General features: G+C 38.0%; 3 protein-coding genes, 1 long non-coding RNA gene and 2 pseudogenes across 4 annotated transcripts; 4 read left to right on the plus strand and 2 right to left on the minus strand.

Moving 5' to 3' along the window:
* Positions 1-2,276: 2,276 nt before the first annotated feature.
* LOC131789428 (uncharacterized) lies at positions 2,277-8,638 on the minus strand (annotated as a pseudogene).
* Positions 8,639-12,954: 4,316 nt separating this feature from the next.
* LOC131789429 (transient receptor potential cation channel subfamily V member 4-like) lies at positions 12,955-17,849 on the minus strand. The gene is made up of 12 exons (XM_066159348.1): positions 17,735-17,849; positions 17,446-17,640; positions 17,017-17,312; positions 16,587-16,683; positions 15,334-15,624; positions 15,056-15,129; positions 14,466-14,648; positions 14,163-14,336; positions 13,916-14,068; positions 13,547-13,627; positions 13,175-13,349; positions 12,955-13,023 (listed from the first exon to the last, which is right to left on the minus strand). Exons 2-12 carry the CDS (start codon positions 17,596-17,598, stop codon positions 12,955-12,957), a joined length of 1,746 nt encoding a protein of 581 aa, XP_066015445.1. The 5' UTR covers positions 17,599-17,640; positions 17,735-17,849.
* Positions 17,850-20,918: 3,069 nt separating this feature from the next.
* LOC131786472 (uncharacterized) lies at positions 20,919-22,085 on the plus strand (annotated as a pseudogene).
* A 1,990-nt stretch (positions 22,086-24,075) lies between these two features.
* Positions 24,076-38,566, plus strand: LOC131790125 (tetratricopeptide repeat protein 28-like). Its single transcript, XM_066159390.1, has 6 exons — positions 24,076-24,326; positions 27,867-28,020; positions 29,027-29,188; positions 29,450-29,527; positions 34,611-34,678; positions 35,393-38,566. Exons 2-6 carry the CDS (start codon positions 27,924-27,926, stop codon positions 38,564-38,566), a joined length of 3,579 nt encoding a protein of 1,192 aa, XP_066015487.1. The 5' UTR covers positions 24,076-24,326; positions 27,867-27,923.
* Positions 38,567-47,754: 9,188 nt separating this feature from the next.
* LOC131786895 (tetratricopeptide repeat protein 28-like) lies at positions 47,755-68,660 on the plus strand. Its single transcript, XM_066158965.1, has 6 exons — positions 47,755-47,954; positions 51,299-51,450; positions 52,237-52,398; positions 52,659-52,736; positions 64,751-64,818; positions 65,535-68,660. The coding sequence occupies exons 2-6, from the start codon at positions 51,354-51,356 to the stop codon at positions 68,469-68,471; spliced, it is 3,342 nt and encodes a 1,113-aa protein (XP_066015062.1). The 5' UTR covers positions 47,755-47,954; positions 51,299-51,353; the 3' UTR covers positions 68,472-68,660.
* Positions 58,808-64,069, plus strand: LOC136277232 (uncharacterized). The gene is made up of 2 exons (XR_010715794.1): positions 58,808-59,081; positions 62,827-64,069. It is a non-coding gene; the product is annotated as an uncharacterized lncRNA (long non-coding RNA).
* Positions 68,661-72,089: the final 3,429 nt, after the last annotated feature.

Consider the following 72,089-nt stretch of genomic DNA (forward strand, 5'->3'; position numbering starts at 1 on the left):
GAAGATTGTTGTTTAAGAAATTGCTTTTATACATGTTTAATTGGCTTGGAATTGTCTATGATGCCGAATAACGAATAAAGGAAAATGTCACAGGGTATACAACACTGGAAACACGTCAAAATGGCCCAAAATGTACGCATGTATGCCAGGTACGAAAAAAAGTATTCGCTGAAAACAATAGCAAAACCCACAGAGAGTGATTATTTGATGAAAATTTCCAAACTCTAAAGGTGAAGCACGGACTTAAGCCATTGCGCCTTGTGCTTCTAATACTTGCGAGGAAACTGCGATAACTTCGTGCATCTTCTTGCATTGACGACTTTTCTTGTCGGCATGCCAGGTTTAAGTTTTCCGTCTGAAAGATTTAAGCCTTGAAAGCATTCGAAAGAAAGTGGAGTTATTCACCTCGTTTATATCTCAAGCTCAAGTACGAGTTGAAAATGAAGTGTTCATTGTTTTTGTATACTGAAAGCGATAGCACCAAAGCAAGGCGACTCATGAGTTATTTTCAAGGAAGGGTGGGAAGGATTTCTGAAGTGAGAAATATCGAGAACATTCTGGTGAGGGAGCAAGATTTTAGGGAAGAACTACGTGACAGTGAATGTGTTGTGCTGGTTGGAACACCCGAAGCTTTGTCCCTCATCCAGAACAAGCAGCAAGAAAAAGACGAAGATGACATACTATTTGATGGCAAAGTTATGCATGAAGAGTTCACAGAGAACAAAGAACTTGTAAAGAACAGACTCCTTATCGTTCACTTCACGGAAAGAACCGGGACTGACTGGATTCCGAAGGGTTTTGATGAAAATAGAATTTTTCATGTGGAAGATGGCAAAGTTCCTCCTGATGGAACTCCAACTTTGACCCACCTTGAATATCGCATGAAGAAAATATTGCTTGGAGATGACTTTTTGTACTGAGCTTAAGGACCACAGAAAGTACTTATACCGTAACGGTTTTTTTCATAGAAAATCAGAAAAAACCATAAATGTAAAAGGCTGGCTTCTTAACTTATCGCGTTTGAATGACAGTTTTCATTATCTTAGTTAATGATAATTGATCGTATTTCTTTGTGTTTGGTGAGAGTACATTACTGTTCGAAAGTTTAATTTTGAACAATGCGATGGTTACACCATTGGCTTAACTGTGTGATAAAATTACAAAAATTTACTAAATGATGTTCCAAGGAGACCTCAATACTAAAAAAAAATTATCAAGTCTTTACATACAGAGCTCCTGAACAGAGTGGGGTTGAATAAATAGAGCAGTGAACGTCAGTATCGCATTCTTTAAATTCCTTAAATGCGAATGTTTAGGTTGTGATCTTTAGGAGTCAATACTTATTATTCTGCGCATTGCGTTATAAAAAAGGTCAAAGCTATTGGTATTTTTTGTGTAATTCTATTAATCATGGATATACTGATTAGCCTCTGTTCAAAGCTGCCTGATCATGCAGGCTCCTGTTTAAATATAATATGGTCACTGCAAGGGAAATGTTGATTTCTCATTCATATGGCTTCCTCTGTGTAACTGGATTACATGTGTACAAAACAAAGTATTGGCGAATAAGGTCGATTGTAAAAAATCACAAAAATATAAAGGTGAACCTCTCTTCCAAGATCTTTCTCCTTCCAGTTCAACTTTAAGAACCAGATTGATGCCATGGTGGGCTGCGCAATCTCGTACCCAGACCTCCCGCAACCAAGCGGTTGTCACATTTAAGGCGGGACACAAGTAGAAGAGCGAATAGCGATGCTTTTATGGCGTAATTATGACTAACTGCTGCGAAGTAACATTAATAATGATTATGAAAGAAACGGCTTACATAAGATAGTTTAATTGATGTGGAATGTTCACGTGTTTTTCGCGTACCAATTTAACAACGGGTTTGACAAATAGTCTCAGGCCGGAAATTGGATTCAATAACTTTACAGTTTGAACTTCAACCATACATGCCACCAAACAGTGAAAACCACTGCTCATTTATTTAATGATTTCCTTCCATAAACTTTCCAAAAGAAACGCTTTAGTATCATCTCAAAGACCATCTACATTTTTTCCTGAATATCTGATGGAGTAATGAACTACTTTTGTCACAACAGGGAATCACGTGACCTAACTCTGTATCCAACTCAGCCAAACTCGAATTTCGCGGAACAAATTTTGGTTGAGATTGTGACGTAACTTACACGCAACTAGGTTTTAGAGGATGTATAAGTACGTACTTAATATCTGTGGCTCATATTTCAGAGGCAAGGTGCGTGAATACTTAGCACTATAAAAGTAAACCAGGACGACCCTACACGTTCTTCTCCTTCGGGTGCACTTGGGTATGTTGCCACGGGTGGGTGTGTGCTGCCAGATCTTCAATTTAAACCCCATTAAAAAAACTTTACAATCAAAATGTTATCCCGTTCGTTTACGTTTTTATTTAAAAAACTATCGCCCTATCTTTCTGGTCAAAGTCGTACAAAATGCAAGTAGTGACAAATTCCGAAGAAAACGGAAGCAATATATCCTTCCTATCGCCGTCGAGCAACGGATACCCGTTTATTCGCGTCCAAGCCTCATCTGTTTAACCATCTTTCTCATCAGCTCCCTAAAATGAAAAGCTCACAATAAAGAAAAGAAATGATACACAAACAATAACGTTCTCTGATTGGTTTCGAAAACTCGCTTTATCCTCTCTGAATCAGTCAGAGTTAGACTTGATCACAATTGTTTTCCCGCGCTTCGGACAGTTTGATTGATTTTTTTTTAATGTTTTGTTTTGTTTTGTTTTTTATTTACCTTCCGATTTACATTTGTCGCTGTGTCTAATTTAGTTTCGCTCTGAGGAAGGGCTAATGCTCGAAACGTCAGTTTTGAAACTCTTTACGGTGGCCAATTTACGTTATCAACTCAGTTGATAATTCTATGTTACCCTGTTATACTCTCCAACCGACGCAGCACCACAGTTTCTTAAGAAACGAACCCCCTTCATTAATGAATTTAGTTTCGGTTTTACAAAAAGAAAAGAGAGGAATTGAAGGAATTATTCGTACCTGATATCATTAAGTTTCTCTTCAACCGACTCCCAAGGACTGCGATCCTCACTGAATTCCAGAAGCTCTAGGAACAAAACGTAGCAAGATCACATCTGAGAACACAAAGAAATCTTTACGTATTATATCATCAGAAAAAAGAATTGTTTTTCGTTTACGTACTCTTCACGAGACTCCCTCTCACCCACCAAAGAGGAATTGAAATGGAAAATGATTACTAGTTGAAACTGTTCGCTCAAACAGCCACATAGCTCTTGCTAATTAAAACATAGGCTTGTAACATGAGCAGCCCTTCCTTTCGTTTTCACACTACTCCTTTCAGTAGCCAAGCTAAATTTGTACTTCTTACCAAAAGCCATTCCAGCTTTCAGTTAGCAACATCCTGTGATTGATGGTTTGTCTTAATAAGTAATCTCATTTATTTCATTACCGACCTTTTGCAAGTTTCATTTCACTGATCCAGTCTCCCTCTTTGTAATACTTCACGCGTAAATTCTACAGACAGAAAGGTTCTTGTATAATAAATCAATGACCTCTACCTTCCATTCTCTATTTTTCACACTTGCACAAGGCGGGCAGCACATTTGCGCAATCGCACTTCGCGTCAATCATCTAACGGCTTCATTCTAAATACCTAGTGGATACTCACAAGAAAAGGAAATCTCTCCATGCGAGTGAGCTGTAAAATACGATCCACATCATATTCCAGACGGGCGACTTTCTTGGCCTGTGTGTAAGTTGTACTCATCTGTGCAATGAGAATGTTGAGCAGAATCACAGTCACTGTTCCCATATACGCCATCATTAGAAGAACTGACAGCCAGCTGTAGGAAAGAAATATTCACAAAGCTAAGCTTATCTACTGAAGGAAAATGTGTGAGACTTTCTAAACACCACCGCTCCCTTATTACAGACCTGATATGACTTGTGACCTTAGCTTCCCTGAGCTAGCTTTTAAAACTCAAATCGTAACAGCCGTTAGGCGCAAAGTGAAGCTCAGCAATAACTTGAAAGATCAGTGTCACGTACTTGAAAGGTGAGTAATTTTGCACCATGGGATACTGCTCGGACAGTGCACGAAACCCGCTCATGAAGACCTCTCCAAAACCACTAAAGGCAAAATAAAAAATTAAAAATTAATATGTTGGGGTTTTTTTTGCTCTTCTCACGCGCTATATTCAACATCAAAATTCCCGCGATCAGTAAATTGCTTTTGACGGAAAGGATGAGAATAGTTTGAATAAATACAAAATCCAGCCAGTAAAGAGCAGATCAACTTAAACAAATTCCGAAGGAAATTATCAAATATTTTATTGACTTGTAACAAACGATACCCTGAACTGTTTTTCCAAAAACAACCTCATAGCTTTGCAAAGGAGATATACTCAACAGAGACGCACCGAAGTTCTTGGTTTTCTTTGGATCCGGAATAACAAAGTGACAAAGTCAGGGCACCACAGAAGGAGAAAAAGATCACAATAAAAACTGCCATGGATCTTGTGACGTCGTGTAAAACGATCTTAGCCAAGGTTTGTGTGTATAATCCTGTAGTCCTATGAAAGATACAAGTTTAGGTTAGATTGGCAAAGGGAGGAGGTTTCAGTCATCAGTGCTCTTTTCGAACTACAGTAATCAATTGGGAGTTTTTCGTTACCTTGAAACACATGAAAATTTAAATATTCTCAGGAAGTTGAACAAGAAGGCTAAAGATGTCACCATCCACTGTGCTTTATGATCCATGTATCGTAACGGTGCTATACACAATATCAACAGCAGTCCTAACCAGTCAAACAAGGTCATCCACTCTGTGAAATAAGAACGCCCCTCTCTGCAAGAAATAAGACGATTAGCGTGAAAATCTCTCCTCTTCTAGCATTCTGCGCAGGTTTTTGGTTTAAAAAATTATGTGAACTTCGTATCAATTGTATAAGGCGAGAAAAAACACAAATGAACCGTTTAAGTGTTATAATGGCTAACAAAAAATCTGAAGCGCTTAAAGGTTCAGGTTTTTTTAAGTGAATCAGAAAAACGAAAAAAAGGGGGTGTTTGGATACTTCAGAGCGGCCATGTTTTTGCTCCTCTTCCGTCTGTATTTTTGCCCTCTTCTAGAGCGTAATACCGAGGCATACTTGGTGCGTTCTTAATATGGTAAAATGGCGTAAATGTGGAACAATAATTAACAATATTTACTAGTTTCCACGTTGCTGCTCTCATCAATCTGATGTTACCTCACCATTACTTACATTCTTATTTGATTGATTTCCTCACAGATGTAAAACACAACCATAAGTAGAGTGACAAACTCGCAAAATCCGCGCACTGAGTCCAGTGCACCACTGTAATGGGTGGGGTCCAGTTTGGTAGAGGCATGCAGCAGGGAATATGACATACACAGCAAGAAGATGCAATACAACGCTGCTTGAATGCTACAAGCAGAAAAGAAAAAAGTAATTATATTTACCTCTGCAGAGGTAAAATAGAAAAAGTGGAAGGGATTTGAGATTCAAATGAAGATGTAAAAAATTAAGTTCTTGGTAACCTATAGATATAGATGTCTAATATTTTTGTAAAAAACTTTTGAGAAATCAAAGGCTTAGATCGGACAGTGATATATGCATTCACAATGATCTAAGGAACACTACAATAAGACTGCACCATACTCCATGGAAGTGCTTTCACCAGTTGATTATGTGTGTAGTGGTAAAAATGAATTTTTCCTGGTACTTATGGTTTATTAATGCATAATTCAACACCTATGTAAAGAAATATGATGCAATTATTTCTAAAAATTTATAGTATAGAGCCTGCTAATACAACTGATTTACCTGAGACACAAGTGTCCATAACTTTTCCATTTTGTTTTAATCAACATTCTAACCACAGGATGTTGCAAAGCTTCCTAAAAATAAAAATCAAGAACTGATTTCTGTCCAAAGCATGGGTTGACTGATCTAACAATCAAACCCCTGCAGTAGTATGCATCATCAACTGTTTCTAAATATCTTAAGTGATATTACACAATTTACTTCAGCTGCAATTTCTAAGCATCTACTTGTAAGTATTTTCTTGGGTTAAACTTACTTTGTTGTTGCTCTTTGCAATGGCATGTAAACAAGACTTGTCTTTCCAGTTAAAATATTTGTTTTCTGTCTGCTGGTGTCCATCTGAAGCCAAAATCTTTGGGGGTCGTCCTCCCTCGTCTCCATCCAATATATGATAATAAAAATGATAGTTTAATGGATCATCTGTAATTGTTTTCCAGACTCCCTCAATTGCCTCCCTCTCTTCTTCAGTTTCATAGTTTTCTTGTCGCTGGGGAAGATATGGCCAATGAGGATTCACCATCTGATCTTAAACACTGCTACTACTGTTTTCTGTAAACAACACAAATCACAACATGTTTCATTGAAAACTTTTCCACTGTACATGCACGTTACATACTCATGAATGCAATGATCAAATATGATCTTGACCACCAAGCTTCATCTTGCAAGAACAAGAAAAATAATAATAATAATAATAATAATAATAATAATAATAACAAATTAAAAAAGTAATCTTCATCAGCATATTTATATCCATATAATAAAAATAACTGCCAATTATGCATTAAAAAATTATTTCTTATAGACTTTAGCAAGTTAGGATGTGATGATATACTCTATAGCTTAAATTAATGAGTATATTAAACCCTTCTGGCACCTGGTAAGTCAGCTGATAATGGCTGAGGAGCAAAGCTTTGAGGACAAATGTGAAATTTTTAGGACAACCTTTCAGCTAACACTAATTATCAGCCCACATTCCAGCAAGCCAGAAGGAGTTTATTTGTTCTATAACCCTCCAAGTAACTTTCATAGGAAGGAAATTTTGGTAATTATAACTTTTTTTTACTATCTGGAGCTGCATTTGAGATCACCTTGTTAAATTCACTATGACACTGGTCTTTATAAAAGTGGTTGATTTTTTTCCCATGGAAAATAAGAGATGAAAAAGTGAAACTCTTGTACTAGCCTTTTTTAAACTGGCCTCCTATCTTTTCAAAGGAAATCAGAGTACCACAATTTTTGCCATAGACATTGGGTTATTGCATAACAACTGTCCCATAATTTTGCACCACCTAATGTACAATGACCAATAGAATTTTGAGAAAATCTATGGGTAGGCTTTGATTGATAATAACAATTATAATAATGATACTTGTAATATCCACAAAAATAATAATGATACTCACATGGTATCTATTACTGGCTTCAGAATGTTTGGCTTGGGACCCAGGAGTGCTCGCACCTCCCCCTCCCCCCTCCCCTCCCTAAGTTCTTAGGCAGAAACAAGAGCTGCACAGCTCCACCATATTCAGCTGAAAGATCCACCAGTGGGTTTTCTTAACCCTGATAAGTTATTTTTGGCAATTTTTTGCAACTTTTTTGTACTTTAGGGATACAAGTTTATTGGCCTTTTGGCTTTTAAGTGCTAGTGCTACCCTCTTTACATAAATAGTTTTCTTAACTAATTATTTTCTTAAATTTTCATTTCCTGAATGAAAGAAAAAACTTTTGGGTGCACCAAATTCTGTAGATTTACAATCTCACCTTCATTTTAGGATTCTCCACAATTGCCTTAAAACTGAAAAAGGATGGTTTATGATTTTTCTTTTTATCTAGTCTCCAGGAAAAAAGGCACTGGGCTCTAAAATTGATAGAGGAAATTAGTCAATAACATGTATGGCCATAAAATAAGTAAAATACCCCTCTGCTCTGATTACTCAGCTTACACAAAGTAACCTTGCTAAGCACATTCATTAGAGCTATAAAAAAGGATATGGTACATTTAAAGATTTAAATGTCTTCACCCATAATTCAGTATTTTGTTTGGATAATGAAACAAAGGTCGTCATGTTGAATAAATCCATTTTACAACCTTATCTGAAAATTACTTTTGTCCAGGAAAAAGAAATTGGTGTCTTCAAGAACATAACATCCTGTTCCCTTAAATTCTATCATTTGAAAAACGTATCTCTGTTAATTTACATAGTGAACGTGACTACCTTTGATACCACATAGCTCTAACCAAAAATGCTGCCACTTCATCATTCTCTGCTAATATTGCCAATTCCACTGGCAGCATGGCTCTTTTTACCACAGGTTTTCGCTGATCTGTTGTCTTCACCGCTAGCAGCAAAGGGCATTTCTTTACAAGTGTTTTGGTGACATGTAAAAAGCCAAGTTCTGCAGCATAGTGCAGCAGTGTCTTTCTTGTTTTGTCATCTTCATCCTGGAAAGCCCCGTATCTGTCTTCTGAGTTTAGTTCACTTTCTAACAGAATCTCCAACAAACGATTAATCTATATTAAACAAATTGTAAAAGTAATCCACGCGTTAAATAATTTTAAGCTGTTTGGTGAGACAAGCGAGTACGTTGCATACATACCTTTTGTTCAAGTCCAGGAAGTTTCTCAGGACTATCTATGTACTTCGTGGATGCAGGCCATTTTTTTAGAAACAAAAGCGCTGGATCCTCACCGTTTAGTTCCCCACCGCCCTTGTATTTCTGAATCAGTCTTTCAACGTGAACTTCATCCATTGCTCTGTTCCATGAAAATCCTTCTTTTTGCTTCTGATGAACCTTGTTAAATTTATGAAGCAAGGTCAATATTCAGGATTTACCTCCCGTACGGGCCTGAATTTTTTCAGGTCCTATTTACAACTACTCGTTTCAGTAGTGTTCTTAGCTGCGAGGATCTCTTAATTTCAACTCCTAGCAAAAAGATCCCGAAAAATAATTGCCAGACATTATTGACAAAACTCTCCACTCAGCATGTGTCACATCGTCACGATCCTTACCTTGATCCAGAAATCCTCGTCAAATTCATCGTCCAACAAGTCTTCTTGATTGTGATCACGACAGCGATAAATTTCATGCTTATCTCCTCGTTCGTTGCTTTTTTCAGTGTGCCTCAACTCTTTCTCCCTTTCACTCATTCCTAAATCGTTAAAAAGCAGCCACATTAGGTTACAAGTATTGTATACGTATTACATGTTTTGGTTAACACATCTAGCTTCTCCTCAGGCAGGGCCTTTTCACTCAGCAGAGCCGCTAAAGCAGCAAAGATGAGCAGCAAGTAAACTCGACACTCGTTCCCAGGTAAAGTTTGACCTCTCCGCTGAAAAATTAAACAGCCCCTTGGCACCAGCTTTCAGTTTCATGTGTATGAACTCATGTAAATAGTCATGTAAATAGCTTTTATACCATTTCGAGTGAGAGACATTGATAATAAAGAGCCATTAAATATCAACATAAAAGTACAAACAAACAAACAAAATTGTGCGGCGAAACATTTCCTTATTTGATAAATTTGTGACGTCCTAGCCCAAGATTGTTGTTCTCGACAGTAATATTCAGTAGCTTAGAACCGTTCACATGATAACGGAACAAGTTTGATAACATAAGAAGTATTTCCTGTATGGCAATGATTGTGGTTTCCAGTAAAGCCTTACGGATGGTAAGATCAATAAGTAAGTGTGTCTATTGTATTGCAAATATCATCAGCAAAACAGCTCTTGAAATGCAAATTTAATAAAAATGCGTGAAGACTGGAGTTGACATAGATGGAAAAGAATATATTTCGATGAACGGTAACAAAATTCAGAGTGAGTATTTTTTCAACGATTCATGCCTAACTAAAGAAGTTGAGCACCATTTAAGGCGTCCTTCTTTTGTGTCGGGGCGTTTGAAATCTCTAATTACGCTAACTTCGTGATGAATCTTCAGTCGAACCACGCAGAGCGTTTTTTCAATTGTTTTTTAATATCAAGTCTTCACATACAGTTAGATATTCTGAAATTCCACGTGTAATTCACACTTTTCTTCTGGTATATATCATGGTAACTAAAGGTATATTTTCGCTCTCTCGTCGACCATTCTCATGAGCAGGTACAGTTTTAGTCCCCTAACTGATTTAATCCAAAAAATCCGACAGTACTGAGGTTTACACAATTCGTTTGTATCACCGAGCGCAGATTCGAGTCAAAAATGAAATGCTCATTGTTTTTGTATACTGATAGTGACAGTACCAAAGGTAGGCGACTTATGAATTATTTTCAAGGCAGACTGCGAAAGATTGCAGATATGAGAAATATTGAGAACATTTTAGTGTTAGACGAAGATTTCAGAGAAGAACTTCGTGGCAGTGAGTGCGTTGTGTTAATTGCGTCAGCTAAAGCTTCGTCCCTCATCCAAAACAAGCAGCAAGAAAAAGACGGAGATGACATACTTTTTGACGGTAATGTTATGTATGAGGAGTTCACACAAAACAAAGAACTTGTCAAGAACAGACTCGTTATCGTTCACTTCACGGAAAGAACCGAGAATGACTGGATTCCGACAGGTATTGATGAAAACCGAATTTTTCACGTGGAAGATGGAAATGTTCCCCCCAAGGGAACCCCTACTTTAACTCACCTTGAATATCGCATGAAGAAAATATTGCTCGGAGATGACTTCTTGTACTGAACTTAAGGACCTTAGAAGTACGGTAAAGGTTTCTTCATACTTAGACAAAAATGTTACAGATGCTCGTTTAGCAGCCGATTACATTTGAATGACAGTTTCATCATGTTAGATATTGATAATTGATCGTACTTGTTTGTGATGGTATCTTTTTCCTAATCGAAAGTTTAAAGCTCAACAGTGTGATGGTTACACCTTTGGCTTGACCGTGTGATTACCTAGAGTGGATGATGTTTAATTCTCTAAAAGAAGACAAAATTTAGCTGGAATAACTTTTTGTAGATAAGTACTCAAATGTTGTTTCTAGGATACATCAATGATAAAAAAAAAATTCGCGTCCTTACAAACAGAGCTTCCCAACTTTTGATTACACAATATCTGTGTAATCAACGTTGAAAAATCTTGTAAAGGAAGCTATTTATCTTTAAATAATGAACTGTGCATAATGGCAGTGCATTAAGAAACCAACCAGGTAATTTGTAATCAATTTGATATTGTGTGCAATGAGAAAGTATATTCGCCAATATTTTTGTTGGATTAAAGGCAACACGGAGCAGAAACGTTTACACTTTACTGATTTAAGGCGTAATTATAACTAATTTCAAAGTAGTATTAATAATGAAACTGGACAAAGCGCTCAGATAAATTAGTTTAATCGGTGTGGAAGATTCAAGCGTTTACTTGCCGGTACACATTTTTTTGCATACTAATTTGACAATGAGTCAAAGGAATAGCCAAGGGCAGGAAATTGGATTCAATAACTTTACACTTTGAACTTTAACCATGCATGCAACCAAACACTGAAAACTATGCTCATTTGTTGAGTGATTTCATTGAATAAAGTTTTTAAAAGAAACGCTGTAGTGCTATCATAAGGACCATCTTTATTCTGTCCTTTATATCTGACAAAGTAAAGAACTGCTTTGGCCACAGTAGGGAATCACGTGACCTAAATCTGTATCCGACTCATTTCGCAGATTTCGCAGAACAAATTTTTGGTCGAGACTATGATGTACATTTCACGCAACAGGGTTTTAAAGGATGTACTAGTAAGTCCTTGATATCTGCTGCTCATATTTCAGAGGCAAGGTGTGTGAATTCTTCGCACTATTTAAGTAAACCAGGACGACCCAGGAATTATAGTCCTACACGTTCTTCTCCTCCGAGGGCACTTGAGTATGTTACCACAGGTGGGTGTGTGCTTAAGGTCTTCAAATTTAAACCCCATAAAAAATTAAAACTCGTTTACAAATTGCCCAAAAACTATCGCCTTATCTTTCTGGTCAAAGTCGTACGAAATGTAAGTGGTGAAAAATTCCGAAGAAAACGGAACCAATATATTCCTCTTATTGCCGTCAAGCAACAGACATCCGTTTATTCGCGTCCAGGCCTCATCTGTTTAACCATCTTTCTCATCAGATCCCTAAAATAAGAAACTCACAAGAAAGAAAACCGACGATACACGAAAATGTGAAAGCGCGGGGTGGGTAAGAAAGTTTAGTTACGAGCCGTGGGAAATCCAACACGTCAATTTTGTTACACTTTGCTCTCTGATTGATTTTGAAAACTCGCCCCATCCTCTCAATCAATCAGATTTAGACTTGATCACAATTGTTTCCCCACGCTTCGGACAGTTTGATTGATTTTTTTTTTCTGTATTTTTTTTTTGTTTTTTTTGGATTTGCTTTCCGATTTGTCGCTGTATCAAATTTAGTTTCGTTCTGACGAAGCGCTAACGCTCGAAACGTCAGCTTTGAAACTCTTTACGGTGGCTAACTTACGTTATCAACTCAGTTGATAATACTAAAAATACCCTGTTATACTCTACCACCGACGCAGCACCACAGTTTCTTAGCAATGTACCCCCTTAATTAATTTAGTTTTGGTTTCACAACACTTGATACAAAACGCTCAATGTGTAATTGCTGGGTTAATGAAGAAGCTGATGGTAAGAAAAAGCAGGAATTGAAGGAATTATTCGTACCTGATATCATTAAGTTTCTCTTCAACCGACTCCCAAGGACTGCGATCTTCACTGAATTCCAGAAGCTCTGTTAACAAAACCAAGATCACATCTGAGAACACAATTAAATTTCTACGCATTATAGCATCGGAAAGCAAGATGTTTCGCTTTTACGTACTCTTCACGAGACTCCCTCTAACCCACCAACGAGGAATTGAAATGGAAAATGATTATTATTTGAAACTGTTCGCTCAGACAGCTACATAGCTCTTGCTAATTAAAACAAAGGCTTGTAACATGAGCAGCCCTTCTTTTCGTTTTCACACTACTCCTTTCCGTAGCCCCGCCAAATTTTTCCTTCTTACCAAAAGCAATTCCACCTTTCAGCTAACAACATCCTGTGACTGATGGTATGTCTTAATAACTAGTCTCATTTATTTCATTACCGACCTTTTGCAAGTTTCATCTCACTAATCCAGTCTCCTTCTTTGTAAAACTTCACACGTAAATTCTGCAGAGAGAAAGGTTGTTGCATAATAAATCAATGACCTTCACCTTCCACTCCCTCATTCACACTTGCACGAGGCAGGCAGCACATTTGCGCAATCACACCTAACGTCAATATCTTAACGGCTCTATCCTAATTACCAATTGATACTTACAAGGAAAGGAAATCTCTCCATGCGCGTGAGCTGTAAAATACGATCCACATCATATTCCAGACGAGCGACTTTCTTAGCCTGTGTGTAGGTCGTACTCATCTGAGCAACAAGAATGTTGAGCAGAATCACAGTCACTGTTCCCATATACGCCATCATTAGAAGAACTGACAGCCAGCTGCGGGAAAGAAATATTCACAAAGCTTAGCTTATCCACCGGAGGAAAATAAGTGACTTATTAAACAGAACCGATCCCCTATTAAATATCTGACATGTGGCGTTAGCTTCCCTAAGCTGACTTTTAAAACTCCAATCGTAGCAATCTTTACGCGCAGAGAGACGAACAGCAATAACTTAAATATTAGTGTAACGTACTTGAAAGGTGAGTAATTTTGCGCCATTGGATACTGCTCGGATAGCACTCGAAACCCGCTCATCAAGACGTCTCCAAAACCACTAAAGGCAAAACCAAAAATTAAAATTAGTATGTTGGGTTTCTTTGCACTTCTCACTCGCTATATTCAACATCCAAATTCCCGCAATCAATAACTTACTTTTGCCAGAAAGGATGAGAATAGTTTAAGTAAACAAAAAATCTAGGTAGTAAAGAGCAGATCAAATTAAACAAATTCCAATGGAAATTATTTCATATTTTACTGACTTGTAGCAAACGATACCCTGAATTAGTTTTTTCCAAAACAACTTCATAGCTTTGTTAAGGAGATATACTCAACAGAGACGCACCGAAGTTCTAGGTTCTCACTAGTTCCGGAGTAACAAAGTGATAAAGTCAAGGCACCACAGAAGGAGAAAAAGATCACAATAAAAACTGCCATGGATCTTGTGACGTCGTGTAAAATGATCTTTGCCAAGGTTTGCGTGTATAATCCCGTAGTCCTATGAAAAACGTAAGTTTAGGTTAAACTAACGAAGGGAGGAGCTTTAAGTCATCTTTTTGCTCTACAGTAATCAATTGGGAGTTCTGTGTTACCTTGATATGCATGAAAATTTGAAGATCCTCAGGAAGTTGAACAAGAAGGCCAGAGATGTCACCATCCACTGTGCTTTATGATCCATATATCGTAAGGGTACTATACACAATATCAACAGCAGGCCTAACCAGTCAAACAAGGTCATCCACTCTGAGAAATAAGAATGCCCCTCTCTGCAAGAAATCAAACAATTTCACAACTATGCTCCTCTTCAAATGTGGGGTCATCAACTGTGATATGGGGTCAAATGGAAGGTTTTGATGAAATTTCCACAGTAACCCTTGATCCCCATAATTACTTACATTCTTATCTGATTTATTTCCTCACAGATGTAAAACACAACCACGAGTAGAGTGACAACCTCACAAAATCCACGCACTGAGTCCAGCGCACCACTGTAATGGGTGGGGTCCAGTTTGGTAGAGGCATGCAGCAGAGAATATGACATGGACAGCAAGAAGATGCAAAACAATGCTGCTTGAAGGCTACAGAAAAGAAAAAGAAATTATGATAACCCTTTGCAGGAGCAAAATGAAGAAAGGGCACAGGATTAGAAATTCAAATGAGGATATAAAACATTAAGTTCTATGGTAACCTGTCTAACATGTTTGTAACACACCTTTGAAAAATCAAAGGCTTAAATTTGGACAGTATGCATGTATTAACACTGTCCCAAAAGAAATTGTTGTAAGATTAAATTGTATTGCATAGAAGTGCTTCGCCAGTGAATAATGTGTGTTAAGAGGCAAAGAAAAACTCAATAAATTCTGTCTTTATTGCCCATACTTAGAGGTACATCAATATTAAATTCAATATCTATATAATTAAATAAATATGATACCCTTATTTCTAAAATTTGCAATATTGGAACCTGCAAACACAACTCATTTACCTGAGAAACAAGTGTCCATAACTTTTCCATTTTGTTTTAATCAACATTCTAACCACAGGATGCTGCAAAGCTTCCTTAAAATGAAAATCAAGAACTGATTTCTGTCCAAAGCATGAGTCAAGAGTGATCTAAGAATCAAACTCCTGCAGCTTTATGTAACAACAGATAAATCTGAATGTTTCTACTCTTTCTAAATATCTTAAGTGACATATTACACTTTTAACTTCAGCTACAATTGCTTAGCATTTACCAGAAATTTTTTTCTAGTTTAAACTTACTTTGTTGTTGCTCTTTGCTATGGCATGTAAACAAGACTTGTCTTCCCAGTTAAAATACTTGTTTTCCATCTGCTGGTGTCCATCTGAAGTCATAATCTGTGGGGGTCGTCCTCCCTCATCTCCATCCAAAATATGATAGTAAAAATGATAGTTAAATGGATCATCTGAAACTGTATTCCAGACTCCTTCAATTGCTTCCCTTTCCATTTCAGTTTCATAGTTTTCTTGGCGTTTTGGAAGATATGGCCAATGAGGATTCATCATCTGGTCTAATACAGCTACTACTGTTTTCTGTGAACAACGCAAAACCATATAATGTTTCATCAAAAAGATTTCTACTGAACATGCGTTTTAGGTATTACTAAAAATGATCCGATGGCAGCCAACGAGTAATACCTGACCCTATCATAATCACATTGCTGCATGCTAAGACAATAATAATAATAATAATCATCATCATCATAATAATCATAATCATAATGATGAAAATGACAACAACAAAAAAAAAAAATTTAATGAACTTCACCAGGAAAATCATGATGACTGAGTTTTCTCTGCTCTTTTCAAGAATGGCAAACATCTGGATAGCAGCAGATATGTAACAAATTTAAAAAAATAACTACACTTTTTAAAAACATGTTTCGACAGTGTTTCTGTCATCTTCAGTTCTGATTGCATACATTGTTCAGCATTTTGTTAATATACTTTAAATTCAACTTTGTACTTTGCAAAATAAGAACTGAAGATGACAGAAGAAAGGTTGAAACATGTTTTTAAAAAATATTGTTTATTTTCCTGAATGGCAGATGTGCAGATAAACTAAAATGGATTTACATCTGGAATAGCAACTCCCTCAGAAGGTCACCTTGGTATATGCTACTGGCCATAGACGGTTAACATCAATAAAAAAGGCATCTTTAAAAAGTTACTGAAGGGGGATTCCAATTTTCCCAAGTAAACACAACTAACTGTATTGAACCAAACTAATAATGCTCACAAAAAAAAAATAGCCAAAAAAAGCCACTTACAAGACATCTATGACTGGCATAAGATTAATGGGGTTTGGGCACCACATAAGTTACTAAGATTATGGGGAGATACATGCAATTTCATGCATTAAAAATTGGTACCCCTGGTTGATACATATTAGGCTCAAGGTATAGTGGGCTTTTCTCAATCACCAATTTGCTTACTCAATAAAAAAATTAAACCAGCCCTCTTTCAAACTTTGATACTGAATAGAAAATGCTCACCTTCATTTTAGGATTCTCAATAATTGCCTTGAAACTGAAGAAGGATGGCTCAGGACTTGTCATATCATCTGGTTTCCAAGTAAATAAGCTTAGGACTCTAAAATGACAGTGGAAATAAGTTACCATTTAAAGAGTAAGTAAAAATATCCTGTCCACCAGTTAATCAGGTTTTTTCTAAACAATCCCTGGTTGTCAGGTTAGTTGAAGAAGGACAATTATCACTGCACTAATTCTGATATTGTGAACTTAACATGTACATATATTTCAGAATATTGTTTGGACTTTATCGTTTAGATTAAGAAATTGATGGTCAATATACAACATGCTTTCTTTTAATAACCTCAAGTTTTGGAAATTAAAATCCTTCTTTAGCTCTTTCATTTAGAAAACGTATTTCATATTTTCATTAAATCGCCAGTCTGTTTTTTACCTTTCATGCCACATAACTCTAATCAAAAACTCTGCCACATCGTCTTTCTCTGCCACTAGAGCCAATTCCAGGGGTAACATGGCTCTCTTTTTCTCAGGTATAACTTGAGCTTCTGTCGTCATGGTAAGCAGCAAAGGACATTTCCTTACGAGCGTTTTGGAGACATGTAGAAAGCCAAGTTCTGTAGCATAATGTAGTAATGTTTTCCTTGATTTGTCATCTTCGTCTCGGAACGCCTTGTATCTGTTTCCTAGGCTTAGCTCACTTCCCAAAAGAATATCCAAGAATCGATTTATCTGAAAAAAATAGTATTACGAAAAAAGATACAAAAATTAAAAGCAAGTTTCAAACTAGCGTCATGGTTATAACAAAGGCAATTAATTAATTCCCTTTATGTAAATTGAAATAGATATATATGTATATACAGACCATTTGTTCAAGTCCTGGAAGTTTTTCGGGACTATCTATGTACTTTTTCGATCCTGGCCACTGTTTTAAAATCACAAGTGCTGGGTCCTCACTGTCCATTTCTCCACTATTCTTGTACGTCTGAATCAGTCTTTCAACGCGAACTTCATCCATAGCTCTGTTCCATGACAATCCTCTGTTCTGCTTGTTGTGAACCTAGATAATTTAATCAAGCTACGTCAATAACGGACCAAATGCATGGCAAAACATTGCCCGAAAGATTTCCAAATAAACGTAGAAATTGGTTTACCTTAAGCCAGAACTCCTCGTCAAACTCATCCTCTAACAAATATTCTCGCTGATGATCACGACAGCGATCAAAAATTTCAGGATGCTGATCTCCTGGTTCGTTGTCCTTTTCAGCGTGCTCCAACCCATGCTCTCCCTTACTCATTCCTGAATCTTCAAACACAAGCCACATTTAAGTTATATGTAATGAATATGCACCATATTTCACTAAATACATCGAGCTTTGACGTAGGCACATCCGCATTGATGTACAAGCATAGTGGCTCGAGGCCTTGTTCCAACTCATCCCCAGGAATTTATAGGCCTCTAAGCTGAAAACCCGAAGAGCGCCTGGGTACCAAGTTGAGCAGCCCTCAACTGATTGATGCAACTCAGCGCAGTAATAAACAGAGAAACAGATACAAAAAATTTTCATGTAAAGAGAAAAAAGAAAAAAAAGTAAAGGATACAGGAGAGAGAAAGAAAATTATTGCATGCTAAATAATCCACCATTACCCATCACTTACTTGACGGTCCATCTCTGATTTTCCGTCATTTGAAGAGAACTCATGATTCCTTTCTTGAAAACAGTAAGCGTGATTTGTCATGTCGTAGCCCTCAAGGGATGTTAGACGGCTTGAAAACAGTAGTTTTCGTTAGCTTGTAATTGTCTACGATTAAAAAAAAAGCGATTCGCGGTGCAAAATACTTTATTGCGCATGTAATACGCTAAATAGCTCTTTATCAAAATTATCCAAAATGTGTTCATGGCAAACGTTTGTGAAAGTTGAAGAAAATATATTCACTAGTTACAGAATTAAAGGCATCAGTAAGATTGAAAAAAGTTCCAATAAAAACAGACCAAAGTGGGCTTGCCAAATGCTCTTATTATTTTGGGATGTTTGGGACCTCCGAAAAAGCTCGAGTCGTGATTCAATTACAACCAGGCACACAGATCATATAAGTAATTTATACGGCAATTCTTAAGAACAGCTTTCTATGGATACGTCCCTCGTGTATTACATAATAATCATTTCAAGTGCAATTTACACATTTGCATCTGGTATAAATTATAGTAGTACAGGTGTTTCCTTGCTTTGTTGCCAGCTGGCTTCTTTGTGAGCACATTTTTAGTTTCCTGCCTTAAACTGATTTAAACGACAAGATCCAAAGCTGGTGTGCTCGATTCATTTGTATCTCTGCCTTCCAAATCGAGTCAAAAATGAAATTCTCATTGTTTTTGTATACTGAAAGCGATAGCTTTAAGGCTAGGAGACTTATGGATTATGTTCAAGGCAGGTTGCGAAAGGTTGCAGATATAAGAAATATCAAGGACATTTTGGCTAGGGAACGAGATTTCAGGAAAGAACTCCGCCGCAGTGAATGTGTCGTGTTGATCGGGTCACACCAGGCTCTGTTCCTTATCCAAAACAAGCAGCAAGAAAAAGAAGGTGATTTCATTACTTTTGACGGCAGGGTCATACAAGAAGAATTCACAGAAAACGAAGAACTTGTCAAGAACAGACTCATCATCGTTCACTTCAAGGAGAGAACCGAGAATGACTGGATTCCGACTGGTTTTGATGAAAAGCGACTGTTTCATGTGGAAGATGGAAAAGTTCCTCTCGATGGAAGTCCCACTTTGGCCCACCTTGAATATCGTATGAAGAAAATACTGCTTGGAGATGACTTCCTGTGTTAAGCACAAGAATGATAGAGTTTGTAATAGAGGTTTATACTTGATGGACAGCAAGAGCTACAGTTGTAAAAAGCCTGCTTTTACGCTGATTGCTCTTGAATAACCATTTCAGTGCGTTAGACGTTGATAATTAATCGCAGTTGTGTGTATAAATCGTTTTCTTCAAACAAGACTAGTTTGATAGTTACACCCTTGGCTCAACCGTGTGATTGAAAAGGGCAGATGGTATGAAATTGTGAAGAAAAATAAATTTAGCAGAAAGAGCTCAAGATATTGTCGATAATACGTACTTAAACATTGTTTCGAGGAGACCACAGAATTGAGAAAAATGTCCATTGCATTTACATAAAGAGCTTCCGAACAGAGAAGAGGAGGAAAATGACTGATGTCTAACTTGCATTCTCCAAATTCTTTAAGGAATGCTCAGGTCATAGTTTTCTTGTCTTATTAATGTTTATTTATTAGTTAACACTGAGCTGTGAAAAATCTAAAGATATTGTAGTTATTTGTTTCATTTTAAGAAGCATGTAGGTATGCCATCAGCCTCTGTTCAGAGTAGAATATATATTGACCATTCCATAGAGCTTTTTTGTCCAAACGAGATTACAAAGCGCACCTCTGCCAAATTGAGTCGATAATAACGGATCTTTGTAAATGAAATTGGTGACGTTATCACGTCTGAACGTCGCTTTCAGGGTCTCTCTTCAGTCCCGCCCAACCATTAGAACAAGATTGATTGTATAGCGGGTCGTGCACCTCTTCTACCCAGACTTCCACGACGATACGGTTGTCATACTCAAGGCGGGTCACACAAGCGGGAACTAAGAGCAAAAAAAAAACGCTCTAGCTTTAAATGGCTTGCTATATGGATGATTGCGATGAAGAAACCGTCTATGTTTTAAACCATCGGAGTAATTGGCTTAAAAATGCAATTTGTTAGGAAGAAAAAAAAAACATCCCCCCCCCCCCGAGAAAAAAAAAATTATCGACGCACGAGGACTTTGCTCCTCTATAGAGTTTCTTCTCTAAAACCATAACAATACAATTATGTCTCAAGTACCTTGGAATTTCGTCGGTCGCCGGCGGGTTCCGCTTTGTAGCCAAAGGGTCCGATTACTCAGTCAAACAAGAAAACAGAAGTAGAAAGTTCGATCAAATGCAAACTCCTTACCTTGACGCATAAAAATATGTACAGCCGGGAATCAATGTTATTTCTTACTCTTTGGGGCTGCCATTTATTACTAAAACCTTTGCTTACAGATATCAGTTTGATTTTAAAAGTTTCCTTCAGTTTTAGCCTATCGGCTATACTAGAAATAGTTAAGAGTCCACAATATCTCATATTTTTGACTCAAAATCACACGCGAGTTTTGCCAGTGAAGATTCCCTTGATGATAAAAATTCTCCTTTCATCCAAACCGGTTGGGACCCAATCATTCTTGGTTCTCTCCGCAAAGAAAACTATCACCAATCTGTCTAGCAGTTCTTTGTTTCCTGTGAACTCGTCATGTATCACTTTACCGTCGAAAGTGATAAAGTCATCTTCGCTTTCTTGGCGTTTGTTTTGAATAAGTGACGAAGCATGACTATGAGGTTCTTTTACGGACAAAATATCGAACATGGATACATTAATGTTTTGTTCAATTACTTTATTGTTATGCGTTATAATACAAGTTTTAAAAAAAAATAAATCAATTTCATCCGGAATACATCGATTTTGGATGTCATACATCGATGTTGTGCAGCATACATCGCTTTCCTGGCTCATTCACGCGTGACCTTATATAACTAAAAGATATTCAATAAAACTAAAAGATGAGGAAGCGGAAATAGAAATAACCGGAAGTCAGATTAAACAAGAAGCCCCGGAAACTAACCCTTTCAAAATGGCGGAAATGAAGGCAGATTACCAGTGATGTTTGAGAAGCACTACGCATGGTGTACGGATTTGGCTGCCCAACTTCGACGAATTTTTTACGTCTTTGGGTAGGCTACTGGAAAGTACAGAAGGGCAAAGGAAAACTGCGTCCTACGACTCGGCTGAATTTTTTAGCCGTTTACGAGAAAACGAAAGAACTCTTGTCACTTTGACGCTAGGAATAGAAGAAGCCTTCCCAAACGAAGTTGAGGTGATCTCTGATCTAAACGAACTTGTTTTTCTTATGAGCGAACTTTCAAGGGACTTTGACAGAATTTTCGAGGACTCGGAACGTTCTACGTTTACTGCACCATCGTCACTAAACGATTGTCTTTCAACTGTGGCAAGGAATGGTTTAGTTGGCAGACCAAGGCAACAGACCTTACAGCAAGAGCTGCAAACTCTGACAATGACGCCGGTTTTCGTTGGGCTGATATCGGAAGAATTCTTGGAATCTCTGGAAGAACTTTGCGCCGTCGAAGACATGAACCTGGGTTGCCAGTTGGTGTGGGAGAGAATTTCAGTGATGTCTCCAACGATGACCTTGACGAATATGTGAGGGAAATTCTTGAAGTGACACCAAGCGCTGGTCAACGCCTGGTTGAAGGGGGCTTAAGGAAAAGGGGCTTCCGAATCCAGTGCCATCGTATTCAGGAATCTATTCGAAGAGTGGATCCGGTTATTCGCACTTTTAGAGCAGCGCAGCAGATAATTCGTAAAGTGAACAGTGTGCCATGCCCCAATGCGTTATGGTAAAATAAACGAATTCTTTGAAGCGCTATTTAGTTAACACTAACTTCTTTCTAACGAGTCTCTGTTCAGAGGGGTCTCCATTTTTAACAGGCCCCCCTACACCATTAGAGCCCACCACCCCTCTTTTCAAAATAGTTTGTTATTTCTCTAAGGGAAGACTTTTTTGTTGATTGATGTACGTCTTCGCAAAACATTTTTTGGGGCTCATGCAATATTAATTAATGTTCGCCTCTCCTTTTCAGATTTTCGTTACCAACGCATATATGCCACCGTCAAAGGATTCTTTACAAAACGATTTAATCTAGTAGAGTATCTCTGTCTAATCCGAAGAACTAGTGATAATTCTATCACTCCAAAAGACTTAAACCCCTTAACTCCCAAGATCTGATTGTTAATTCTCCTCTCTCGCTGCTACACATTTCCTTTTAACGAGCTGTTCAATCATTTGATTTATGCATACGGTATTTCATTTTCGTCAAACGCTTAAACGTTAATTCATATGATCAAATTTCTTTCAAACAAAGAACACTAATCAAGAAGAAAACGGCTTTGAATGGAACATGAACTCGATAGACTGAAAAAACGTAAAATAATAAAAAAATGTAAAAAATAATAAAAACATGTAAAAATAATAAAAATAAAGTATAACTAATCAGATCGTATGAAAGTGAGAGTCATGTGAAGCGCTCGAGAAGTATTTTAGTAATTTTAAGGCATGTGTATACGAAGTATGCTGAGTTTTTGGGAGATTTCTACTCCAAGCGCAGTCTATTAAGTATATTTTGGTTGCTTTTGGCCTCGCACCGGCGGCAGGCATTGTAATCAACAACGTATGAATAACTGGGTTTAGTTTCTAAGGAAATTGTGGTGCCGCGTCGATGAGGGGTACAACGAGATAATTTGGTTTTATAATCCAATTGCACAAGGTAGAGCTCAAATAATGCAAATATATGTATATACCACATGTATACAGTTGGTTATTTTGTACTGTAAAAAAACCTGTTTAACCGGTCGGCTACGTACGCTGCGCTTCTCTATCCACTTTGCTTTTCCCAACGTATGAGAAATGAGCAGAAAGACATGGCGGAATAAAAAGCAGTTAGATCATAAATAACCTAGTAGACTATTCATTGGTTTGTAGTATTGCCTAGTACTTTCACTCCTTGTTTGAATTTGACGAGCCTGTGGGGAAAAGTCAAAATACGGCACAACTCATAAAATATTCAGGTATGCCACCGCCAGATAAAGAAAATCCGAAAAAATCCGCAAAAATCACCATGAATCTTATTTTGCAAGATGATCATCTCGCAGCTGGAGTTTGGGCTGCCTGTGGTGTGAGTTCAGACAAGGTGAAGTAACGCGATATTTTCCTCCGTTTGAAGGTCATGCTCTTTTTCTGTTACAAAAATGGAAACATTAGGTACGCAAAGTGTCCCATCTCAACCCGCCCATGCTACGTATACCTATGTTCTTATAGATGATGTCATGGATCAGGGGGCTGTGCACCAAGAATAACATTAACCAGAAATCTTGGGCTCATTTGATAAGTGTGGTGGTTTGTGGTCTTCGCGAGAGCCTCGTTGATTAAGGTCGAGATTTATCGGGACATGGAAGTTTCGCATTTCATTTTTTGTATTATTTTTAAGTCAAACGTGTTTTTAGGCTCCTTTACGCGCAACGAACACGCCTAACAACTCACGTTCCATCACTTACCATAAAAACAACGTCCAAAGTCCATTAGAATATACCCAATCATTGCACTACGTGAACATTAGGCGATTTTTCACGTGCTTGAATTGTATTCCATCAACCAAATTCGCATCTACGTGCGCCCGTGTATTATTCACTATTTATGACTCATTTCCTCGGGAAAGTTCACAATGCGTCATCAACTTTTGGTTTTCCTGAGAATGTCACGCAATGGTAAAAACATCATTATGGTCGTGAAACAAAAAGTGAGTCATTTGCATCATTTTGGTGGCAGCGAGAAATTTTTAACGCTCGCCATCCCCAGCTCGAAGCATTGCTTCTAGGTTATGGCGAGCTAAATTTCAGAGGAATAAAATCAAATATTCCTACGTCGTGAGACCACTTGGAAAAGAGAACCCTCACGACACCGTTCGTGTTATAAGTCACCTTCTGAAGAACTCATCCAAATAACTTCGGTCTTGCAAAATTTTTCAAACTTAACAGGTTCTTAAGGACGAATTCAACGCTCCATCGCTGACGAAACGTCGTTTTAAGGTAAGCTCTGAAACAATTAATTAGACCAAGAGGATTTTTGTCTCACCCACTCGCAGTGTTCCATCAATAACATTGCCAGTTTGTATTAACAAAGAAAAACTTATTGCATTGTAAAATATAGACAATCCGGTATGAGGCGTGGGGTCTTGGTTTCATATAGGTCTTTCAGCAAAGTGAGCCGGCAACAACACACCAGACCATATGATCGCAGACAAGAGCAAGTTATGAAAATGTTATCGATTATTGATTATAAACTACTGTCTACGTGTTACATCCTGTTCGCATTATAGAAATTGAAAGAGGAAGCAGTTGTCACAAACACACGTTTCGAGGGTAAGATGTAAAACGCTCCTTGCTTATTAAATGATAAAAAAACTTGGCAGGTATTTTAAGTCAGAGAAAATTTTAAGGCGACAAATCAAAATACGAATTCTTTAACACATCATTTGACCTCTTTTGAAAAAATGTAGGTTATATTAAGAACGCAGCGTAACTGAATATTTATCAGCACACCTGTAGAAAATGAAAATAAGCTGAAATCCAGCTCACACGTAGATTTTGGAATAAATGATCGTCTTCTTTGCTCTTTTTTTTTGTCCTACATAAATTAACGAGTGAACCACATGCTCCTCGTTCTTGTTCGTCATAACTTGAGTCGGAAGTTAAACGAAAATTTGAATGAGATTGCCTAATTGCATTTGCTCGTTCCACATAAAATCATGAGTGCTACCCGTTGGTGATTTTCATTGAAGGCATTCTGGGTGGCGAATATTTATATATTAGTTTAGTTTGAAATGACAGAAGGAAATAGATCCTGAACGATCTTGGCAGAAAAATTTTGAAGATCCGTAGAGATCTTGGCAAGAAAATTAAAGATCTTGGAAAGAAAATAAAAGACCCCTGAAGATCTTGACAAGAAAATGAAAGATCCTTGAAGATTTTGAACATTTATTTTTTATCCCACACATTTCTTTATAATTGTTTCTTGGCCAAGGCCTGGAGAGGTCAAGTATGATCGATATCTCGGATTTCTGTTTATGGAAAACTACCTTGTCGTCTCAAATAGAGTGAATTAATACTTAGAAACGAAATTACCATCAGAAAAGCAAGAAGAAGGAGGCAGTAGGGGAGGGGGTGTGCAGATTTTTGGGATATGTATATTTCTTTTTATTTTGCTTCCCTGACCTAGTCTGCTGATTACAAATTTTATTTCGCCGATTAAATTCCATTTTGCCAAATTAAACTTCGCTCCATCACGTGTCATTTCCTTGTAAACAATCTGCATTTAATCACGTATTCTAATCGCAATGTCCAACCCCACTGGAAAAAATTCACACTAACTGCTACCGACAGTGAACTTTTAACGCAATTCTCCTGCGTTTTGACTTTTTCTACGAATAAACTCGGCTTTTAACTACCTTGAACTTAATCCAATCGCGTGTTTATTCCTTGTAAACAACCTGCATGTTATAAAGTATTTCACACACAGTGGGAAAAGACCAGATAGGCAACAACCAATCAAGGAGCCCTCTCTCAAATATTAACCTTTTGTCTTGTGAAATGTATCTTCATTGGTCGAGATCGCAATCTATCTTTGGTTAGGGTCTATTGGAGATACAGCAGAGTTTCAGTTTGATTTTCGTAGTAGAATTACATGGAATTATATTTTTCAGGCATCTAACTGTAGACGAATAATTTTGATTTTCTTTCTGGTGGAGGAACGGCAGTAAGCGTGGTCTCTTTCGCAACTATTATTTGGTCTCATCACGCTTCGCGCTCTCTCTCCGTCGGGGAATAGATGGCGTTGTGTGACGAGACTAAACAACTGCTGCGAAGAAGAAAACAGTAAGCGTGGCACCGACCAGGATTATAAGCTCAAGGCCTGGATGGGCCACTGCTTAAATACAGACTTTACCCAACTTCCTACTACAGCCTCTGGTTTAAATAATTTCAATTGCTTCTGTTACAAATTATACGAACTTACAACATACAGATGATGATTTTTTGCCCAATTTATCTCAGTCAATTAGGACTGTCTTTTGTAAATCTTGAAATTTTCAAAAATCCAGACGGAGGCGGAGTTTTCTATACTAATGTCTGAGCACTTTGTAGGCTTCCCGCAATCTGGCGGGACGCGTAATTAAGCACACAGTGGTAAAGGGCCCTTCCGCAGTAGCTACAAGACGCTGACAAAACTTTTTTCTCTGCACCGAAAATCACATCAAAATTTTTTTTCGCTGAATTTCAAGTGTGCTGCACGTATCAGCACCCCCCGGGGAACCCCTTTATATAAGAGGGCGAGGATGCGCGCCGGAATTTCGAAAACAACCCCTATTAAATTATAAAAGGTACCTGAGTCTTATCCGTGTGGGAGTGGCAACAACAGATATCTACCCCTAAAAAGTACCAATTAAAACTAAAAAAAATTGAAAAATCCCAAAAATAAGAACTTCTTTATCGATGTGCTCTAGAGGCTCAAGTTAGGTCATTAAAATCGTCCTAGTGCTTATTAAATGCTTATTTTAGGTATTATATTGAGCGAAAAACACCTTAAAAGGTACCAGCTAGGTCTCTGGCAGTCCACTAAAGTTGGAGACACCATAAAAGGTACCAGATCACTGATTTTGACCCCTGAAAGGTACGACAAGCATCCTCACCCATTTCTGATCGCCTCCTCCCCCACCTCCCCCACCAACCCTGTCAGCACCTAAAAACAAAAGATATGATTTGCCAACTACGAGCTGTCAGTCTCACCTCGTAAAATTCACGTAAAGTGGTTATTTACCTATAAAAACTTTAGGTACTGATCTGTCAGATTTTTATGCTGACAAAATCTGTCCTGCTTTGAGGCAGGACGGCTGTACTTTTTTTTTTTTTGTTCGTCTTCACATAATTTGGTAGGGATTAAAATAACTGTACGTCTGCATTTGTTAAACAGACTTTTCAAGTGCATCCGGAACTCGATATGTGCACTTCTAGGGCATAGAGTATTCTTTTGTAACATAGCCAAAGATCTCGTGATGTCTACTGTTCAAGCCTTTTTCTCTTTTCAAAGAGGCATCAGAATTATTTTGATGTCAAATTTGGAGTAAACTGCTTGCGTGTCATCCTTTGTTTTCAAGGTGTCCGACCAGGTATGACTGAAAATGGCACCTCGCTTTGATAAGAATCCTTTTGTTGTTGCTTCTTACTTCCTGAAATTATCACTTGAAATTCGCTCGGTATTGTAAAAAAAACAACAACAACAACGCGAGTAATACTTATATATCCAAATTCTTTGATCGCAGGAAAAGTTGTAGGACCTGAGAGCATCTTTCACAAAAAAACTACACCACAATTATAAGGACATATTGGGCTACAAAATATGAAAGTAGGAGAGAAAACGAATTTGGGTGACTTGTTGACATTAGCTCTTAATTGGCTTCTGATTTTGTGTCTATGTATCCCTCCCATTCTCAGCAAGGAAAAAAATATATATTTTGCAACTGGGTAACATGCTGAGCTGATGTTTATAACCATTTTCAATCATTTTTTTTTCAGGCCAGGATGACTTAAAAGAACAACTTTGTAAGAAGCATCAGTCTTCTAACAGTTGCTATGGCTACAGGAAGAAGTTCAATTAAAGTTCCATGTGAAAATGAAGACTTACCTGACAAAGAAAATGCACCAAATTTTGACGAGGACACTTTACGAGGTGAGCTAGGCTCAACTTCGGCTTCAGTAATTGTTAGAACAATTTCTATTCGATCAGGATCAGTTTCAAGAATGCAAGCAGATGTGGAAAAGGATATATACAGTGTATGACCACTTTAAAGGATATTTGGCCAATCATGACTCTCTTCTATGATTACAATATGCTGTTCATTGAGAAGATCTATGACACAGAAACTTTTGCTATTTTCTTTTCTAACAGTTCAAAGCAATAACACAAAGTTATAATAAGTTAAGACTTTATTTGATCATCATATAACATCCATTGTGTAAGTTTGCATCATAGGTACCATCATCATCATCACCATCATCTTGCTATTTTAATGAAACACAATCACTTTGAAACTTTCAACATTCCCTCCCTTCTCCTCGAGCAACCCACAGGCATTTGATCTTCATCCAAGCCAAAGAGGGTGGGGGGGGGGGAAGGGGTTTAACCCTGCCTGACTGGCGTTAGGGAATTTCAATAAAAACTGTCACATCTAATTTCCAGTAGAGTACAAGTGTTAATTATCATTGAATATGGAGGTGTTTAAGGTAGATAGTGTACTTTCACTAACAAATGGCTCAGAAGAAATAAGGCTTCAAGGTCTAGATTTTAAAGCTTGGTCAATTAGTTTTTAAAGCTTGATCAACTAGTTGAAAGTCAAATTGCTAATTATTTCGCCTTTTACATAAAATTGTGTGGGGCATTTGAATATTTTATTAATTTTGCCCAGGGAATGGGAATTTTAGGAAACCTATCTCCAAAAATTTAAATGCCCAGGGGTTTGCCTCAAGTTGAGTGATGCTTAATTCTCATTGTTATTCTTACCCATGATGTCACCTACATCATTGGCATCATCATAACTATTGAAAATCTGCAGATTTTAAATCTCCAGATCTTGGCAGCTCTGATTATACACTAATAATTATTAACTACGACCACAGACTTTGACACCTATTTTTAATTTTTTTTTTCGAATTATTTTATTTTTATTTCTTTGCAGCCACAGCTGATGTTTATAGAAATGAGGGTAATGAGGCCTTCAAGAAAGGAGATTTCATCAATGCTATTCATTTTTACACCAAAGGAATTAAAATGAACTGCAACGAGAAAGAACTGAAGGCCAAACTGCACAACAACAGGGCTATTGCACATTCTAAAATTGGTAAGATGATGAGAGCTTTAATATGCATTTTTTTTCTATTTTGAAGCTATTGAGTTGTCAGTAGTAGTTTTCTGAAAAAGGGGATAATTTTGAATGCATGCCCGGAAAAATTTACATCTTATCTTGGCCTCTCAAATATACAAAGAAGTAACCTCTTACCCCAGATATCAACGAGCATCACAAGTTTTTTCTCAAAATTATAGTAATGGTAGTTGGTTTGCAACATGTATGGCTAATCAAAGATATTTGTTCCAATAACAGGAAATCACCAGGACTCACTGAGGGATGCAGAAGCAGCCATTGAGTTAAATCCAACTTTCCTTAAGGCAATTGTGAGAGGTTAGATATGTTAGCTATACTATAATAATAATAATAAAAAAAGAACTCAACACTCTAAGGTTAAATGAGGTTAAATGGAGTTCAATCTTGTCTCAATTGACTTTAATTAAGATGTCGAGACCACCCTGATGTACATTTGAATCCAGCTCTTGACTGCTATGCCATTACTTCCATTAATCATGATGAGAATATTATTTTGAACGGGGTGAGGAACTCAATGCGGAATGCAAAGCAAAATTTCAGCATGAATATTTTAGTTCCTTAAGTCCAATGAGTCACAGGTGTCAGATATGTTAAGAGCGTGTCCACGAGAGCACCGGGCGGTCGTGCTACATGCCATCTCACCGATTTTAATGAAACTTCGCCAGTTTAAAGGGTCTACCCCAAAACTCAAAACGACAAACTGGTTTCTGTTTTGGTTTTTTTTCCGGAGGGAGATAGACCACCCCCCGGTTTTTCTTGGTTTTCACCAAGGAAATCGCTTCAAATAGGTAAAATGTATGAAGCTCTCCCTGCGATGGTATTTAACTGATTACTTTGAGAATTTGCACACATATTTTTACATACTTAGTTAATGTCTGCTGCAAGTATCAGTCAGTTTGATGGACGGCTTGTCAATCAACAGAGGCAAATATACGACTGTGTTTTTTAGACTTTTCGATTCATCTAATTACAACTTTGAGGTCAAATATCTCCCCTTGCCAGAAAGCTGCAACACTATTCTTAATTACCCTTTATAACCCATCATTTTATCTCTGAAAATCATCAAAAAAATCTTTGGGCACTACCGTATTTTTGTCTTGGATGCCTTTTAAAATCTGCGACTGTGACAAGTTTCTCTCAACTACACCTGTCACGCAATTCTTGCTCTAGGCGGTCACTTGACAAAATAAACCTACATTTTTTAGCTCTTTATACAAGATGAGTGATCAAGAAAGGTGAAAATTGTGAAAAACTTTCGAGAAAAAGTTTCGAGATACATGTAGATGAAAAATCAATGGGAAAATTGTAGCGTTTCTTTCTTCGGTCGTTTATTACTTTGAAGATTTGCTAAAATCAGCAGATATAGCTTTTGTACGGCACAAAACATTCATTAGTCTATAATTTGATTGTTTATCATCATCACCGCTCATTTTAGGAGATTTTAAAGTCACATGCTGCGTGTTGGCTGATATTACTACATGTTCCAGTGTGCTACAACTTCGGCTTTCACAGACGAGAAATTCTGCGCTCTCGCTTGAGAGCAAATATAAATTGTTCTATCGGACTAAAAACTGTGCTTCTATCCCGAAAATAAAATTAAAATAGTGTTGACGTTGTCACTTACCACCATCGAACATTTACATACAGAACTCCGCTATGCTAACATCTGTTATGTGACCCAAAGACTCTCCGTAGGAATTATTCAAGCGCGTTGTTCATGCTATCTGCTAGATAACAATTTCAGAATAATCTGCAGGTCTCTATGATTATTTGCCTGCTTCGATCGTAAAATATCTGCATATTTTTTCAAGCATTCTATTACTACATATAAATCTACATCTCTTTAGATCGAGTGTTGCCGGCGTTTATTTGCGTGACTTGTAAAATTTTTAAATAAGAATGAGCCAGCAGTAATTGGACGAGTAGCCTTCCTGCAAATTTCCCTTGATGAAATCCCAAGACATATGAGCGCCTCTACAGTACCTGCGTATCCCTAGCAATCATATGATATAAAGTTCATCTCAGTCACAAATCACCAGTTAGGAAAACTGATGTTCAGATAAGCGCTCTTCTTGCCCTTCTTCCTTATTCATTGTCGACTCTAAGATAGCAGCTACAGTACGCGTTCTATTTAGGTTTACAGTCACCTTGTTGCCACCAGAAAGACTCGCCACCAGCTTTGATTTCTTCTGCCATCTGCAGATTCATCTCTCTCTCACTTTATGTCTCCGATTTTTATGAGGAGGATACTGGCATTAACGAACCCGAAGGTCTGAATCTCTGAATCTGAGAGTTAGATTGAATTGAGGGCTTTTTAGACACTCGATTTCTTATATGGCATCACTATGAAGACGTAATACAACTGATACACCTACACTACATAGGATTAACAATGTCTGTTGCGCTGTTGCGAGAAGGAGGAAAATATTACCGGAAGTGTACGCTCTTTTTAAAAAGAGTTTCAGAGACGTTTCAGAGATGTCTATCTTTGATCGGCTGTCACAAAAAAATGACCCCCACTTAAATTTACTAGGAAAAATGAACTTACCAACTCCTTGTGGAAAAAATTGGAATTCATTTGACCGATACGCCGGTTGTTTCAATTTTTCTTTTTCCTCGGGCTGCTATGAAACAGTTCATAAATTGACTAATGAATAAAGTGTTTTGAAATACCGTTCGGGATTTGCCTTTTTTTTCTGCGTGCAAATCAAGGGTAGAAAAAGTTTTTAAAACATTTGACTATAATTTCATGGAGTTCACCTCGATAATTTTCGTCGGCCAGAGTCAAGACGCGCCAAGCTAAGCGACATCGCCCTCCAGTAAAAAAATTTTCCAAAGAATAAACGTGGCAAGCGTGAGGAAACGCACATTTTTTTCATCATTGTGATCAAAGCCCAATGATGTACGTAAATTGGTACTTACGGTATCAAACCATTGATTATGACAGGGTGAGCTCAGTTTTTCTGTCGAGGTCGACGTGACTTCACATTAAAAGCATTTTTGACGGAACAAACTAATGAGCATCACTGCACGAACTGAGAAAGTAAAAACTTGTATTTATCTCCCACGCGTTTCGTCTGACAATAGTAGACTTCATCAAGGATTTTTTCAAGCAGGGTAAGTAAGCTTGCTCATGTACAAATAGTAAATAAGTTATCTCTTTACTATTGAAGTCAGTGGATAGAATACGCCAGGTGCGCCTACGGTGTTATACATGCGTAACATTTTCCGGACGTTACATATACGAGTACGTGATCCGTTTAAGGGTCACAGATTTATTGTAAATATTTCACTCCTCAACATCACCCAATGTCTCTAGTTTACAGAGGTCTTAGAACGTGTCATTATATGGAGTTGCCTTCTGCGGGTAGAAGGCTACAAGCGAATTTCTCAGGCACAATTGCCTTTGATTTCTGAATTGATGTTGTCGCAAACACAGTTTTTGGGAGTCACGAGACAAAAAAACTTATCAGGACCTAGTTTCATGTTCTAATGGAAATAAATAGCAAATAAAAACACATTTTCTTGAGAAATAAAGTCACAAATGAAGGGGGTTCTCTGAAACAAATAGTGATAGAAGAGGATTTCAGTTCTGGTCAATATTGACTTTTCATGGCCTAATTCCAAATCTGAGGGAACGTGCTGAGGGAATAAAAAAACATTAATGTGTGATAATGCAAGCAAGAGAATGAAAATACAAATAAAGAAAAAGGAGAAAACATAGGAACCCGTGTTGCAGCGTGCAGATATCTTTTGAACCAGACCTACACACATAAGCCCGACACCAGCCAGAGAAACTCGAAAGAGTCCTGTATATGAACTAGCTCGCACATGCACGCAGGAAAGGCCATGAAAATCAGCGAAAATAATAGCAAATGCAGATGACATTTGCAGGCAAAAAACAGGAAAATAAGATAACAGAAGGATTAGGAACTTTCTAGAAGTGCCTTCTTGAAAAAAAAGATGAACAATCTTTACTTCTCATAAAAGGTCACGCAGTGACCCCTACAAATACTATTCCTATACGTGGAATTTCTTGATGGTGGAAAGTGGAAAAAACATTTTCCAGTTTTATTTTCTGGAAACATGACGTAGTTAATGAATTCATGGGGCTATTGATATTTCCTAAAAAATAAGGGGGGCAGAGTTTCCCGTCATTCGCGGTATGGAAAAGCCGAAGTTGTTACACTCGGGAACTTGTACGTCAACAAGCAGGCGACATGTGACTTTAAAATCTCCTCTCCTGTTACAGTTTCCTTATCGTAAATTGTGCGATAATGATAATAGACGATCAAAGTATAGTCTAATGAATTTTTTGTTCTGTACAAGAGCCCTATGTCCTGATTTTAGCAAATCTTCAAAGTAATAAACGACTGAAGAAAGAAACGCTACGATTTTCCCATTGATCTTCCGTCAACATGCATCTCTTTAAACGTGAAATTTTCCATTCCTACAAAAAATCTCGAAAGTTTTTCACAGTTTTCACCTTTCTTGAACAATCAACTTGCATAAAGAGCTAAAAAGTGTAGGTTTATTTTGTCAAGTGACCGCCTAGAGCAAGAATTGCGTGACAGGTGTAGTTGTGAGAAACTTGTTACAGTCGCATATTTTAAAAGGTATCCAATACAAAAAGACGATAGTGCCCAAAGATTTTTTTGATGATTTTCAGAGATGAAATGATGGGTTATAAAGGGTAATTAAGATTAGTGTTGTAGCTTTCTGGCAACGGGAGATATTTGACCTCAAAGTTGTAAAATATTTAGATGAATCGAAAAGTCTAAAACCAAAGTCGTATATTTGCCTCTGTTGATTGACAAGCCGTCAATCAAACTGACTGATACTCGCGGCAGCCATTAACTAAGGATGTAAAAATATGTGTGCAAATTCTCAAAGTAATCGATTAAATACCATCGCAGTTAAAACTTCATACATTTTACCTATTTGAAGCGATTTCCTTGGTGAAAACCAAGAAAAACCGGGGGGTGGTCTATATCCACCCGGAAAAAACCAAAACAGAAACCAGTCTGTTTTTTTGAGTTTTGGGGTAGACCCTTTAAACTGACAAAGTTTCATTGAAATCGGTGAGATGGCATGTAGCGCGACTACCCGGTGCTCTCGTGGACGCGCTCTTAAGTCACTATCTAGCTATTTTAAAAAGAAGGATCAGGACTTACCTAACTTTTAGTGTTTTTGTGGGAGTGTTTGATCCCAATTTATCTGAAACCTAATAGGGCCTGTTTATTCTTTTCCGTTTAGTTTTTTTGTATTGTTTTGTTTTGTCTTTTTTTTTTTCTGGTCTGTAATGATTTCAATGGTTTCAAGTTCTTTTCTCAGAATTGAGCTACAGTAACAGTATGCTTCTTTGTGTTGTTGCCTACAGGAGCCACTGCTTGTATTGAATTGAAGAGATTTGAAGAAGCAATCACTTGGTGTGATAAGGGACTAGCTGTATCCTTTGAAGGAATCTTTCATTTTTAACCGTGGGTATAATGGAAAAAAGTTTCCAGCTCATATACTTTCAAGGGAGGAAATACAAAGAAGGGTATTAATTATGATGGGAACTTGTCAGCTCATATATTTTAAGTGTGTGTCATTAAAAACATAGGAGAAGTTATTACCTCATGACTTATGAATGAAATTACTACTTTTAGCCAATTTGACTTAGTTCTACTATCCATGCCAATAGCTGGTACATTAGTTTAAATAATCCTTTAATTTCCCAGACCAAATTTGTAATTATCCTTACTGTCAACCATACAATTCTTGTAATGTTAGTACAGAGAATTCAGTATTGCATCAACTAACTATTTTTAAATTGATATATTTTTTTTTACTCTCAACACTTATCTGATTGATATTGTATTGCTATTGTAAGGAGAAATTCTCTTTTGGTCACTCACGGGAGTTAAAGGGTTAGAAGACTAATATTCATCCAGTTTCTACATAGTACTTGGGTAGATGATCTCTCTAAAACAAGCCAGAACAAAAAGCTCTTTAATGTTTACATATCTTATGCAGATTTTCTGCCTTCGACCTTTTGCCTCTACTTAGAGACTCAAAAACTTTTGTGCTTTCCTATGGACAAATAAAAAATTTAAAGATATGTATTTATTTTATGTATTTTTGTTTTTTCCACATTTTTAACCCTTAACCGTAAAAAAGATTGACAAAAACAATAGGATCTTGTCGTCATTAAGACTTCAGTCTGTCAGTGAAGTGGGAGATAAGTCCATGGAGGAAAAAGATCCTATTAGTCATGACCACGGTAGTGCAAGTTCAGGTGATGTCAAGAAAGTCATAGATCTCTATAATCAGGGAAAAGAAGCCATAAAGTACCTCAACCTATATCTTAAAAAGGATAAAGAAGTAGGAGACAAGTATGGGGAGGGTGGTGCTTATGGCAATCTTGGCAATGCTTATCACAGTCTGGGTGATTTCAAAAAAGCCATAGAGTACCACAACCTACATCTTAAAATAGCTAAAGAAGTAGGAGACAAGCATGGGGAGGGTGGTGCTTATGGCAATCTTGGCAATGCTTATTTTAGTCTGGGTGATTTCAAAAAAGCCATAGAGTACCACAACCTACATCTTAAAATAGCTAAAGAAGTAGGAGACAAGCATGGGGAGGGTAACGCTTATGGCGGTCTTGGCAATGTTTATGACCGTCTGGGTGATTTCAGAAAAGCCATAGAGTTTCACAACCTACATCTTAAAATAGCTAAAGAAGTAGGAGACAAGCATGGGGAGGGTGGTGCTTATGGCAATCTTGGCAATGCTTATCGCCGTCTGGGTGATTTCAAAAAAGCCATAGAGTATCACAAAATATATCTTAAAATCGCTAAAGAAGTAGGAGACAAGCATGGGGAGGGTAACGCTTATGGCGGTCTTGGCAATGTTTATGACCGTCTGGGTGATTTCAAAAAAGCCATAGAGTTTCACAACCTACATCTTAAAATAGCTAAAGAAGTAGGAGACAAGCATGGGGAGGGTGCTGCTTATGGCAATCTTGGCAATGCTTATCACCGTCTGGGTGATTTCAAAAAAGCCATAGAGTACCACAACCTAGATCTTACAATCGCTAACGAAGTAGGAGACAAGCATGGGGAGGGTGCTGCTTATGGCAATCTTGGCAATGCTTATCACAGTCTGGGTGATTTCAAAAAAGCCATAGAGTACCACAACCTACATCTTACAATCGCTAAAGAAGTAGGAGACAAGCATGGGGAGGGTAACGCTTATGGCAATCTTGGCAAAGCTTATCGCCGTCTGGGTGATTTCAAAAAAGCCATAGAGTACCACAACCTACATCTTAAAATAGCTAAAGAAGTAGGAGACAAGCATGGGGAGGGTGCTGCTTATGGCAATCTTGGCAATGCTTATCGCCGTCTGGGTGATTTCAAAAAAGCCATAGAGTACCACAACCTACATCTTAAAATCGCTAAAGAAGTAGGAGACAAGCATGGGGAGGGTAACGCTTATGGCAGTCTTGGCAATGCTTATGACCGTCTAGGTGATTTCAAAAAAGCCATAGAGTACCACAACCTAATTCTTAAAATCGCTAGAGAAGTAGGAGACAAGCATGGGGAGGGTAACGCTTATGGTAATCTTGGCAATGCTTATCTTAGTCTGGGTGATTTCAAAAAAGCCATAGAGTACCACAACCTACATCTTAAAATAGCTAAAGAAGTAGGAGACAAGCATGGGGAGGGTGGTGCTTATGGCAATCTTGGCAATGCTTATCACGGTCTGGGTGATTTCAGAAAAGCCATAGAGTACCACAACCTACATCTTATAATAGCTAAAGAAGTAGGAGACAAATCCTCGGAGGCAATGGCCTACTGTTCAATAGGATTGGTTTTTGAGTTACAAGGTAGACTGTCAAAAGCCGTTGAACATTACCAAGCTAGCATAAACTTATTCAATTCCTTGAGAGTACTTCTAATATCTAAAGATGAGTGGAAAGTTAATTTTCGAAATCAGCATCAAGTGGCGTATACGGGTTTGTGGAGAGTTCTCGTAGAACAAGGTAATGTAGATGAAGCCTTATTTGTTGCTGAGAAAGGACGAGCTCAAGCTCTGACCGACCTCATGGAATCCAGTTTTTGTGGTGGAACAAGTCCCCACAAGGGAGAAGATGAAGATTGCGCAGTTTTAAAAAACGTTCCATCAAACACTGTCTTTCAGGCAGTGGACCAAGCTAACGTCAATCTTTGGGTTGTGTCCGAAGGAAAACAAGTTCAGTTAAGACAAAGTAAACTCAAAGGTTTTGTTTCAGAGAATAGTGGATCTAGCCTGTCCTTTGAGTCGTTCATGCTCGGTGTCTATACACAACTTGGTGTTCGTTCTAATGTGAGATGCGAGAACCGATCTTTAGATGCTTTGAGGGAGGGCCGTTCAAAAGTGGATGAGAAAACCAAAGAAGCCAAGCCTCAACCTCACATCCAACAAGACGGATGCTTGAGCACTTTGTATGATATCGTTATGAAGCCGGTGGCGGACTTGATCGAAGGGGATGAGCTACTCATTATTCCTGATGGACCCCTGTGGATCGCTCCTTACGCTGCATTGAAGGATGGTAATTCTAAATACCTGTGTGAATCGTTCACAATTCGAGTCGCTCCATCGTTAGCAAGTCTTAGACTTATTGCCGATTGCCCAGATGATTATCACAAAAGCAGTGATGCGTTACTTGTAGGAGATCCGTGGGTATCCGAGGTTACTAACAGCGAGGGAAAGAAAGTCTTCGAGCAGCTTCAGTATGCTAAAAAAGAAGTAGAAATGATCGGAAAAATTCTGAATATCAAGCCAATCACTGGCAGTCAGGCCACGAAACGTGAGGTGTTGAAAAGACTCAGTTCCGTTTCCCTAGTTCACTTTGCGGCACACGGATGTATGGAAACTGGCCAAATTGCTCTTACACCTGACCCAGACCGAATATCTACTGTGCCAACGGAGGAGGATTACATTTTAACAATTGGAGATGTGTTGAATGCTCAACTTCGGGCCAAACTTGTTGTGCTTAGTTGCTGCCACAGCGGCCGGGGCGAGATCAAGGCTGAAGGTGTGGTTGGCATTGCGCGCGCTTTTATGGGGGCTGGTGCTCGGTCTATTGTGGCGTCCCTGTGGGCGATTGATGACGAGGCTACTCTTGAGTTCATGAAACACTTTTATCAACAACTTGCCGAAGGTAAGCCAGCAAGCGAGTCACTGAACCTGGCCATGAAAAGCCTCAGAGAATCAGACAAGTTCTGCGACATCAAACACTGGGCGCCCTTTTTGCTGATTGGAGATGACGTCACTCTTGACGAGAGAAAATTTGAATATGAAATCACATGAAAGAAAACTTTTTTATTCCATCTCAAAATGAATGACGCAGGAACTTGGAAGGTTTAAATGCTTCTCTATTTTGGCGCTTTTTGGCTATTTTTCATTAATTTTCACTTTTTTGTTAAATGGAACTTGAGATGTGGGACTTTACTTTGATGAAGAAATAAAACAGACTATTTCAGTATATTTTGTTCAGTGGAATTGCTATTTTTTTGCCTTTACAAATTTAGATGCTTGCGAAGAGAACAAGATGCAACAAGGCTTCTGTTGTTAATGCCTGAAGTTGTTGAAGGCGACTACGAGGTTTTCGTTTCGCCAAAATGACACTCAGATCTATTCCTTTATTGCAATCAGTCATGTGTAAAATAATTTAAAGGTTTTTTTCTTGTACACAACCAGGAGCTTGTCCACCGGGTTTTAATTAAGTTGATACTCTAAGCTTTTGATAAGCAAAGAAACAGCTTGTCATTTGCAAAAGGTGGCGAAATTTTAATTTCAAAAATGTGATTTGCAAAATTCGCAGCCATATGTGAATTGATCTTAATGGTTTTTCCACGTCATAAATTACTTTGTTGCAATTTGCAATTATCTTTACAATTGATTATCATTTTCAACTTTTTTTCAATCCATTTTAATGCAATCTAATTCCATCAGTGCCAAGATTGCCATTCTAAGCTTAATTTGAAGAAGTAATCATCAGAGATGATGTTGTTGAATTTACTGACCATATGTTAGAGACATTAGACCTACTCTCAGGGGTGTGGCCAGCCTCTAGTTCCGTGGGCCCGGCCTACAATTGTTTTCCGCCCGCTTGACTTTTCTAATATGACTCTTACAAATGTTGAAACAAAAATTGAAATTTCTCAGGAAAAAGGCCTACAACAAGTCAAAGAGCTGGCTACAACGGCCTGCTTTCAATCAAACGAGTTTGATCAATTTTAGTCCATTTATCAAACACTCGTCAGTTTGTTTTAGAGAACGACAACAGAGATAAATTGTCCATGTAATCTAAACAAGGAAATAGGGAAACAGAGTTTACTTTAACTAAAGTTTCCATTGCTGTGACTTTTAATGTATGTGACATGGAATTTGTTGTTTTCATTAGGAAAATATTTACGCCAATAAATTAGGGAAACACTTGAAGTAAGCCATGTAGTACTCAATGGGAATTATTTTGGTGAAAATGTTCATGAAAAAATGTAAATCTAGGCCGTAGTTAAAGAGGTTCAGGGCTTCAGGATAAAACTTGCCTTTTTTTGAAAATTTCCTGTTCAAATTTTTTTCATGGCTTTAAATTTACCTTAGTATAATTTGGAGATGTCTGATGATATCTTTCTTAGATTTAATAATTTATACTTAGGTATTCAGAGCACGCTTTGTAATTAGAACCCGTTATGTGGTCAAAAGTTTAAGGTATACTGTATCACAGCTGTTTTAAAAGAAATTTTTGTCAAATCAATGTTAATTTTTGACAGATTTTCATAACTACCATTGGTATATGCTGATATAAAATGTAATAGTTCACCTTGCACATGGTTGAATATGATGTAACGTAGGATTTTAAAAACTAGCTGGGTCAATTTCGACTAAACATTCTTTTTATAATGTCAGTGTATTTGGTGTGAATTGTTTTGATGCTATTTGTATTTAAAGTTGAAGCTATTTGTTCATTTACCTTAGTTTTTATTCATTAACTCATTAACTCCCAAGTTCTGAAGAAAAATTCTCCCAACTGATAAGAATGTGTTTCTTTGTTGCTTCATTCTGAGAATTCGATGAAACATAACGTTTTTAGTGAAAAATAATCCGCTAGTTTAGATTTTCTCTAATTCTTATTGACACCATGTTTGTCGGTGCACTAATTTTGTGAGGAGAATTTAAGTTATGATCAATCTTGGGAATAAATGGGTTCATTTTAGTGTCTCCGTTTAGCGCCTACTTTACTTAATGCCTTGAACAATTTAATGCAGTTTGTATTGTACTTTTTTTTACTTTTTTGTGTAAGAGAAATAGAGAGTGTATAAAATACAAAAACTGCCTTTGTTTTCATTGTCTGTCTCCGTATTCTAAGGATTCGCGTGAGATGCAGGGAGAACAGATCCTACGGGGACTTCAATGCTTATTTTGACCCGCGCGCGCCAAGTTGATAATCTTTGCAGCTGACAGTGTACTGACATTCCATGTTTCAAGCCCCCACCCACTTAACAAACGCTCGTCGACTCTTCGATTGTGTCTCTTTCACTGTCTACCCTTCTCCATATTGTTACACGATTTTGAATGCCGACGGACGTGTTCATACTGTTACCTGTGTGTGCCCTTTTTACCTTTTTACACCTTTTCACATTTGTGCATCTCTTTTTTCTCCTTCCTTTTGTTCCTTCCCTTTTTTTCATCGTACTTTTCCTTTATTCCCATTTTTACGCGCACTTCTTTCATCGCCCTCAACTTTATTCTTCTACGCGCTTCATTAGACGCGACTATCTCCTTGTCTGTTTCAGTTTTCATTCGTCTCAATCCTCGCGCAACGTCAGGTCTCTTACAACTCGTATACCTCCTTACTTCCCCAGAGTAGTTGTTATTATGCTTATTTTGTTCACTTTAGTGAAAATCTTAGTTTTCCTTTCGACTCATTCCCAGTCCACAGGGGTCTCAATTTTAAGTCTCACTTGCCAGTGTTTGCTCTCCTCGGTCCTCTCATTACAGTAGCAGCTATAAAATGAAAGAGCTCCCTCCAAGTCTCTGCGACATAATCGATGCATTTTGTTGGAAACGAGTCCTTCAATGTCCAAATTAAGGCTTCTTCTATCATCTGATTGGGAATGGATCAAACTCTACCCAGGTTCCACCTACATCGCGAGTCCAAGATGGCAGCAGGCCAATCCACAGACTTCTCCGAGTCGGTAGCCGTCATCTTGGATGTAGACGCAGAGAGGACCTTGAAAAAATGTTTTGACAAGACAATAATCAAGAAAGGTTAAGTTATTGTAATGCTTCCTAAGAGGTAGTCGATAACAGCCCGAGAGATTCATCTCTACATCACGATACAGCACTATACAACAATATCTACCCCTTGATAGCATTATACTTCTCGCTACTGCAATTTACATCACTATACAGCGCTATACAACAATATGTACCCTAGATACCACTATACTTCACTCTTTTGCAATCTACATCACGATACAGCACTATACAACAATATCTACCCCTAGATAGCATTATACTTCTCACTACTTCAGTTTACATCACTATACAGCGCTATACAACAATATGTACCCTAGATACCAGCATACTTCACTCTTCTGCACTCTACATCACGCTTCAGCGCTATACAAAAATACCTACCCCTAGATAGCGTTATACTTCTCGCTTCTGCAGTTTACATTATCATACAGCTCTACACAACAATATTTACCCCTAAGTAACCTTGATCGGCATAACAGAAAACATACATCGAAATTTTGCCATGCTTTGTGTCTTTCTCCAAGGCTCATTAAATACTCGATGAAAACCTTTGCGTCGTTCAAAGAAAACGCAGCATTTTCCAGCGCAGTCGTGACTCGTTTGACGTGAAGACAAAGAGATGGCGAGTTGATTAAGGCTTTAAATTTCAAACTCTTAAAGGCGGGAAATATTTCTGAAAGAAAATCATTCACGAACATCACTATTAATTCTGAATAATGTAAAGTCGATTCACGTTTACTTTAGATAATAAATTTTACTCCCATTTTGCCAATCATACAAAGAAATCAATACACTAAGCAATGCCTTCAACAAGACATAGTTACACAGTTGTAAATCTCCATCCTCATCCTCAGTAGAACTATGCTATCACAAAGGTGGAATAATCGCGGAAGAATAACCGCGCTTAAGACCTTCCGATATACCAAGGAATTCGTGCCACTGGATTTGACATGTTCCAATAACCTACTTTTACATTTAACGTGACGTTCAGCTAAGATCAGCAAACTGTTTATTTTTTTCTTCATTTTAAAGGATTCCAATCCTAATAGTGGTATCATATTTGCATAAGAAAGCTAATGTCAACTCGAGACTCTGCATTAATTTTTTTTGATGAAATGAAACACAACAAACCAGAGATACCACGTACTTAAAACACTAACCGTTTAAACATTTTCTTCCACATGACGCTCTTAACGGGCTCAACGAGCTGCCAAAATTCTCTTCAAATCCGTTTTCGTTCGTGTGATAGCTTGACTTCTATTTCTATTTGACAGTTCAGTTCGACAGTTTGACTGTTAAACCTTAAATGAAGATTTGTAGAGACCAGCTGAATAGATTTATGAATTTGCTTAACGGCGAATGAATGCATTGAAATCAAAATTGATTTTCTTTAAGCTCAGCTCACTGAACTACAAGTCTGCTGTCAGCTGATTAACGTGGACGCTATTTTAGTCCCTTAAATTTCTCATTTCTCAATGCGTCAGCAATTGAAATTATATTCATGAAACAGGCACGCATTTTGTGACACAAATCTTGGCAATGACTGGTGTAAGCCGCAAAGGTACAACGGACGATTACTGGTCATTCTGATTTTTCGGTCATTGCTAACGTAGTACTTGTGGTCATAAGCATGATCCTAAGCAGACCCTTGCAAAAGTTTCACCAAAACTGCAGAGACCTGGAGATTTTCGCTTCAACACACAACATTGGAGTAATATCAAGGTAAGAAAAAAAAACTATTTTTGATTTTAATGAAGCCTTTTGAATTTTCTGAAACACACTTGCAAGTGCAATGACAGCTGAATGTTCATAATAAAGACATTGATGGGTTTGGCTTTTAACTATATTCTTAGAACTTTATTTGTTGGGTTTTTGAATTATACGCAGTTGAATTTTTTGAAGCGTCAATATCCCAGTTATATCTTTGTGTTGTCAAAGCTTTCCGTGCTGGTGTTATTTGCCATCTCTCTAATGAACTTGCTTGCCACCATTTTAGAACTTACTGTTCAAGTTCATTAGGTGCATCGGTCTATGGGAGCACAACACTCACAATATTTTGAAATGATAAATGATCTTCTGCGTGACTTTGGTACAACCACTTTTAGATTCAAAATGACGAGTTTCTTTTGGCAGAAACTTTTCATTGATGATAAGAATATTCTCTCCAACCAAGCACCTTTGCAGTGATAACATGGATGATAGAGCAGTAAATCAGAGAGTGTATAGATTGGTGGGAGTGACGGCCTCTCATCCCATTTGGCGCAATTTTCGATTGAGTATCGAAAATAATCGGATATTTGCTTCACCACGCTCTGTGATTGGTCCAGAAAATTTAAACTCTCGCTCCCTTCGGAACTAATCAGATGCAACGCTAAACCCAATTGCGACTCGTACCCTCGCGTGTTTCCACGACCTTTGCAGTTTTGCTTGGTTTTACTTTGAATTCGTATCTGTTCTTTGAGATAATTTCCTCTCCTCTGATTGGCCGATGTATTAACTTTGGCTTTGGTTTCAAGACACGCAATCGAAATGCACTATTAGGAATTCTATTACTTTCCATCTATGCGAAGGACCGAGAAAATGGCTCGAACGAATTGTAAATAGCCCGTTCCCCATCTCTCTGGTTAAAAAAGCACATGACATAATATTCGTGTTTTCGTGTCTCAAGCGAAATTGTTAGTTACTTCTTAGATGTTTCCCTTAACATATAAACGGGTTTAAATCCTAATATACCAATTTCATTTCATTTCTATTACTGAGACTCATTATATTTTTATTCGCTTGCTCCTTTTGTTACGTACACGTTCAAACGCAAATAATTTAGTGTTTAAACCAATAAAAGGTGAGTTTGATTCAAAGGTTTTGCGCATCCTCAATGCACATATCGTTGCAGTGAACGGCTTTCAACTTGAAAAGCACCTAACTCCAAGTGGCACCATGAGTGTTCGTGTCAATCAGGAGAATCTCCGGCGTAAGTCATCGATTCCCACGCGCGAAAATTGGAATGGTTTTAATCTAATCTAAAATTTCTTTGCTAATGGGGAGTCTAAATTTCCATCAGTCTGTTCTAAAAGACGAAAGATTAGTCTTTAAACGCAGCGAAATAATTTCCGCCTGAGTGCAACACCAAATCAACACGCCGCTAGTTGTATGTTAGTGAATATTTTATAATAGTGGTGTCTACGTCAGTGCGTGACAGTCTGTCACTCCATTAAGCAAAAAACAATAAAGTTCCGCAAAGAACCTTGTGAAAAACAAAAGTAAATGCTAGTTAAAAGGAGTTTCGTAAAACAAATACCTGCTTTAGAATGTCTGTTTTTACGGAGTGCGTGACTCGATATCAAGACCACGTGAGAACTCGTAGGAATGGAGATGCTTCGTGACAAAAGTCACGCATTGAGACCCTAATGCTGCTTTTTTCTGTTTTTAACCCCATTTGTCGAGAGCATATATATTAAATGTAATTCAGGCTAAGTTGAGTTGATGGCTACTGCTATCTGTTGTAGTCATCTTTTTATATGATAGCGTTAATACAGAAATTTAGTAGCAAACATTTCTTCACATCTTTAGTGGCTATGGAGAGGATTTCAACTGAAGTTCCAATTTGTGGACGTTGAAACAGCTGACAAAGAAATTACTCAGGATGTTCATGAAGACTACTTACGAGGTTCGCTTTAAGCTTCAGTTACTTTACTACAAGAACATGCACTGTTTATTCCGGCTGTATGTAGATCGTAGCAGAGGCACAGCTGCATGTATGACCACCCCGTGGGGTGTGCTTCCTAGGTATAGGTCACGATCACGACCGAACTGACTATTGACTATAGCATTTTCAACAGAGTTAATAACAATAATGGGGTCGCATATTTTCGAAATTTTGGGGGTAAGACAAGTCTAAGAAAGTAGGAGTTAAATGACGGAAAGCTCGCAGTTAGAGGGTCGTTACCAGCGCGTATTACCAAAAGTGACTAAGATGGGGTCGATAATTAGCCACAGAATAGACTATGATGGGGCAGGGGTTCTGAAAGGCCAACGGCAGATGCCCCACAAAAATTTACTCAAGCAACCTCTCCATTTATCTTATATTTTTTCTTCTACAGGTGGTTTTGGCGTTACCATCATGACAGCCTGCCCCGAAATAGATCAGCCACAGATACGGAAATCAGCCACAATAATACTAATCTGGCCAAGACGACGAAATTCCTGTTATCCAGTGGTCTTTAGTTTGTTGTTGCTATGACAACTAGTTAGGGCACTTCCGAACATGATTCGTGATGTTGCTTGCATCAGGGTCCAATCCCCCGCATATCATTGCAATAAAATGCCGCTTTCCCTTTTTCAGAATAGCTAACAACAGTGTGGCTGGCTTCGCTGTGTATTTTCACTGCTGGCTCAGTTGTTGCTTTTCGGAATGTTCTACAGTTCCCCGGTCACAAGGCAATTCTATATCAGCTCATGTTTGTTCCTTCATTCGTGACTTTGGTTCTTCTTCTCAACCTCGCCTTGTGTCGATACATCAACTTATTCATTTTTATCGAGTCTTCTTCATCTTGGGTCATAGTTTTTTTTCCTCGATAGTAAGTTATATTCTCAAAAGTTTAGCTGTAGGATTTCTAATTTACACCTATGGGCGGCCGTCACCGCCAAAAATACAAAAATATAATTGGTTGGTAATTAGTCTAATTGTCTTTTGGAGAACGATTGATCTTATCTTAAGAGATTTATTTCAAATACAAATGGAAAAGTCGCCTTTGGTGAAATGAAATTTTCAAACAAAAATGTTTATGCAATTCAGGTGCTGTGTAGCCAACCTTGTTGAACTGATTCAAGAAAAACACGAGTGCCCAACTGTTAACTGAAATGGTTCAGTGCCGAAATGAGAAACGGTTCAGCTAACTGTATTTTAGTGACTTGACACAAACGGTTCAGAGTAGTGTGAAATGGCTTAAGTTATCGGCAAATGGTTAATCGTAAGCGGAAATGGTTTAGTATCGAATCAATCTCCTCGCCGTAAAGTGAAATGGTCTAGCGTGACCTCAAATGCTTTAGCGTGACGACAAATGGTTTAGTACAAACCGAAATTGTTTGGTGTTACTAACAGTTGGTTTACGCCGTAACCGCCAAAAATACAAAAGGGAAATAGGTAAGTCAAGCTTGAAATGAAACAGTCTATGTGAGGTCTGACGTCACAACGTACGTCATTCAGATCCAATTTGGCGCGAAATTCGCCAGAACGAGGTATTCGCCACGCCCTCCACTCGATGTTCACCACAGGAAAAAAATTATTTCTGTAGCCTCGTCGTCCTTGTCCACTGGACTCAAAGAGCCTCACTCCGGTAATAATCTTTTCCACATTTGTCTATTTTAGCTTGTTAGCGAATAAATTTATACCCTCATCATCTTGCCGCAATAAGGAATAACAAAAATACAGATAAAATGCATCATTTTACGCGACAGCACATTTACCGTCTAGACAGTAAGAACCATAGCTGGGAAACGTGATAAAGCGATTCATTGTTTTAAGACGACGAAACTACAACTAAAGGGCGCCTAAAAACTATATAGTTTTTATAGTTTTGAGGCGCCCTTGAGATTCTTATCCTATTCAATTTCAAGCTTGACTTTTCCATTTCACTTATGTATTTTTGGCGGTTACGGCGTAAACCAACTGCACCAACCGCTGTAACACGAAACCATTTCGGTTTGTAGGAAACCATTTGTCGTCACGCTAAACCATATGGGGTCACGCTAAACCATTTGGGGTCACGCTAAACCATTTCACTTTACGGTGAGTAGATTGATGCGATACTAAACCATTGCGGCTACGATTAACCATTTGCCGATAACCTAGGCCATTTCACACCACTCTGAACCGTTTTTGTCAACTTACTGAACCAAAGTACAGTTAGCTGAACCGTTTGTCATTTCGACACTGAACCATTTCAGTTAACACTTGGCCACTCATGTTTTTATTGAATCAGTTCAACAAGGGTGGCTACACAGCTCCCAATTGTATAAACCATTTTTTGTTTGAATATTTCATTTCACCAAATGCGACTTGTCCATTTGTATTTTAAATAAAACTCTTAAGATAAGATAATCGGTCTCCAAAAGACAATTAGACTCTATCTGTTATTACAAACCAATTCTATTTTTTGTTTTTTTGGCGGGGACAGCTGCCCATATGTGGGCTCTTCTTTCAATTTCGGTTGGAGCATTTCCGGCTTCAAGCTTGCACAGACTTATGGGCCAAAGAACTCTTTGTTTCATTTTCACAACGCGCCGTTGCGATTCTCCGTTCTATGACATAGCTTTCGAGTCTTTCTTAGTACTCTCTCTGTCTTAGTGACTTTGAAACATTTTCATGACGGACTGAGGAAGGAAGGTCGTAAAATAGTCAAACGTGGTCCAATAGTCCATTTCCGCGACAGAGGTAAGAACGCATGGTTTTATCAGATTTTTGAGTGTAAGGTAAATACTTTTATTTTAAATGTTTTTAGTTGAGATTTCCTCCTTCAAATGTTCCTCATCTTTCCGAACTTTCGCTGATTTCCGACAATGAAAGACGTTCCTGCAGTTAAGTGACGACGATTGCCAACTTTTACTTTATTCTGGCGTGTATTAATTGTATTGCCGCTTCGAGTTAGCTACAAGCTTGTTTGAACAAGTTACAGCTGTCGAATTCACAAAAATTCGCAAGCAATGCCTGGCATTTACCTTGGACAAAATAAGTAATTCGGGAGAGTTACAAAGGATATCGAAATTATCGATTTGATTCAGTGCAAGCCCTTTTGATCGCAACACTTTCAGTTTCGTTTACGTGTCATGCGGAGCATGTCACATGCTCCGCATGACACGTAAACGAAACTCCATAGCGGATTAAATGTGAACCTCAAAAATTGAGGTTGTTAAGTATTCATATATTCAGGTTATTGTTCTTTCTCATTACTTATTCATTCCGATGAGTTTGCCGACATGCCGGCATGCTTCCGAAGATCGTGAAGAGCGCAACTTCTTTGATGTAGGTGAGATATTTTTCTTTTGTTAACAGATGAAATAAACTCTCCCGGGAATCTGCTTGATTGATGTCTAATAATTGCTACGCATTCCGGTGTGTTGGGCAACATGTCAAATACATCAACCTCGGATCAAACCCAAGCACTTATCAGCTTACATGTCTTTTCGACAGAATCGCCAACACAAAACTCCATCGCGACAATAAACAACACGGTCAGATCACAACAAGTTCATTCGAACAAGACGAAAGTTGTGAAAGAATGAACCGCCAGCGCGCGAACACGAGCACTATTTATGACACGCAATATTTACATAATAAAGAAGTAGTTTAATTCAAGTGCAATCATTCGGATCAAAACAAAACGATCGGCGCTCGAAATGATAAACTATTTTCGCTTTTGCCCTTCGCAGTGATTACAACAACTCGTCCAAGATCCATTTTTAAATCTTTTGCGACGCTCTTAAATCCTAAAAACATATTAAGGCTAAAAATACACCGTGAATAGAAACTAAATCCATTCAAATGATTGCAGTTAATCGATCTCGAGTTCATTCATCTCAAGACAACGTAAACAAAAGGATACAAGATCACAAGTCTGTTCGGGCAAGGTAGCTTAATTACACTATTGTCCAAGTCTTTTGAAGTACCTTCCGCAGTTCCTTTGGTCTTCTTCCAAAATATCTCACCTTTTTCGAAACGAATAAAACCGACACGTTTTCGGCAGCCACCGAAAGCAATGCCCAAAGGAATAAAGCGAGCCTTCGAGGTAAAAAATCCAGCGGTGTCACCCATTTCAGAAAGTCACATTTAATCCGCTATGGAGTTGTAATGTACACAATCGTGTTTGGCACTAGCTTTCATGTCGGGCTTATGTACGTATCAACTTAATTTGCTCCCGTATTTACGATGCATTTGATCAAAAAGCGATAAATATTTTCAGCGTATTTCATGTGTTTATGTTTATCATTTTATACTGTAGTTTGAAAGTGATTTTTTCTTTTCGATAGACAGCTTAGATTGTCCTTCCAAACTGTACTGTTATACTGATTTCCTTGTTAAATATCGAGACAAGTTGATTTTTCTTCAAATTCAGCTAGTTATTTACTGCAAGAGTCCTTTCAATTAACTGCATTCGAGTTTTAGGAATCCAATTCATCAACTGGTAATGATTGATTAGTGTCTGAGTGAAGTTTTACCTTTTGTCATCTGCTAATCAGCATACGATCAATCAATAATCATATCAACTGAATGTTTCCGATCACTTTTCTTTTATCAAAACTGGTTTAGTTCTGCATGAGGCTGCATGCATCCAAGTATGTGTTTGTTGATAATTTATGTTGTTGTATGGCAAGGTAGTCTTGGGATAAATGTAAAGTTCTGATTGGTTCTTACTTGGTCAGGATTTTGCCACATAGACCATCATTGCACCATACAGAAATTCATAAAATATGTAAATTAATTGTAAACTAGTTTAGTCCAAGTGACATTGGTGCATGACAATTACCTTGCTCTCTTGAGGGGTACTGGGGAATATTGGCACCATGTCATTCCTATACTGTTACAACCTTGGGCCAATATACCTCTGTAAAGCCCTGGCAGTCAGCTGGTTATATAGAAGTTTGTAGTGGTTTTTGTAAAAGCAATATACACTTACAATTTTGTGCAAAGACAATGTAAATATAGAATAACTGCAAAAACAATTAGTTAAATATACATATACTAATAAAGCAAAAATGTCAGCACCTGTACCGAATTGAAATCCATTTCAACATACATCAGCATGCATAAATATAAATATTTCACAGTTTTTCCTGTGATAAAGTGAAACAGTTGAACTATCAATCACCTATACAAATATGGGCATCAGCTCAACTGTAGGAAATTGAATAAATGAAATACATCTTTTATAAGTTTTGACCAGTAATCCCTATTTAAAAATCAAATAAGAAAATTTTACTTTGGTGTTGTAAAATTTGTTTCTTATGAGAAATGATTCAGCATAAACTCTCTCCTCTTGCGGAGACATGGTGGTCTTATGATTAGTGAGGTGGACGCACGGTCAAGACGTCTGCATTTGTAGCCTGGCCTGTGCTGCACTGAGGGTCAAGAGGTCTGGGTTCCAGTCAATGTGTTGTGTTCTTGTGCAAAACACCTTACTCTTACAGTGTCTGTCTCCACCCAGGAGTATAAATGGGTAGCAAAAATTAGTTAGGGAAACCTGATAAAATGCAAGGGGGGTGAAAGGGGGGGGGGGGGGGAGATGACAGTGGAATGGACTTGCATCCTGTCCAGGGTTGGGTAGTAATACTCCCAGTTGCTTCATGTAAGGAAACCAGGATTAAGTAAAGCTCAGGCCCTGGACGGGCCACTTTTCATATCCAGATGTGACCTAACTACCTACCACCTCTCAGTTTAAATGATTTAAATTGCTACTGTTACAAATTATATAAACTTGAAACACACAGATGTTGATTTTTGCCCAATTTACTTCAATCAATTGCATAGGAATGTCTTTGGTAAATCTTGAAATTTATTGTAATGAGAGGTGAATTACTGTTTATTTAAATATTAATGCTTGTTTTCTTCAGTATATATATCTTTTGTTCTTTTACTGCTTTAAATATGCTATTAATATTAATTGCTTGTGATTTTGTGTCTATGTATCCCTCCCATTCTCAGGAGGGAAAAAAATATTTAGTTTACAATTGGGTAATATGTTGAGCTAATTTTTTACCATTGGCAACCATCTTTTTTTTCAGGCCAGGATGACTTAAAACAGTAACTCTTTGAAAGAAGCATCCCCTTACAGTTGCTATGGCTAAAGAAAGAAGTCCAATTAAGGTTCCATCTGAAAATGAAGACTTACCTGACAAAGAAAATGCTCCAGTTTTTGATGAGGACACTTTACGAGGTAAGCTAGGTTCAACTTTGGCTTCAGTCACTGTTAAAACATTTTCTATTCCACCAGTTTCAAGAATGTAAGCAGATGTGGAGAATGATATTAATACACTGCATGACCACCTTAAAGGATATTTGGCCAGTCATGAATCTCTTCTATGATTAAAATATGCTGTTCATTGACTGAGAGGATCCATGACATATTTGTTATTTTCTTTTCTCAAAGTTCAAAGCAAGTACACAAAGTTATAATAAGTAAAGACTTTATTTGATCATCATATAACATTCATTTTGTAAGTTTGCATCATAAGTACCATCATCATCATCATCATCATCATCATCTTTCCATTATATTATGCAACATTAAATTGAAAGTTTCAACTTCCCCTAAGTAATCAATTTCCAGTAGAGTGCAAGTTTTATATCATTGAATATGGAGGTGTTTAACCCTTGACACCCTAACATCAGTATCCATATTCTCCATACTATTCTTTGTATGTTTCTTGTGGTACTGAAAAAGAGAATTCATTTGAAGATCAATGCTTCTTAGGTTGGTGATCATTTCCTTTATTCTCATGAGCTTGGTGAATGATTCAGCAGTATTACTCCAAGCTTTTCAGGGGATGGGTCAAGTCAGGCAGGTACAAAAGTGGCAGCTGGCACTAAAGGAAAAATCTGCAGATTTTAAATCTCCAGATCTTGGCAGCTCTGCTTATGCACTAATTAACTACAACCACAGGTAATTATTAACTACAATCACAGACTTTGACACAAATTATTTTTTCTTTTTTCTTTGCAGCCATAGCTGATGTTTATAGAAATGAGGGTAATGAGGCCTTCAAGAAAGGAGATTTCATCAATGCTATTCATTTTTACACCAAAGGAATTAAAATGAACTGCAATGAGAAAGAACTGAAGGCCAAACTGCACAACAACAGGGCTATTGCACATTTTAAACTTGGTAAGATGATGAGAGCTTTAATATGCATTTTTTTTTTATTTTGAAGCTATTGAGTTGTCAGTAGTAGTTTTCTGAAAAAGGTGATAATTTTGAATACATGCCCAGAAAAATTTAGATCTTATCTTGGCCTCTCAAATATACAAAGAAGTAACCTCTTACCCCAGATATCAACAAGCATCACAAGTTTTTCCCAAAATTATAGTAATGGTAGTTGGTTTGCAACATGTATGGCTAATCAGAGATATTTATTTCAATAACAGGAAATCACCAGGATTCACTAAGGGATGCAGAAGCAGCCATTGAGTTAAATCCAACTTTCCTTAAGGCAAATGTGAGAGGTTAGATATGTTAGCTGTGCTATAATAATAATAACAAAAGAACTCAACACTCTAAGGTTAAATGAGGTTAAATGGAGTTCAATCTTGTCTCGATTGACTGTAATTAAGAGGTCGAGACCACCCTGATGTACATTTGAATCCAGCTCTTGACTGCTACGCCATTACTTTCCATTAATCATGATAAGAATATTATTTTGAACGGGATGAAGAACTCAATGTGGAATGCAAAGTAAAATTTCAGCATGAATATTTTAGTTCCTTAAGTCCAATGAGTCACAGGTGTCAGATATGTTAAGAGCGTGTCCACGAGAGCACCGGGCAGTCGTGCTCCAAGCCATCTCACCGATTTCAATGAAACTTTGGCAGTTTAAAGGGTCTACCCTAAAACTCAAAGAGACAAACTGGTTTCTGTTTTGGTTCTTCCAGGGGGGAAAGACCACCTCCGGTTTTTCTTGGTTTTCACCAAGGAAATCGCTTCAAATAGGTAAAATGTATGAAGCTCTCACGGCGATGGTCTCTAACCGATTACTTTGAGGATTTGCACACATATTTTTACATCCTTAGTTAATGTCTGCTGCGAGCATCAGTCAGTTTGATCGATGGCTTGTCAATCAAAAGAGGCAAATATACGACTTTAGTTTTAGACTTTTCGATTCATCCAAATATTTGACAACTTTGAGGTCAAATATCTCCCGTTTCCAGAAAGCTACAACACTAATCCTAATTCCCCTTTATAACCCATCATTTCATCTCTGAAAATCATCAAAAAAATCTTTGGGCACTACCGTATTTTTGTCTTGGATGCCTTTTAAAATCTGCGACTGTGACAAGTTTCTCTCAACTACACCTGTCACGCAATTCTTGCTCTAGGCGGTCACTTGACAAAATAAACCTACATTTTTTAGCTCTTTATACAAGATGATTGATCAAGAAAGGTGAAAAATGTGAAAAACTTTCGAGGTAATTTGTAGGAATGGAAAATTTGACGTTTAGAGAGATGCATGTAAACGAAAAATCAATGAGAAAATCGTAGCGTTTCTTTCTTCAGTCGTTTATTACTTTGAAGATTTGCTAAAATTAGCAGATATGGCTTTTGTACGGCACAAAACATTCATTAGTCTATAATATGATTGTTAATCATCATCATTGCTCATTTTAGGAGATTTTAAAGTCACATGTTGCGTGTTGGTTGATATTACTAATTGTTCCAGTGTGCTACAACTTCGGCTTTTACAGACGAGAAATTCTGCGCTCTCGCTCGAGAGCAAATATCAATAGTTCTATCGGAATAAAAACTGTGCCTCTATCCCGAAAATAAAATTAAAATAGTGTTGTCGTTGTCACTTACCGCCATAGAACATTTCAATGCAGAACTCCGCTAAACTAACATCTGTCGTGTGACCCGGCGAAGACTCTTAGTAGGAATTATTCAAGCGCGTTGTTCATGCTGTCTGCTAGATAACAATTTCAGAATAATCTGCAGATCTCTCTGATTATTTGCCTGCTTCGATCGTAAAAATATCTGCATATTTTTTTCAAGCATTCTATTACTACACATAAATCTACATCTCTCTAGATCGAGTGTTGCCGGCGTTTAATTGCGTGACTTGTAAAATTTTTAAATAAGGATCTGAGCCAGCGGTAATTTGACGAGTAGCCTTCTTGCAAATTTACCTTGATGAAATCCCAAGACATAGCCAGTTGTTTTCGTGAGCAAAGACAATAAATATCAGAGAAAAGTGAGATGTAAATGTCTTTTTTTTTTAGCTTAATAGCAGCTTTACCCTCTCCTGCAGTCTTCGTCTAAATTTTGCAAGGTCTCTCCTTATCTTCTGCCTTGTTCGGTCAGTTTCGAATTCTGAAGCTAGATCATTGGCATCGGCCTTAATCATAGAGGGGGACCTCATCAATAAACCAATTTTTGTTACGGCAGAAAACCGGCTGAAGTATCGAGCGATTTGCTGCTGTATCAACCGGTCAGTCTTAGACAACATTTCTGGCTGGTGTCGTCTCTTAAACTCGATATTTGGGAAATCACATTAGCGGCGGTTGCCTCACTAGTTTCCTCCCTTGTCCAGCACACGTCTAGGAGATAATTGTCTGCTTTCTGAGAAAAGGTAGCTGTTTTTTGTGTTTTCCAATGAGCCCATCCAAAGTCCTCTTGGCTAGTTAGGGGTTGTTCGTCAGAATTTTTACCTGAGGTCCGACCTGAAATGTAGCCATCCCCTATAGAATGGCAAGCCGGTCTTAGTCCATTTCCTCTTGATCTTATCCTAGGCGGAATTTTTTTCTCGGCTTCTCTGTTTGTCTTTGTCAGGATACATCCTTCTTTTAGCAAGAATATCTGGCTTTCTTGTTCCGTCTATGACGGATTGGGTATAGTTCTCGCGATGACCCGCGTTCAGAAATCTGTGCACGTTGCTGATAAGCACGTGCTTCCACGACTAGTTTGCTGAAAATTTCTAATGTGATGAGCCTAGTGAGACCCTGAGGTGCTTCAAACTGTGCCAGTTGGTCTGCGCTATAAACTTGTCGCAGTTCTTAAGTCAGAGGGAGGATCGCCCACCTCTATCTATGTGAGCGCCTCTACAATACCTGCGTATCCCTAGCAATCATATGATATAAAGTTCATCTCAGTCACAAATCACCAGTTAGGAAAACTAATGTTCAGATAAGCGCTCTTCTTGCCCTTCTTCCTTATTCATTGTCGACTCTAAGATAGCAGCTACAGTACGCGTTCTATTTAGGTTTACAGTCACCTTGCCGCCACCAGAAAGACTCGCCACCAGCTTTGATTTCTTCTGCCATCTGCAGATTCATCTCTCTCTCACTTTATGTCTCCGATTTTTATGAGGAGGATACTAGCATTTACGAACCCGAAGGTCTGAATCTCACACCAAGTTGTGCACGATATTTGAGGTACATCGTGAAATCGCGGCCTTCGTAATCTCCAAATAAGCCAATACGCGCTAGAATAAGCTCCATCTCGGACGAAACGCATGTTTGGGATACATCGACGTCTCTTAAATGTTTTTTTTTTTTTTAAGCTGTATACCCACGAATTTAGAGGTATGAGCTGTTGCCGTCCCTGGCCAGTGCGAGAAAAAGTAACATTTTGTTCTACAGTTAGTTGCAAATGAACAAGACAACTGCACCATCTTGACTTTATCAATTCGAGTGTTAGGTTGAATTGAGGGCTTTTTAGACACTCGATTTCTTATATGGCATCACTATGAAGACGTAATACAACTGATACAACTACACTACATAGGATTAACAATGTCTGTTGCGCTGTTGCGAGAAGGAGGAAAATATTACCGGAAGTGTACGCTCTTTTTAAAAAGAGTTTCAGAGACGTTTCAGAGATGTCTATCTTTGATCGGCTGTCACAAAAAAATGACCCCCACTTAAATTTACTAGGAAAAATGAACTTACCAACTCCTTGTTGAAAAAATTGGAATTCACTTAACCGATACGCCGGTTGTTTCAATTTTTCTTTTTCCTCGGGCTGCTATGAAACAGTTCATAAATTGACTAATGAGTAAAGTGTTTTGAAATACCGTTCGGGATTTGCATTTTTTTCTGCGTGCAAATCAAGGGTAGACAAAGTTTTTAAACATTTGACTAGATTTTCATGGAGTTCACCTGGATAATTTTCGTCGGCCAGAGTCAAGACGCGCCAAGCTAAGCGACATCGCCCTCCAGTAAAAAAATTTTCCAAAGAATAAACGTGGCGAGCGTGAGGAAACGCACATTTTTTTCATCATTGTCATCAAAGCCCGATGATGTACCTAAATTGGTACTTACGGTATCAAACCATTGATTATGACAGGGTGAGCTTAGTTTTTCTGTCGAGGTCGACGTGACTTCACATTAAAAGCATTTTTGACGGAACAAACTAGTGAGCATCACTGCACGAACTGAGAAAGTAAAAACTTGTATTTATCTCCCACGCGTTTCGTCTGACAATAGTAGACTTCATCAAGGATTTTTTCAAGTAGGGTAAATAAACTTGCTCATATACAAATAGTAAATAAGTTGTCTCTTTAGTACTGAAGTCAGTGGATAGAATACGCCAGGTGCGCCTACGGTGTTATACATGCGTGACATTTTCCGGACGTTACATGTACGAGAACGTGATCCGTTTAAGGGTCACAGATTTAGTGTAAATATTTCACTCCTCAACATCACCTAATGTCTCTAGTTTACAGAGGTCTTAGAACGTTTCATTATATGGAGTTGCCTTCTGAGGGTAGAAGGCTAGAAGCGAATTTCTCAGGCGTAATTGCCTTTGATTTCTCAATTGATGTTGTCGCAAACACGGTTTTTGGGAGTCACGAGACAAAAAAACTTATCAGAACCTAGTTTCATGTTCTAATGGAAATAAATAGCAAATAAAAACACATTTTCTTGAGAAATAAAGTCACAAATGAGGGGGGTTCTCTGAAACAAATAGTGATAGAAGAGGATTTCAGTTCTGGTCAATATTGACTTTTCATGGCCTAATTCCAAATCTGAGGGAACGTGCTGAGGGAATAAAAAAACATAAATGTGTGATAATGCAAGCAAGAGAATGAAAATACAAATAAAGAAAAAGGAGAAAACATAGGAACCCGTGTTGCAGCGTGCAGATATCTTTTGAACCAGACCTACACACATAAGCCCGACACCAGCCAGGGAAACTCGAAAGAGTCCTGTATATGAACTAGCTCGCACATGCACGCAGGAAAGGCCATGACAATCAGCGAAAATAATAGCAAATGCAGATGATATTTGCATTCAAAAAACAGTAAAATAAGATAACAGAAGGATTAGGAACTTTCTAGAAGTGCCTTCTTGAAAAAAAAAGATGAACAATTTTTACTTCTCATAAAAGGTCACGCAGTGACCCTACAAATAGTATTCCTATACGTGGAATTTCTTGATGGTGGAAAGTGGAAAAAACATTTTCCAGTCTTATTTTCTGGAAACATGGCGTAGTTAATGAATTCATGGGGCTATTGATATTTCCTAACAAATGACGAGGGCAGAGTTTCCCGTCAGTCGCGCTATGGAAAAGCCGAAGTTGTTACACTCGGGAACTTTTACGTCAACAAGCAGGCGACATGTGACTTTAAAATCTCCTCTCCTGTTACAGTTTCCTTATCGTAAACTGTGCGATAATGATAATAGACGATCAAAGTATAGTCTAATGAATTTTTTGTTCTGTACAAGAGCCCTATGTCCTGATTTTAGCAAATCTTCAAAGTAATAAACGACTGAAGAAAGAAACGCTACGATCTTCCCATTGATCTTCCGTCAACATGCACCTCTCTAAACGTGAAATTTTCCATTCCTACAAAAAATCTCGAAAGTTTTTCACAGTTTTCACCTTTCTTGACCAATCAACTTGTATAAAGAGCTAAAAAATGTAGGTTTATTTTGTCAAGTGACCGCCTAGAGCAAGAATTGCGTGACAGGTGTAGTTGAGAGAAACTTGTCACAGTCGCAGATTTTAAAAGGCATCCAAGACAAAAATACGGTAGTGCCCAAAGATTTTTTTGATGATTTTCAGAGATGAAATGATGGGTTATAAAGGGTAATTAAGATTAGTGTTGTAGCTTTCTGGAAACGGGAGATATTTGACCTCAAAGTTGTAAAATATTCAGATGAATCGAAAAGTCTAAAACCAAAGTCGTATATTTGCCTCTGTTCATTGACAAGCCGTCAATCAAACTGACTGATACTCGCGGCGGCCATTAACTAAGGATGTAAAAATATGTGTGCAAATTCTCAAAGTAATCGGTTAAATACCATCGCAGTTCAAGCTTCATACATTTTACCTATTTGAAGCGATTTCCCTGGTGAAAACCAAGCAAAACCGGGCGGGTGGTCTATATCCACCCGGAAAAAACCAAAACAGAAACCAGTCTGTTTTTTTGTGTCTGCTGCATTTATAATGCATGCAGACACTTAGATAAGCTGTAAAACGCGCGACCAGCTACTTCATATACGACAAGATCTCGGATTTACTCTTGACGTTTCACTGCGGATTCCATTTAGTGATGAGATACATGAAGTATGCACGGAGGGGTAATACTTTCGGCCTGTAATACTTTCGGCCTGTAATACTTTCGGGTGCAAACTTCGTTCCTCAGGGGAATAATCTATCCAATCGGATACGAGGAAAGGACAAAGGAAAGAGGTCGTGGCAAACTACCGATTTCCGGGAAGACTCGGAACCAATCAAATCTGAGAAAAGGACAAAGTCAAATCCGTCAAACTATGTGCTTTCGAAAAACGTTTGGGTTGTGTCGTATCGTCCTGATTTCGTTCGTCAAGCCAGGGTGTATTATTGCTTGCAAGGTGAGTGATCTTTTCGCTTTTCATATTTGTAATGGATTTCTTAAAAGGTGTTTTCTCATTTTGCCACAGCATTCGCACTGGGTTTCATTCCGGCCGAGTGAAAGGTTTTGAAAGATGCTTTGAATTTGTAAATCGACTGAAGCTTTCTCGGCGCCAACACGATCACCGCCCCGCCATTTTGCAAGTGCTCAGGACGCAAAATAAGCTTTATGAGCCCCATTTGGGGAATGCAAAGTCCCTTCGGGGAACAATTGAGCTCCATTTGGGGAATGAAAAGCCCGTTAAGGGAATTATTAAGTTTCACTTGGGGATTACAAAGCCCAATGCGGGATATAATATGCCCTGTTTACGAAATGGATTTGGCAGAAGATACATGTATTTCACTACACACATGAAAACATCTATCACTAGACAAACATGTGCGAAAGCTGTGGCGATTTTATACAGAGGAGAGAAACCTAGAACTAGTATTCTTCATGATAATTACTATCTAAGCATCGCTATGAACAGATCTTTGCATACAGTTGTAAGGTATCAATGCTTTCAAAAATTGGAATCCTTCATCAAGATAAATCAAGCGCTCAATTGCTCCTTCACATTTCAACTGTCCAGCATTTGAAGATTTGCTATTTCCTTTGCACTTCCTAAGTGCAACTTGTGATTTTCCTAAGAGAATTTTCATTTGAAGCTTTTTTGTTTTGAAGAATATATTTTCAACACACATAGCAGCTCTCCTATCTGATCGTCTTAGTTCAGATTTAAAAATGTCGCTATAATGAACATTAGCTAGTCTATCTTTATTTTGTGGTCGACTTTGACCAAGGAATATACCAGGATATGCTAACTCTTCAGAATATTGATCTCTGAATATACTTAAGGGTTTGTTTCCCTCTCCTGGTGCAACATTTAAAATACGTTGAGGCAGACTGTCTTCAAAATAATGTGTGTTGGTCAACATGGTGTCAGTAACACCAGCAGGTGTTTCTGCTTCATCTTCAGTCCACTGATCATCATTATCATTACTGTCATTTCCATCTTGCTTATTGGAACCACTGCTCTTTTCTATTTCTTGTTCACTTTGATTTTCAGTATTAGTATCATCTAATAAACAGTTTGCAGTATACTGCACTCCCCAACCTTCATTTAGTGTTATTCCTGCTGTTGTTGATTGATTTCTAATGAATAAGTAAACAAATAAAAAATTATAATTCACCTATGTAAGTTTTTTTTTTGGCATTTTGTTGTTATAGTTAAATAGTGAAGTGGGAGATAAGTCCATGGAGGAAAAAGATCCTATTAGTCATGACCACGGTAGTGCAAGTTCAGGTGATGTCAAGAAAAAGTCAAGCATCATAGCTAATCATGGGAAAGAAAGAATCATAGCCATAGTAATCAAAAAAGCTAAAGAAGTAGGAGACAAGCATGGGGAGGGTAACGCTTAAATCACCGTCTGGGTGATTTCAAAAAAGCCATAGAGTACCACAACCTATATCTTAAAATAGCTAAAGAAGTAGGAGACAAGCATGGGGAGGGTAACGCTTATGGCAATCTTGGCAATGCTTATTTTAGTCTGGGTGATTTCAAAAAAGCCATAGAGTACCACAACCTACATCTTAAAAAGCTAAAGAAAAGAAGTAGGAGACAAGCATGGGGAGGGTAACGCTTATGGCAATCTTGGCAATGCTTATCACCGTCTGGGTGATTTCAAAAAAGCCATAGAGTACCACAACCTACATCTTAAAATAGCTAAAGAAGTAGGAGACAAGCATGGGGGGAGGGTAACGCTTATGGCAATCTTGGCAATGCTTATTTTAGCCGTCTGGGTGATTTCAAAAAAAGCCATAGAGTACCACAACCTACATCTTAAAATAGCTAAAGAAGTAGGAGACAAGCATGGGGAGGGTGGTGCTTATGGCAATCTTGGCAATGCTTATTTAGTCTGGGTGATTTCAAAAAAAAAAGCCATAGAGTACCACAACCTACATCTTAAAATAGCTAAAGAAGTAGGAGACAAGCATGGGGAGGGTAACGCTTATGGCAATCTTGGCAATGCTTATCACCGTCTGGGTGATTTCAAAAAAGCCATAGAGTACCACAACCTACATCTTAAAATAGCTAAAGAAGTAGGAGACAAGCATGGGGAGGGTAACGCTATGGCAATCTTTGGCAATGCTTATTACAGTCTGGGTGATTTCAAAAAAGCCATAGAGTACCACAACCTACATCTTAAAATAGCTAAAGAAGTAGGAGACAAGCATGGGGAGGGTGGGGTAACGCTTATGGCAATCTTGGCAATGCTTATCACCGTCTGGGTGATTTCAAAAAAGCCATAGAGTACCACAACCTACATCTTAAAATAGCTAAAGAAGTAGGAGACAAGCATGGGGAGGGTAACGCTTATGGCAATCTTGGCAATGCTTATTTTACAGTCTGGGTGATTTCAAAAAAGCCATAGAGTACCAAACCTACATCTTAAAATAGCTAAAGAAGTAGGAGACAAGCATGGGGAGGGGTAACGCTTATGGCAATCTTGGCAATGCTTATCACCGTCTGGGTGATTTCAAAAAAGCCATAGAGTACCACAACCTACATCTTAAAATAGCTAAAGAAGTAGGAGACAAGCATGGGGAGGGTAACGCTTATGGCAATCTTGGCAATGCTTATCACGTCTGGGTGATTTCAAAAAAGCCATAGAGTACCACAACCTACATCTTAAAATAGCTAAAGAAGTAGGAGACAAGCATGGGGAGGGTAACGAGGCAATCAAGCATGGGGAGGGTACCAAAACCTACATCTTATGGCAAGGAGACAAGCATGGCAATGGCAATCTTGGCAATGCTTATCACCGTCTGGGGTGATTTCAAAAAAGCCATAGAGTACCACAACCTACATCTTAAAATAGCTAAAGAAGTAGGAGACAAACAAGGGTGTGCTGGAGGCAATGGCCTACTGTTTTTTCAGGATGGGGTTTTTGAGTTGCAAGGTGGACTGCACTGCCAAAAGCCGCCGTTGAACATTACCAAGCTCATAAACTTATTCAATTCCTTGAGAGTACTTCTAATATCTAAAGATGAGTGGAAAGTTAATTTTCGAAATCAGCATCAAGTGGCGTATACGGGTTTGTGGAGAGTTCTCGTAGAACAAGGTAATGTAGATGAAGCCTTATTTGTTGCTGAGAAAGGACGAGCTCAAGCTCTGACCGACCTCATGGAATCCAGTTTTTGTGGTGGAACAAGTCACCACAAGGAGAGATGAAGATTGCAGTTTTAAAAAACGTTCCATCAAACACTGTCTTTCAGGCAGTGGACAAAGCTAACGTCAATCTTTGGGTTGTGTCCGAAGGAAAACAAGTTCAGTTAAGACAAAGTAAACTCAAAGGTTTTGTTTCAGAGAATAGTGGATCTAGCCTGTCCTTTGAGTCGTTCATGCTCGGTGTCTATACACAACTTGGTGTTCGTTCTAATGTGAGATGCGAGAATCGATCTTTAGATGCTTTGAGGGAGGGCCGTTCAAAAGTGGATGAGAAAACCAAAGAAAGCCAAGCCTCAACCTCACATCCAACAAGACGGATGCTTGAGCACTTTGTATGATATCGTTATGAAGCCGGTGGCTGACTTGATTGAAGGGGATGAGCTACTCATTATTCCTGATGGACCTTTGATGCAGTGCTCCCTATGTTATTAGAAATTTTGAAATACATTATATTGCTATGAAACAAACTCAAAAGGTTCTTTTTCACTTGCAGTCAATGGAAGAACAAAAAGAAGAGATTGTTGGTTTCTTACACAATGTGTCTCCAACTAAAAAAAGTAGCAAGACATCTTACTTTGACATGTCCATACAAACCACCGATGGCTTAGTAAGAGGAGTCTGCATCTCCGGAAGTAAACATCATCAAAGCCAAACTTATTCAGATGTCATCAACAAAAAAAGTGAAGACAGAGTATGGTGAAAAAAAAAAGTTGTTTGCCTATCTTGTGGACCCACATGGAGCCATTAAGGTGACACTTTGGGAACAATTCTGTGGATCTCATTAATCCTGCTGAGCTACCTCAGAACTTTACCAATACAACAGCAGCAGCAGAAATACTTGGAGTGTGAAGTGTCACGGTATATCAAGCCTGCTGCAACTGTAACAAAAAGCTGGTAATAGAGATGTCTCCCATACTAACCTGTTCAACTTGTGGGCTCAAGCAGAATATGAAGTCCACCATTCAACAATGTTATGGACAACTACTGGTACAAATTAAAGAATCGAAGATCACAGTGACCCTGTTCAACGACATCCTGCATGATATGCTAGCGTCACAAGGAAAGAGCACTCTTCCGATCACTGAAGAAACCATAACTACCTTTCTTCTAGAGTTACCAACTATAACCAGCATAACATTCAACAACAAACAAAAATAGTGGAGTCAGTGCAAATCTGAATAAAATGAACAATTTCCTGTCACACATCAGTGGAAATTACTACTGAATACCAAACGTTAATAATACCTGTTTTGTTACAGTTTGCAACAAACATTTTGTAGACACTGGTTTTAAGTGAAATGATTGTTTCTCTGACTGATAAACATTATTTACAAGTACACGTGCTGCTTTTTTTGGGATAATATTTCTGTTGCGTTACATTTCTGATACATTTCATTTCAATTAAAAGACAAACACTTCAAAATACTTTTAAAAGTATATTCACCTATTGGTTACTTGAACACAACAATGTAAATATACTAACTTTGTTTTACCTATGTTTTGTTCCAAATTGATTGCATATTACCATTAAATGAAAAACATAATGATTTCTTAGGAATTATTACAACCAGAGACTTTTTCTTGCTTTGCAAAACTGCTACTGCGTTTGCATTACAGTTGTCTTGTGTTACAAAGACTTCTGATACTATTCAATTTTGTTAAAAACTATTGGCTGTTGTATTTCAATTCTTTGATTTAAATATTCTGCTACAAAATAAAAGAAACGTTCACTTTAATGTTAGATTCTTTGCAGTACCATAACACAATAAAAGTTATTTAAACAGTGATGAAGATGTAATCACCACCATGATATTGATGATTGATATTGATGATCCCTTACCTCCAACTGGAGCATTGGACATTCACCACTTCAGTTCCCCATCTTTGTGATGCCTTGAGCATTCCATAGCACTGCCTTTCGGGAGATGTTTCTAGCCAGTTTAACAGTATTCAAAAAAATAGGCGCCTACAGCAGATTCCATTCCACTACAGCAGACACAAGTACCCATTGGGTACCTATTTTTTAGTTTTGGGGTAGACCCTTTAAACTGACAAAGTTTCATTGAAATCGGTGAGATGGCATGTAGCGCGACTACCCGGTGCTCTCGTGGACGCGCTCTTAAGTCACTATCCAGCTGTTTTAAAAAGAAGGATCAGGACTTACCTAACTTTTAGTGTTTTTGTGGGAGTTGTTGATCCCAATTTAAGTGTTCTTAGAAGTTTCAGTTGTCTGTAAAGCTAAATAAATCTAACTGAAACCTAATAGGGCCTGTTTATTCTTTTCCGTTTAGTTTTTTTGTATTGTTTTGTTTTGCCTTTTTTTTTTCTTCTGGTCTGTGATGATTTCAATGGTTTCAGGTTCTTTTCTCAGAATTGAGCTACAGTAACAGTATGCTTCTTTGTGTTGTTGCCTACAGGAGCCGCTGCTTGTATTGAATTGAAGAGATTTGAAGAAGCAATCACTTGGTGTGATAAGGGACTAGCTGTATCCTTTGAAGGAATCTTTCATTTCTAACCGTGGGTATAATGGAAAAAAGTTTCCAGCTCATATACTTTCAAGGAAGAAAATACAAAGAAGGGTATTAATTATGATGGGAACTTGTCAGCTCATACACTTTAAGTGTGTGTGATTAAAAACATAGGAGAAGTTATTACCTCATGACTTATTAATGAAATTACTCCTTTTAGCCAATTTGACTTAGTTCTACTATCCATGCCAATAACTGGTACATTAGTTTAAATAACCCTTTAATTTCCCAGACCAAATTTGAAATTATCCTTACAGTCAACAATACAATTCTTGTAATGTTAGTACAGAGAATTCAGTATTGCATCAACTAACTATTTTTAAATTGATATATTTTTTTTTACTCTCAACACTTATCTGATTGATATTGTATTGTTATTGTAAGGAGAAATTCTCTTTTGGTCACTCACGGGAGTTAAAGGGTTAGAAGACTAATATTCATCCAGTTTATACATAATACTTGGGTAGATGATCTCTCTAAAACAAGCCAGAACAAAAAGCTCTTTAATGTTTACATATCTTATGCAGATTTTCTGCCTTCGACCTTTTGCCTCTACTTAGAGACTCAGAAACTTTCGTTGTGCTTTCCTATGGACAAATAAAAATTTTAAAGATATGCATTTATTTTATGTATTTTTGTTTTTTCCACATTTTTAACCCTTAACATAAAAAAGATTGACAAAAACAATGGGATCTTGTCGTCATTAAGACTTCAGTCTGTCAGTGAAGAGGGAGATAAGTCCATGGAGGAAAAAGATCCTATTAGTCATGACCACGGTAGTGCAAGTTCAGGTGGTGTCAAGAACGTCATAGATCTCCATAATCAGGGAGAAGAAGCCATAGAGTACCTCAACCTATATCTTAAACAAGCTAAGGAAGTAGGAGACAAGCATGGGGAGGGTAACGCTTATGGCAGTCTTGGCAATGCTTATTTTAGTCTGGGTGATTTCAAAAAAGCCATAGAGTACCACAACCTACATCTTAAAATAGCTAAAGAGGTAGGAGACAAGCATGGGGAGGGTGGTGCTTATGGCAATCTTGGCAATGCTTATTTTAGTCTGGGTGATTTCAAAAAAGCCATAGAGTACCACAACCTACATCTTAAAATAGCTAAAGAAGTAGGAGACAAGCATGGGGAGGGTGTTGCTTATGGCAATCTTGGCAATGCTTATCACCGTCTGGGTGATTTCAAAAAAGCCATAAAGTACCACAACCTAATTCTTAAAATCGCTAGAGAAGTAGGAGACAAGCGTGGGGAGGGTGCTGCTTATGGCAATCTTGGCAATGCTTATTTTAGTCTGGGTGATTTCAAAAAAGCCATAGAGTACCACAACCTACATCTTAAAATAGCTAAAGAAGTAGGAGACAAGCATGGGGAGGGTGCTGCTTATGGCAATCTTGGCAATGCTTATCACAGTCTGGGTGATTTCAAAAAAGCCATAGAGTACCACAACCTACATCTTAAAATAGCTAAAGAAGTAGGAGACAAGCATGGGGAGGGTCGTGTTTATGGCAATCTTGGCAATCCTTATCTTATTCTGGGTGATTTCAAAAAAGCCATAGACAACTACAACCTACATCTTAAAATAGCTAAAGAAGTAGGAAACAAGCATGGGGAGGGTAACGCTTATGGCAATCTTGGCAATTCTTATCACCGTCTGGGTGATTTCAAAAAAGGCATAGAGTACCACAACCTACATCTTAAAATAGCTAAAGAAGTAGGAGACAAGCGTGGGGAGGGTAACGCTTATGGCAATCTTGGCAATGCTTATCACCGTCTGGGTGATTTCAAAAAAGCCATAGAGTACCACAACCTAAATCTTAAAATCGCTAGAGAAGTAGAAGACAAGCGTGGGGAGGGTAACGCTTATGGCAATCTTGGCATTGCTCATGGCAGTCTGGGTGATTTCAAAAAAGCCATAGAGTACCACCACCTACATTTTAAAATAGCTAAAGAAGTAGGAGACAAGCATGGGGAGGGTGCTGCTTATGGCAATCTTGGCAATGCTTATGACAGTCTGGGTGATTTCGAAAAAGCCATAGAGTACCACAACCTACATCTTATAATAGCTCAAGAATTAGGAGACAAATCCTGGGAGGCAATTACCTACTCTTCATTAGGATTGCTTTTTGAGTTACAAGGTAGACTGCCAAAAGCCGTTGAATATTATCAAGCTAGCATAAACTTATTCAATTCCTTGAGAGCACTTCTAATATCTAAAGATGAGTGGAAAGTTAATTTTCGAAATCAGCATCAAAAGGCGTATACGGGTTTGTGGAGAGTTCTCGTAGAACAAGGTAATGTAGATGAAGCCTTATTTGTTGCTGAGAAAGGACGAGCTCAAGCTCTGACCGACCTCATGGAATCCAGTTTTTGTGGTGGAACAAGTCACCACAAGGGAGAAGATGAAGATTGCGCAGTTTTAAAAAACGTTCCATCCAACACTGTCTTTCAGGCAGTGGACAAAGCTAACGTCAATCTTTGGGTTGTGTCTGAAGGAAAACAAGTTCACTTAAGACAATGTAAACTCAAAGGTTTTGTTTCAGAGAATAGTGGATCTAGCCTGTTCTTTGAGTCGTTCATGCTCGGTGTCTATACACAACTTGGTGTTCGTTCTAATGTGAGATGCGAGAATCGATCTTTAGATGCTTTGAGGGAGGGCCGTTCAAAAGTGGATGAGAAAACCAAAGAAGCCAAGCCTCAACCTCACATCCAACAAGACGGATGCTTGAGCACTTTGTATGATATCGTTATGAAGCCGGTGGCTGACTTGATTGAAGGGGATGAGCTACTCATTATTCCTGATGGACCCCTGTGGATCGCTCCTTACGCTGCATTGAAGGATAGTAATTCTAAATACCTGTGTGAATCGTTCACAATCCGAGTCGCTCCATCGTTAGAAAGTCTTAGACTCATTGCTGATTGCCCAGATGATTATCACAAAAGCAGCGGTGCGTTACTTGTAGGAGATCCGTGGGTATCCGAGGTTACTAACAGCGAGGGAGAGAAACTCCTCAAGCAGCTTCCGTCTGCTAAAGAAGAAGTAGAAATGATCGGAAAAATTCTGAATATCACACCAATCATTGGCAGTCAGGCCACGAAACAAGAGGTGTTGAAAAGACTCAGTTCCGTTTCCCTAGTTCACTTTGCGGCACACGGATGTATGGAAACTGGCGAAATTGCTCTTACACCTGACCCACACCGAATGTCTACTGTGCCAACGGAGGAGGATTACATTTTAACAATTGGAGATGTGTTGAATGCTCAACTTCGGGCCAAACTTGTTGTGCTTAGTTGCTGCCACAGCGGCCGGGGCGAGATCAAGGCTGAAGGTGTGGTTGGCATTGCACGCGCTTTTATGGGGGCTGGTGCTCGATCTATTGTGGTGTCCCTGTGGGCGATTGATGACGAGGCTACTCTTGAGTTCATGAAACACTTTTATCAACAACTTGCAGGAGGTAAACCAGCAAGCGAGTCACTGAACCTGGCCATGAAAAGCCTCAGAGAATCAGACACGTTCCGCGACATCAAATACTGGGCGCCCTTTTTGCTGATTGGAGATGACGTCACTCTGGACTTCTTGGCAAAGGAAAGAGAAAATTTAATTTGAATATGAAATCACATAAATGAAAACTTTTTATTTCATCTCAAATGAATGACGCAGGAACTTGGAAGGTTTAAATGCTTCTCCATTTTGGCGCTTTTTGGCTATTTTTCATTACTTTTCCCTTTTTTGTTAAATGGAACTTGAGATGTGTGACTTTACCTTGGTGAAGAAATAAAACAGACTATTTCAGTATATTTTGTTCAGTGAAATTGCTATTTTTTTACCTTTACAAATTTAGATGCTTCCGAAGAGAACAAGATGCAACAAGGCTTCTGCTCTTAATGCCTGAAGTTGTTGAAAACGACTACGAGGTTTTCGTTTCGCCAAAATGACACTCAGATCTATTCCTTTATTGCAATCAGTTATGTGTAAAATAATTTAAAGGTTTCTTTTCTTGTACACAACCAGGAGCTTGTCCACCAGGTTTTAATTACATTGAAACTCTAAGCTTTTGATAAGCAAAGAAACAGTTTGTCATTTGCAAAAGGTGGTGAAATTTTAATTTCAAAAATGTGATTTGCAAACTTCGCAGCCATATGTGAATTGATCTTAATGGTTTTTCTACGTCATAAATTACTTTGATGCAATTTGCAATTATCTTTACAAAGAATTGATTATAACTTTTATAAAATAACTTTTTTCCAATCCATTTTAATGAAATCTAATTCCATCAGTGCCAAGATTGCCATTCTAAGCTTAATTTGAAGAAGTAATCATCAGAGATGATGTTGTTGAATTTACTGACCATATGTTAGAGACATAAGACCTACTCTCAGGGGTGTGGCCAGCCTCTAGTCCCGTGGGCCCGGCCTACAATTGTTTTCCGCCCGCTTGACTTTTCTAATATGACTCTTACAAATGTTGAAACAAAAATTGAAATTTCTCAGGAAAAAGGCCTACAACAAGTCAAAGAGCTGGCTACAACGGCCTGCTTTCAATCAAACGAGTTTGATCAATTTTAGTCCATTTATCAAACACTCGTCAGTTTGTTTTAGAGAACGACAACAGAGATAAATTGTCCATGTAATCTAAACAAGGAAATCGGGAAACAGAGTTTACTTTAAGTAAAGTTTCCATTGCTGTGACATTTAATGTATGTGACATGGAATTTGTTGTTTTCATTAGGAAAATATTTACGCCAATAAATTAGGGAAACACTTGAAGTAAGCCATGTAGTCCTCAATGGGAATTATTTTGGTGAAAATGTTCATGAATAAATGTAAATCTAGGCCGTAGTTAAAAAGGTTCAGGGCTTCAGGATAAAACTTGCCTTTTTTTGAAAATTTCCTGTTCAAATTTTTTTCATGGCTTTAAATTTACCTTAGTATAATTTGGAGATGTCTGATGATATCTTTCTTAGATTTAAGAATTTATACTTAGGTATTCAGAGCACGCTTTGTAATTAGAACCCGTTATGTGGTCAAAAGTTTAAGGTATACTGTATCACAGCTGTTTTAAAAGAAATTTTTGTCAAATCAATGTTAATTTTTGACAGATTTTCATAACTACCATTGGTATATGCTGATATAAAATGTAATAGTTAACCTTGCACATGGTTGAATATGATGTAACGTAGGATTTTAAAAACTAGCTGGGTCAATTTCGACTAAACATACTTTTTATAATGTCAGTGTATATGGTGTGAATTGTTTTAATGCTATTTGTATTTAAAGCTGAAGCTATTTGTTCATTTACCTTAGTTTTTATTCATTAACTCATTAACTCCCAAGTTCTGAAGAAAAATTCTCCCAACTGTTAAGAATGTGTTTGTTTGTTGCTTCATTCTGAGAATTCGATGAAACGTAACTTTTCTAGTGAAAAATAATCCGCTAGTTTAGATTTTCTCTAATTCTTATTGACACCATAATTGTCGGTGCATTAATTTTGTGAGGAGAATTTAAGTTATGATCAATCTTGGGAATAAATGGGTTCATTTTAGTGTCTCCGTTTAGCGTGTACTTTTCTTAATGCCTTGAACAATTTAATGCAGTTTGTATTGTACTTTTTCTTACTTTTTTGTGTAAGAGAAATAGAGAGTGTATAAAATACAAAAACTGCGTATGTTTTCATTGTCTGTCTCCATATTCTAAGGATTCGCGTGAGATGCAGGGAGAACAGATCCTACGGGGACTTCAATGCTTGTTTTGACCCGCGCGCGCCAAGTTGATAATCTTTGCAGCTGACAGTGTACTGACATTCCATGTTTCAAGCCCCCACCCACTTAACAAACGCTCGTCGACTCTTCGATTGTGTCTCTTTCACAGTCTACCGTTCTCCATATTGTCACACGATTTTGAATGCCGACGGACGTGTTCATACTGTTACCTGTGTGCGCCCTTTTTACCTTTTTACATCTTTTCACATTTGTGCATCTCTTTTTTCTCCTTCCTTTTGTTCCTTCCCTTTTTTTCATCGTACTTTTCCTTTATTCCCATTTTTACGCGCACTTCTTTCATCGCCCTCAACTTTATTCTTCTACGCGCTTCATTAGACGCGACTATCTCCTTGTCTGTTTCAGTTTTCATTCGTCTCAATCCTCGTGCAACGTCAGGTCTCTTACAACTCATATACCTCCTTACTTCCCCAGAGTAGTTGTTATTATGCTTATTTTGTTCACTTTAGGACGGTGTCCTCTTAGCATCATGTCTAGTAAAATCTTAGTTTTCCTTTCGACTCATTCCCAGTCCACAGGGGTCTCAATTTTAAGTCTCACTTGCCAGTGTTTGCTCTCCTCGGTCCTCTCATCACAGTAGCAGCTATAAAACGAAAGAGCTCCCTCCAAGTCTCTGCGACATAATCGATGCATTTTGTTGGAAACGAGTCCTTCAATGTCCAAATTAAGGCATCTTCTGTCATCAAATTGGGAATGGATCAAACTCTCGCCCAGGGTCCACCTACATCGCGAGTCCAAGATGGCAGCAGTCCAACTGTACAGACTTCTCCGAGTCGGTAGCCGTCATCTTGGATGTAGACGCAGAGAGGACCTTGAAAAAGTGTTTTGACAAGACAATAATCAAGAAAGGTTATGTTGTTGTAATGCTTCCTAAGAGGTAGTCGATGAAAACCTTTGCGTCAATCAAAGAAAACGCAGCATTTTCCAGCGCAGTCGTGACTCGTTTGACTTGAAGACACAGAGATGGCGAGGTGATTAAGACTTTAAATTTCAAACTCTTAAAGGCGTGAAATATTTCTGAAACAAAATCATTCACGAACATCACTATTAATTCTGAATAATGTAAATTCGATTCACGTTTACTTTAGATAATAAATTTTACTCCCATTTTGCCAATCATACAAAGAAATCAATACACTAAGCAATGCCTTCAACAAGACACAGTTACACAGTTGTAAATCTCCATCCTCATCCTCAGTAGAACTATGCTATCACAAAGGGGGAATAATCGCGGAAGAATAACCGCGCTTAAGACCTTCCTATCTACCTACTTTCACATTTAACGTGACGTTCAGCTAAGATCAGCAAACTGTTTCTTTTTTTCTTCATTTTAAACGATTCCAATCCTAATAGTGGCATCATATTTGCATAAGAAAGCTAATGTCAACTTGAGACTCTGCATTTTTTTTTGGATGAAATGAAACACAACAAACCAAAGATACCACGTA

This window comes from Pocillopora verrucosa, chromosome 12 (genome assembly GCF_036669915.1).
Source record: "Pocillopora verrucosa isolate sample1 chromosome 12, ASM3666991v2, whole genome shotgun sequence".
Classification (NCBI taxonomy): domain Eukaryota; kingdom Metazoa; phylum Cnidaria; class Anthozoa; order Scleractinia; family Pocilloporidae; genus Pocillopora; species Pocillopora verrucosa.

Coding starts and splice junctions, on each gene's coding strand:
- LOC131789429 (XM_066159348.1), bottom strand. CDS start 17,598: ATGGATGAAGTTCGCGTTGAAAGACTGATTCAGACGTACAAGAATAGT. Junction 15,130..15,333: donor TAGCAAAGAGCAACAACAAA/GTAAGTTTAAAC, acceptor TTTCATTTTAAG/GAAGCTTTGCAGCATCCTGT. Junction 14,649..15,055: donor TATGGACACTTGTTTCTCAG/GTAAATGAGTTG, acceptor TCTTTTCTGTAG/CCTTCAAGCAGCATTGTTTT.
- LOC131790125 (XM_066159390.1), top strand. CDS start 27,924: ATGGCTACAGGAAGAAGTTCAATTAAAGTTCCATGTGAAAATGAAGAC. Junction 28,021..29,026: donor TGACGAGGACACTTTACGAG/GTGAGCTAGGCT, acceptor ATTTCTTTGCAG/CCACAGCTGATGTTTATAGA. Junction 34,679..35,392: donor GGTGTGATAAGGGACTAGCT/GTATCCTTTGAA, acceptor ACCGTAAAAAAG/ATTGACAAAAACAATAGGAT.
- LOC131786895 (XM_066158965.1), top strand. CDS start 51,354: ATGGCTAAAGAAAGAAGTCCAATTAAGGTTCCATCTGAAAATGAAGAC. Junction 52,399..52,658: donor TATTGCACATTTTAAACTTG/GTAAGATGATGA, acceptor TTTCAATAACAG/GAAATCACCAGGATTCACTA. Junction 64,819..65,534: donor GGTGTGATAAGGGACTAGCT/GTATCCTTTGAA, acceptor AACATAAAAAAG/ATTGACAAAAACAATGGGAT.